This window comes from Schistocerca serialis, chromosome 3, assembly GCF_023864345.2.
Source record: "Schistocerca serialis cubense isolate TAMUIC-IGC-003099 chromosome 3, iqSchSeri2.2, whole genome shotgun sequence".
Taxonomy (NCBI): Eukaryota; Metazoa; Arthropoda; class Insecta; order Orthoptera; family Acrididae; genus Schistocerca; species Schistocerca serialis.
In genome coordinates, this window is record NC_064640.1 from 930,972,813 (window position 1) to 931,044,901 (window position 72,089).

Consider the following 72,089-nt stretch of genomic DNA (forward strand, 5'->3'; position numbering starts at 1 on the left):
TTGCTGGTTTTCAAGAGATACTGAGTCCGAGACGACAGTCTAGTGGAAGGATGGTAAATGGCATTAAAACATGTGGGAGCAATGTCCATGCGTACAGCAGAAAATAGTCATGATCCGGCAGTGGCTACCAAATGGCCAATGATGATTTATTTACCATGTGGTAGAATGACGATGGCATCATTGTAGCCATTGTATCTTTTGCAATACGCAAAGAGATGAATATATTTTCCATATAGTAATGGCTCATGACTCTGTGATTCACAGACATGTTCTAACAACGATAGTTATCTGCGATAGTAAAACGTCGCTTCGAGACATCTTAAAAAAGAGGACTACAGTGATATAACATCCGCTACTGTTTACCGACTGTTCTAACAAAAAAGCATGGAAACTCCTGTATATGATGGCGAAGACATAAGTCCGACCGGTATTAGACGTTCTTAATGTGGCAATTGAGGCGCGACTTGGTTGCGGCACAAACCGTGCCTTCCACACTCATTGTATTTCCCAATCTCTTGTATCAGTTTCACTGTAGAATTTACGACAGCTGTATCAATGCAGTCCTCTTCCCAGGAACTTTCTGACGATGTTAAGAAAAGGGCACCGTTTCATATAAGAAAGTAGTTCCGTAATAATAAAGAAAAACCACCTTCCGTCAAAAATAGTGATTTTACACTACTGGCCATTAAAATTGCTACACCAAGAAGAAATGCAGATGATAAACGGGTATTCATTCAACAAATATATTATACTACAACTGACATGTGATCACATATTCACGCAATTTGGGCGCATAGATCCTGAGAAGTCAGTACCCAGAACAACCACCTCTGGCCGTAATAACGGCCTTGATACGCCTGGGCATTGAGTTAAACAGAGCTTGGATGGCGTGTACAGGTACAGCTGCCCACGCAGCTTCAACACAATACCACAGTTCATCAAGAGTAGTGACTGGCGTATTGTGATGAGTCTGCTGCTCGGCCACCACTGACCAGACGTTTTCAGTTGGGGGAACTTCTGGAGAATGTGCTGGCCAGGACAGCAGTCGTACATTTTCTGTATCCAGAAAGGCCCGTACAGGAACTGCAACATGTGCTCCTGCATCATCCTGCTGAAATGCAGGGTTTCGCAGGGATCGAATGAAGGGTAGAGCGACGGTTCGTAACACATCTGAAATGTAACGTCCACTGTTCAAAGTGCCGTTAATGCAAATAAGAGGTGACCGAGACGTGTAACCAATAGCATCCCATACCATCACGCAGGGTGATACGCCAGTAGCCGGACGGTGTGGCCGTGCGGTTCTAGGCGCTTCAGTCTGGAACAGCGTGACCGTTACGGTCGCAGGTTCGAATCCTGCCTCGGGCATGGATGTTTTTGATGTCCTTAGGTTGGTTAGGTTTAAGTAGTTCTAAGTTCTAGGGGACTGATGACCATAGAAATTAAGTCCCATAGTGCTCAGAGCCATTTGATACGCCAGTATGGCGATGACGAATACACGCTCCCAATGTGCGTCCACCGCGATGTCGCCAAACACAGATGGGACCATCATGATGCTGTAAACAGAACCTGGATTCATCCTAAAAAATGACGTTTTACCATTCGTGTACCCAGGTTCGTCGTTGAGTACACCATCGCAGGCGCTCCTGTCAGTGATGCAGCGTCAAGGATAACCGCTGCCAAGGTCTCCGAGCTGATAGTCCATTCTGCTGCAAATGTCGTCGAACTGTTCGTGCAGATGGTTGTTGTCTTGCAGACGTTCCCATCAGTTGACTCAGGGTTCGAGACGTGGCTGCATGATCCGTTACAGCCATGCGGATAAGATGCCTGTCATCTTGACTGCTAGTGATACGAGGCCGTTGGGATCTATCACGGCGTTCCGTATGAATGCGGCGTTCCGTGTGAATGGTCTGAAAAGCTAATCATTTGCATATCGCAGCATCTTCTTCCTGTCAGTTAAATTTCGCGCCTGTAGCACGTCATCTTCTGTAGCAATTTCAATGGCCAGTAGTGTATTAAAATGCACAATGCACTTCGAGCCCTGGGGGTCATCTTCAGGTGCTTTGAAAGCCTACATCAACTTTACATTTAGTTTAATTCTGGGCGTGAAAAGATGGCATTGTTATATTACAAAATGCCACATTTGAGTTATAATTTTATAAAAGTATAACTTTTCGATTTATCATAGTTTTTGTTGTGGCGTAGGTTAACAGCCACGCCACTCGGAAGTAGCCGAAAGGCACGCGTTAACTCACGCAGGCTAGAGATAGGTCTGAAACAGGATACGTAATGAATGCTATAAAGAAAATTACGTAGCTGCTGGAATACTTAACTTTAATCCATCCTTGTTGTACATCGCTATTGACGATACAAGTGAGACTCTGTAGATTCAGGCAATAAACTACTAATGGCGCCTTGCTAGGTCGTAGCCATTGACTTAGCTGAAGGCTATTCTAACTATCTGCTCTGCAAATGAGCGAGGCTTCGTCAGTGTGCATCGCTAGCTACGTCGTCCGTACAACTGGGCGAGTGCTAGTCCGTCTCTCGAGACCTGCCGTGTGGTGGCGCTCGGTCTGCGATCACTAACAGTGGCGACACGTGGGTCCGACATGTACTAATGGACCGCGGCCGATTTAAAGCTACCACCTAGCAATTGTGGTGTCTGGCGGTGACACCACAGTTTTATAATAAAGTGATATTTTATGTGTGTTGTAGCGTCCAATCTGCCTCCTCCTCCAGAAGTAAATCTAAGACTCTACCACTGTGCTGACGAGTATTATTTCATCCAGAACAACACATTCGTTTTATTCAGTTATATTTGCGTAGACAGCTTGTTGGAAGCCGTGTAGAGGCGCAGCCAGAATGACATACCTAAGTAAAGTACTCGTACTTCATTGTGCATAAAGCCCAACTATTTCTTTGCAGTACCTCATTCATTGGACTAACGAAACATGACTCACTTTATGTCGTTTGATCTCCGCTTCTGCGACAACGTAATAATTAATGGCGCAGAACATGAATTAATCACGAACGCCCTTTGGCCGTTCCCTTTGGTGGCATAGCGACCGGGAGGCATCCGTCTCGCTGGCAACAGGAAAAGAGCGCGGCTACCCGTTTAGCAGGTGCCGACGTCATCGGCGCCGCTTTCCCGTGTGTTTCCTGCATATCTGCTCCAACGCAGACAGGCCATAACCTGCCCCGCGATTCATATGTCGCTACTGCCACAAACGCTCACAGGTTGCGCGTATTTCCACTTTGGTGTAATACCGGTTTTCTACGACTGTTTCGTACTTCATTTCGAGACAATTCGACGCGATATGTCTCAGTAAATAAACGTATTTTCGCTTTCATTTATCGTCTTTTAATTTTTGCTGTCATTTATTTCCCTCACTCTTACTGGAATTAAATTGCAGTGCCAAACATACTTACGCCCTCTGTTTTGGTAAAACAAAAGGAAAGATTTCAAGCACACTTATTCTGACATTTGTCGTCCATGTTGGACTGTTGTAAGGAGCTGCAGTTCTTTACGGCAATGAAAGTCCAAACAAAACAAGTATTTCCATCAGTCACTCTTTTTTATTTCATCCCACGATAGCTTACACTCACGTCTTGAGGTGCAACAAAGATATTATGTTACATTTTTGCTAGCTGGTTGCAGGCAGTTGTTTGCTGTGCTTTCATTTTGCTACAAAAACGTATAAGAGGCACTTGGTATCGTAATATGACACTAAGACTGTAAATTCTAAAAAGTGATAGAGGTACTTACAGTCTATTCCAGATCATCATAAACATACGGTCTTAACTTAATTTGTCTCACAGAACACGAACCAATTACATAAAAAACCAGAGATTATAACGATGTAAGGATATAATGGCGTGCCTCAGAGATAATTCTTTACTTACTTACAGGAGGAGGAGGAGACAGAGATTTTTATTTAACGTCCCGTCGACATCGAGGTACTTAGTGAAGGAGCACAAACTCGGATTCGGGGAGGGGGTGGGGACGAAATCAGCCGTGCCCTTTCAAAGCAACCATCCCGGCATTGGCAGCCGGTGTGGCCGTGCGGTTCTAGGCGCGTCAGTCTGGAACCGCGTGACCGCAACGGTCGCAGGTTCGAATCCTGCCTCGGGCATGGATGTGTTTGATGTCCTTAGGTTAGTTAGGTTTAAGTAGTTCTAAGTTCTAGGGGACTGATGACCACGGATGTTGAGTCCCATAGTGCTCAGAGCAATTGGAACCATTTGAACCATCCCGGCATTTGCCTGAAGTGATTAAGGGAAATCACGGTGAAGCTAAATCAGGATGGCGAGTTTGAACCGTCGTCTTCCCGAACACTAACTTACATTGCGGACAATAGATACGTATAACAATTACTAAATTGTTTAATTCATTACAACAACTTGCTAAAAGCATTATTATTGAAAATAAACAAGTTCGTTATTTTATTTTACTCTCGTACAAAATTATTGTTAATTTCTGTATATGTATTTACACACAGATAACAACTCTTTATTTATGTTTGTTTGGTGTATATTTAATGACAATGAAATTAATTTTTAGCCTACAGTTTAAGACTCCAGTATGACTATATAATTCTTAACGACTAGAAGCAAGATATTTTCTCTAATACCAATATACTAGTATACTTAATTTTGAATGCATAAAATATTTATTTTATGGTCTTAACGTTTACCTCCTTCCCTTCTGGCAGTTCACCTAGTACATTTCATTCACGGATTTATGTCTTATTTACTGTATAACACTACTGTTAAACGTTTCCATATCTTTTTGGGTGTATGCTGGCACCTCTTCACCCCACATTCATGTGATACTTCAGCGTGGAGCATTAAGTCTGCAACTCTTGCAAATACATGACCATTAAATGTAGTTATTTCATCAATTTTTAACTCTGGCAATGGCTCCTCAATTGCAATATGCTCTTCGACCGGTCTGCTACATTTAGATACAGTGTAACCGTTCCTTTTATGCTGATCCAAATGCGAATACGAGGGAACGGTATAAAAAGATTTTTCGTGTTTTCTGTTGGGTAATATTTTTGAGTCGCTCATTTTGGGCCAGCACTCAATTCTATGGCCACTTACCATTGATATTGATGATAAATGCTGGTATCTTATATTCTATACTAGTACACAGATTTCTATACACACTTTGCGTAAATTAACATGCAATTTCGTCTTTTTTTTCTTTTCTTTCGACCTCTTCCATTTACAGTTGGTTTTTGTATTCACTTAAAACGTTAACTACTCTTAAATGTATAATACCTTTAAGGCGCAATTATGTACACCTGGGTGATAGATTTACCCCTTTTTTTAGAAGTTGGGAAATAACGTTATGTTTTGGAACCGGGTGAAATTCACCAGTATCTATAATAGGCGACTTTGTTGAGAACAGAGTTCTAGATTGAGAAAAGTATGTTTCTCTTGTTTTAGTATAGCACTTCTGTGTAATATTTATATCGCCTTTCTGTGAGTCTGTGTTGAGTACCTCCACGTAGTTTACATGTAAATAATTAAAATTCTATGCCGACAGTACATGGTTCAGAACTTTTTCTCTGTCTGGACTATCTGGAAGGTGTACCTGCACATCAGTCAGTTTTTAGGTATTCTTATTACCCCAATAAACGACACAGGTAAAACACTTAAACATCACACAGAAAACGTTTTGTGTGATGTCATGATTATTTGACCAAGTTATAAGCATAAAGAAATCCAGTATTACAACATTAAACAATTCCTCATTTAAATATAAAAAGCTGATAGATGCATTACCGTGTTACGGATTTCTCTAAACACTTTGTATAAACTAATATATATAACTTTACTGCACATCTGCAGTACCTTGTTCTTTCTACAGGTGCAGCTTATATTCTTTTGTTACAGCGGTTGTTTCCGCCATAAATACCAGTTTCGTTTTTCTTTGTTCAGGCTCTCCCATTACAAAAAAAAAAAAAAAAAAAAATAAAAATAAAAATAAAAAAAACAAAGAAAACAACAACCAAAACTGGTATGTATGTCGGAAACAACTGCTATAACAAAAGAATATAAGCTGCAGCTGTAGAAAGAAGAAGCTACTGCAGATGTGCAGTAAAGTTTTATATATTTTATATATTAGTTCATACAAAGTGTTTAGAGAAATCTGTGTACAAGTGGGGAATATGAGATATCAGCATTTGCTGTTAATAGTGATGGCAAGTGGATAATCAATCGAGAGCTGGCCCAAAATGACGGATTCGAGCATATTTATTATCGTAAAAGAAGCACGAAAGTTCTTTTGATACTGTTCCACTCGCTTCTGGATCAGCATAAAAGGTATGGTTACACTGTATGTAAATATAGCAGATTGGAAAAAGCGTATTTTGCAAGGGAGAAGCCGTTTTTAGAGTTAGAAACTGATGGTGTAACTGCATTTAATGGGCAACAGTTACAAACATTAAGGGCTATATAGAAAATTGACATGAATGTCGAATGGCAGGGGTTCCAGGGTGCACCCAGGAAGATGTGAAATGTTTTGACGTTAGGAGATAAAAGATAAAATTACAATGATCGTCATAAAAACGACCTACAGCCAGAAAGACCCAACCACTCCACTGTAAAGTGGGTAGGTCTGTTGCGCACAATTAGTTATGGCAATGATACATTTACACAGTTGGCAACACATTCGAGCTGTGTGGATGGGGCAGTGTTGTCTTTCCCACCAGTTACAAGAGGACCCCAAACGGCTGTTCTGGTCACTAGGACATTGGGTAGTATCACTAGAACACGATTTGAAAATGCGCTATGCACAGGTGACATGACGAACAGCATGTTGCCCAGCTAGACCAGCTCGACAGGAGTCGCATTGTGGAGTAACATGAGGCCTATTGCCATACTGCGCTCTGGCCTGGTGGCAAAGAGTACGGGAATGTCCATAAGTACAACATGTTTGATCTAGACATATGCCACATACTACAAGAAAGGGAGATTCGATGGATTGTCGCCACATCCAAACAGATCCAGTTGCAACAATAGCGGACGTTCGACAGGCTATCCTGTCTTCCATTCAACATCCCATAAGTTGGTTGGTTTGGGGGAAGAGACCAAACAGCGAGGTCATCGGTCTCGGGAAGGACGGAGAAGGAAGTCGGCCGTGCCCTTTCAAAGGAACCATCCAGGCATTTTCCTGGAGTGATTTAGGGAAATCACGGAAAACCTAAATCAGGGTGGCCGGACGCGGGATTGAACCGTCGTCCTCCCGAATGCGAGTCCAGTGTGCTAGCCACTGCGCATCCCATAAGTGCTTGTACGGTTGGCAGGCAGTCGCACGAAATAAGACTTGCCTCGCGCTGATTGTGATGACGCCTGCCACTCATGCCCCCTAGGCGTTACATCCGCTTCGCACAGCGTCGGCGACAACGAAAGTGGGGCCCTGCAGACTGGCAGCAGGTTGTCTTTAGTGATGAGTCACACTTCTGGACTTACGGCAATGACTACGGCTCCGTGTCTGGGGGGCACAGTGGCGAGCGCCACCAGGAGCAGTTTGTGGCCTGCCGCCACACATTGAGCGAGCGTGGTGTGATGGTGTGGGGAGTGATATCGCGTGGTACCCGTTAACCATGAATGTTCTTGGTAGCTGCATGGTAGTGGAAGAGGCCCTGCAAATGGTGGCTCACTGGTTCTTGAACGCCCGCCGTGAACATTCACATTTTCAACAGGACAACGCTTATTCTCATACTGTTGCCACCTCGCTAGTGTGCCTTGCAGCTTTGAATATTCTGCCGTGACCAGTCGCATCCTCTGATCTCTCCCCAATCGATAATGTGTAGGGTGCCACGGAATGTGTCATCCGGACTCCACCTGCACCCACCAACCTGTAAGAACTGCGCACTCAGGTGGAAGAGGGACAGAGTATCACAGGACTATGCCATGGCACGAGTCTGTGCACCTGTATCCACAACTATGGTAGACCGGCATCATACTAACAGTGTAGCACAATAAATGTTGGTCCTTCAAAATGGAAATTGTAATCATTTCGTATGTGTGGCCTAGCTATATGCTCACAGTCTACTTTGTCCTTCTTGGTGCATTCCTTTTAATGACGATAAGTGTACGATCCAAAAATGCTCTTGGACTGAACAGTTGGGAAAGGAACGGATCTAATTTTTGAATCCATAAAAGAGGTATTTTACAGGAAACAGGTAAACATGTACTGCAATTCGAGAACATACCTTCTTTGTACTTGTCAAACTAGTGGATGGAGAAAAAAAATGTATAAATTAATGTGGTTACTGAAATTACACCGAACAAACAGAAAAAAGAGTTGTTTCACGTGCGTAAATGTATATACATAAAACAATAAAAAGTGTGCACGAAAATATTTGTTTTTTTTTCTGATTCGTTAGCTTGCCCAAAATGCTAAGATGGTTCATATTTACAAGATAGTTCCTATTTACAATAGTTCCTGTTTACAAGAATCCTAATGTGCATCTTTTGGATTTGGAGGGGTGAGGGCTGTAGGTAGTTGGGCAACGCAAGTCACACCAATATATTAGTCTATCTGGAAGTTAAAGTACTTGCAGCTTACCACCCCCTATTCTCACCGAGAAGCGGCTTATAATGAAATCCGTGCCCATGGAGTAACGTTTCGGTGTGGACTGTACTCGTGATACCTGCCAGGAAGCTCAAGTTCATAGACTAAAATTGAAGTGATATCTGGCGTTCCCCAAGGAAGTGTTGTAGCCTATCTACTGTTCCTAATCTACACAAATTATTTCGGAGTCAATCTGAGCGGCACTCGTAGATTGTCTGCTGATAATAATGTAATTTACTGTCTAGTTAAGTCATCAGGCGATCAAACCATAGTGCAAAATTGTTTAGATAAGATACGTGTGCGTTGCAAAAAATGGCAGTTGACTCTAAATATTGAAAAGTTTGAGGTAATCCACATGAGTTCTGAAAGGAATCCGTACAATGTAGATTACACGGTGATATACATTAACTGAAGGATGTTAGTTCAACTAAATACCTATGATAGCAATTACGAACAACTGAAATTGGAACGACCACATAGACAACGTTGTGAAAATGGGAAACCAAATACTGCGTTGTATTGGCAGAACACTTATAAAGTGCAACAAATCCACTAAAGAGGCTATCTACATTACGTCCGTCCTCTGATTACCAGATATGGTACACGGGGAACATCGAAAAAGTTCAAAGAAGGCCATCTCGTTTTGTACTATTGCAAAATAGGGTAGACAGTGTCAAGGATATGATACCTGAGATGGGGTGGCAGTCATTAAAACGAAGGAGTTTTTCGACACGACGAGATGTTTTCATGAAATCTCCAAGTCTCTTCTTTGAATGCGAAAATATTTTATTGACGCCCACCTTCGTAGGGGGAAACGATCATCATTATAAAATAACTGAAATCAGAGCTTGCATAGGAGATCTAAGCATTCGTTTTCGCTGCACGTTCATCGAGAAGGGATTGGAAGAAGAATTGAGTGAATGTTGTTCGATGAACAAGTTGCAAGGTTCTTAAGTGTGAGATTGCGGAGTAGTCATGCATATGTGGATGACATGTCTCTAACAGAAGAGTTTTATAACGGACCGTCTGCCCTAAGTGCGTAGGAAATGAGAGATGGAACAGTGACACACCCTTATACGGAACAAAATATTTCTCTATGATGCATAATACCTCACTCATTGTTGTTGTTTTTATTCTTGATGTTGTTGTTCGAAATTTATTCACTGACTGCGAATTCTTTAACGTCAGCTGTATTGGATATAGATGTGCTACCTATTAGAGACGTATAAAAATTTATGCGAGACCTGGACTCGAACGCGGATTTCCTGCGACAGCGAGTGGTCACCTTAACCATCTCTGCTCTCTGTGTTCGCTGATGTCTAACAATAAATAGTGAGGGAATCAATTTCGGATTACTTTGTTCGGCCATGGTTCATACGTAAAGTCTGTTCCTTGAGACCTGCAAGTAAAATTGTTGTTGTTTTTGTTGTCCATTCCGAAATGTTCTTGTGAGCCTACGACAAAGAAAATAAATTCAACCTGGTAGGGGTCTCAGGCCGACGGGCAAACACTCGTAAGAAAAGGGCGCGAGTATGCTTGTGTGTATGAGACTATACGTCTCATTTGTCGTTTGCTTTACATGAAATACTTGTCTATCACGTGCTATGGATGTGGTAAATGTTTACTATATACGAGGTGCATTCAAGTTCTAAGGCCTCCGATTTTTTTTCTAATTAACTATTCACGAGAAATCGATGAAACTGGCGTTACTTCTCGACGTAATCGCCCTGCAGACGTACACATTTTTCACAACGCTGACGCCATGATTCCATGGCGGCGGCGAAGGCTTCTTTAGGAGTCTGTTTTGACCACTGGAAAATCGCTGAGGCAATAGCAGCATGGCTGGTGAATGTGCGGCCACGGAGAGTGTCTTTCATTGTTGGAAAAAGCCAAAAGTCACTAGCAGCCAGGTCAGGTGAGTAGGGAGCATGATGAATCACTTCAAAGTTGTTATCAGGAAGAAACTGTTGCGTAACGTTAGCTCAATGTGCGGGTGCGTTGTCTTGGTGATACAGCACACGCGCATCCCTTCCCGGACGTTTTTGTTGCAGTGCAGGAAGGAATTTGTTCTTCAAAACATTTTCGTAGGATGCACCTGTTACCGTAGTGCCCTTTGGAACGCAATGGGTAAGGATTACGCCCTCGCTGTCCCAGAACATGGACACCATCATTTTTTCAGCACTGGCGGTTACCCGAAATTTTTTTGGTGGCGGTGAATCTGTGTGCGTCCATTGAGCTGACTGGCGCTTTGTTTCTGGATTGAAAATGGCATCCACGTCTCATCCATTGTCACAACCGACAAAAAGAAAGTCCCATTCATGCTGTCATTGCGCGTCAACATTGCTTGGCAACATGCCACACGGGCAGCCATGTGGTCGTCCGTCAGCATTCGTGGCACCCACCTGGATGACACTTTTCGCATTTTCAGGTCGTCATGCAGCATTGTGTGCACAGAACCCACAGAAATGCTAACTCTGGAGGCGATCTGTTCAACAGTCATTCGGCGATCCCCCAAAACAATTCTCTCCACTTTCTCGATCATGTCGTCAGACCGGCTTGTGCGAGCCCGAGGTTGTTTCGGTTTGTTGTCACACCATGTTGTGTCTTCATTAAACTGTCGCACCCATGAACGCACTTTCAACACATCCATAACTCCATCACCACATGTCTCCTTCAACTGTCGATGAATTTCAATTGGTTTCACACCACACAAATTCAGAAAATGAATGATTGCACGCTGTTCAAGTAAGGAAAACGTCGCCATTTTAAGTATTTAAAACAGTTCTCATTCTCGCCGCTGGCGGTAAAATTCCATCTGCGACACGGTGCTGCCATCTCTGGGACGTATTGACAATGAACGCAGCCTCATTTTAAAACAATGTGCATGTTTCTATCTCTTTCCAGTCTGGAGAAAAAAAATCGTAGGCCTGAGAACTTGAACGCACCTCGTAAATTTAAAATTTAGTTATGTGTGTGTTGATTGTTTCACCACTTTTATCTACATTTTAAGTAACCATAGACATGCTACAACAATACTTAGGTAGTTTTTTGTTTTTTCTTTTTTTTAAAAAAAAAAAAAAAGATTGGCAGCATTACTCTCTCCTGCTGCTAAATGGTTAGAGTGATGGTATCCTACCTGACTTATCAAGCCCCTGCTTCTAGCAGTTAGCATCTGATACGTGATCAAAGGTGTTGGCGGCACGTGGGTGTTCTTGATCTTCCCGAGTTCCTCGATAATTTGCCGCACAGACAAGGGCTGCCTGTTGCTACGCGATGGGAAATTTCGCGAGTGGGAGGGAACTGGTGGAGTGTTTCAGAACACAGTAGTGTATCCTCAGTCATCCAAGATAGCAGGTACATCACGTGTGGACGATTACATGCTGGACTTGTGACAGTACAGAAATATTTTAGGGCAAAATGATTGTTTTGATCTAATGTTCTCACCGTTCTTCTTGCTGTTTGCTACCTAAAGATAAATTACTACTGATTAAGTTAAGTACTGTTGTTTCCGTCAGAGGTCGACTGGTGAGCCCCAACATCCATTTGCACAAATAAATGAACTGAATAAAGCAGGAAAAGCACTTTTCATAGGGTCTTATAGCGAGTAGATGAATTAAAATATTGGCTTAGTCACTGTCCAGGGGCAATCTACACACCATTCGCATTAACTCAAATGAAATTAGTCACAAGTTTAATAAATATGCAGGCAGGAATTTGTGGTGAAATAATGTTCACTTCTCACATATCACAGACTGAAGTTATTATAGAAAAGATATACGAAACATCCTTTCACACTATGCACAATTGTTTATTATTCAAATAATATTTGTCATTGCGAGAACCTAAGTAAATGGACCAGCATCACGTGTTCACTGCATCTTTAGTAAATCCACAAAAATTGTTTAAATTAATTCATCACACTTCTAAGTTAAAGTTATAGAATCGGGAACTAACGATATTTCTTGCTTGCAAATCACTATTAAAGTTGACTGCAGAAAAGTTAGCAGATGTGTAGACTAAGTCACCTAACCTGAAATTATTCAGACTCATCACGCTGAAAAAGGTTTCAAACTCTTTGCGAAAATTTGCAAGTCGCCACCAACCCGTTCATCTGACGCACATTTTCCTAAGTCCACACAAGGCGAAAACATTGCAGAGTTCCTTGCGAACGTCACACGCTAAACTTTTACGAGTCAAAGACCGAATACAGAGGAAATATTTGGGTTACACACACGAAGCGAATTCCAGCCGCACTTATGTCCTATCTGCATGCGAATTTCGCTCCAACTCCTACTGAAATCCCAGAGTGTCTAGCGAAAATGGCCGTCGATACTTATATCCTCGCACTGTTGTGCGCCAAGCACATGCACTTCCGAGTTTCAATAGCATATATAAACTATAACATGAATTTGGACGCAAATTTGAACTACTTTTCAGTGCTGCTCGTAGTTATTATACAGCATTAATTGTTTCCTCACAAATAGTGTTTTTGCTCCTATGGACACTATTTTGTGTCTTTATATCTCTAACAAATATTAAATAATTAAACTAATTACAGTTATACACCTATAATTACTTCTGTTTCCTAATGCTGCTGCTACTTTCACTATGTTTTGTTTACGACTAAATTCACTTTTTCATGCGCAGAATATACATTCCAGACTATAATTTGAAATACGAAATATTCACAAAAAATCTATTAGATCAGGTAGATAATGCGCACTGAGCCCTATCCATTGAATCTAAGTTTAATGATACGCTTAACGCACTTGTGAGTTACTAATTTTTATAGCCCGTTTATACATTCAAAACATTCAACATCTAATAACTTGTGAATTAGACACGTTGCGAGGGCACATCTTCACTCACGCACTCAGATAATATTTGTCTTTAAAACCATGGAACTGGTTTCTTTGTCTACGCTTCAGTTTAGATGTTATTTCGAGTGTCCCTTATTTCATATTTCCTTTACTCAGTTAGTCTGGCCACAGGGGCTATTCTCACAAGTCCATTCTAACGGTCGGATTTTCCCCATTGTGTGTTTACGATGTCAGGACAGCTGACCTGCACTTAGGATTTCTCATACTTTAAGAACCACATATCATTTCGGCCAAAGCTACCACCCTCTATTGATGCCACTGTAATCTTGTCCAGCTCAGCATCTCTCTCACAGCTGTCAGGCCACACTCTCCTGGACATCACAGCTGCTGATTCGGCTGCAAGCGTTATGCTAGGACGCATGACCAGGGCCGCGTCTGTTGTTAAAGTCTTTATAGGCACTTCCAGGATGTACAGCTACAGACTCCACCTCACCGTCTTTAAAAAGTCTTTTAATAAAGTTCTTGTCAATCCTATTCCTATCCTAACCCTGTGTGGAAATTGCTTCCAGCTTGAATTTATCGATATGTTGTATTTATACAAACTTAGGATTTTTATGTCTTTATTATTTACAGTTATACTACACTGAACAGCAAAAAAACAGGCACACGTGCTTAATATTGTGCAGCACGCACGCGAGCAGGCACAAGTGTCGCAACAAGAAGTGGCATGGACTCGACTAATATCTGAAGTAGTGCTGGAGGGAAGAGACCCCATCAATCCTGCAGGGCTGTACATAAATCGGTAAGAGTTCGAGGGGGTGGAGATCTCTTCTGAACAGCACTTTGCAAGGCATCACAGATATGCTCAATAATGTCCATGACTGGAGAATTTGGTGACCAGTGCAAGTTTTGAAACTCGGAAGAGTTCAAATAGTTCAAATGGCTCTGAGCACTATGGGAGTCAACATCTGAGGTCATCAGTCCCCTAGACTTAGAACTACAACCTAACTTATCTAAGGACATCACACACATCCACGCCCGAGGCAGGATTCGAACCTGCAACCGTAGCGGCCGCGCGATTCCAGACTGAAGCGCCTAGAACCGCTCGGCCACACCGGCCAGCCTCAGAGGAGTGTTCCTAAAGCCACTCTGTAGCAATTCTGGACGTATGAAATGTCGCATTGTCCTGCTGGAATTGCCCAAGTCCATCGGAACGTACAATGGACGTGAATGAACGCAGGTGATCAGACCGTATGTTTATGTACGTGTCACCTGTCACAATCGTATCTAGAGGTATGAGGGGTCCCATATCACTCCAACTGCACACGCTCCACACCATTACGGAGCCTCCACCAGCTTAACCAGTCCCCTGCTGGCATGCAGGGTCCATGGGTTCACGAGGTTCTCTCCATACCCGTACACGACCATCCGCTCGATGCAATTTGAAACGAGACTCGTCCGACCAGACAATATGTTTCCACTCATCAACAGTCCATTGTCGGTGTTAACAGGCCCAAGGGAGCGTAAAGCTTTGTGTCGTGCAGTCAGCAACGATACTCGAGTAGGCCTTCGGCTCCGAAAGCTCATATCGATGATGTTTCTTTGAATGGTTCGCACACGTTCACCTGCTGATGACCCGGCACTGAAATCTGCAGCAGTTTGCGTAAGGGTTGCACTTCTGTCACGTTGAACAATTCTCTTCAATCGCCGTTGGTCCCGTTCTTGCAGGATACTTTTGCGGTTGCAGCGATGTCGGAGATTTGATGTTTTACCCGATTCCTGATAATCACGGTACACTCGTGAAATGGTCGCACGGGAAAACCCCCACTTCATGCTATCTCGGAGATGCTGTGTCCCATCGCTCGTGCGTCGACTATAACACCACGTTGAAACTCACTGAAATCTTGATAACCTCCCATTGTAGCAGCAGTAACCGATCTAAGAACTGCGCCAAACACTTTATGTCTTATATAGGCGTTGCCGATCGCAGCGCTGTATTGTACCTGTTTACATATCTCTGTATTTGAATCCGCATGCCTATACCAGTTTCTTTGGCGTTTCAGTATATAATACTACACTGCAGATGCCTGTAAGCTATCCCAACCTCGATATCACCCTTTAATAATGAAAGGATGCTCTGAATTTGGTTCAGATTTTTTGCAGTGTGCTCTTTGTTTACTTTGGGATATGAGTGTCTTTGTTGAAATAATGCACGGTACTAGTTGTTTAATATGGGATAACGGCATGATTTGTTTAAATATCACGCTGAGCTAATTGGTCAGTTTCATATTTACTTGTGTGTGTTTGGAATACTAAGAGAGAATCGACAAAATTTTAAAGAACTCTAAATAGTAATAGAGGGATGTGGTCATATGTCAGTGTGCTTGCGCAGGGTACAAGCAGGAGTGTATTTGTTATTAAATAATACATTGCAGAAATTTTTTGATGTTGGATACCAGCATATTTTCTTAAAATAATGACTGCAGTAATTATTAAACATTTAAAATTACTTATTTACATGTATGTCACAATGGAAACATGGGCATTTCGGGGAACACTGCTCAAAAATATAAATGGCGATGAGACGTATATCTCTTACGTCACTGTTTGTTTTTAACAAACTATGACATCAGACATACTGCAGGCACGTGTTCCTTGTAGCAATTGTTTATTTGCTTGATAATTGCTCAGCTTCATACTTAGAGTGGATATTTGTGGGAAAATCTGTTAAAATTGCAAATAGAAATACGAGCTGGAGCGCTTACAGACATTGCCTGAAACTTTGCTGCTGATAATATTAACTAAGGTATGAAACAAGAAGGCGGCCGTTTTTAACCATTAATAATGGTGACATTGGTTTACTTGTTTTCAGTGGGATTACACCCTGCCACATAATTTGGCTAGAGACGTGGATGGAATAATATTTTTCACAATTTTGCAGAATTGGCCATGGCTTCATCAAATTATAGTAATTGAACCTCAAACTGGAACGTCGATTGCCGGCCGAAGTGGCCGTGCGGTTAAAGGCGCTGCAGTCTGGAACCGCAAGACCGCTACGGTCGCGGGTTCGAATCCTGCCTCGGGCATGGATGTTTGTGATGTCCGTAGGTTAGTTAGGTTTAACTAGTTCTAAGCTCTAGGGGACTAATGACCTCAACAGTTGAGTTCCATAGTGCTCAGAGCCATTTGAACCATTTTGGAACGTCGATTTATCTTATCTCTTAAATTTTATTAGTATTAACTGCCATATTGGAGACTGTACCATGGTGTCATTAAATTATAGTAATTCAGACTCACAATGTAAAATCAATGTATCTTATCTCATAAATAATGGTAATATTTTCGCCCAAGTAGGGTAAGTCTCCTGCTTGTGGTCCATCCACTGTAGCATACAGACCACTAATGATGACGCCCACACAGTTACTCTAGTAATAAAACGGTGAGGGGAGAAACGATTTTCTGGCCAGGAAAAGTAAGTGGTAGGGGTTTGAGGTTCCTGTCATCTTATTGTCCGAGACAGTAGTACTACATACAAACGTTTCAGGTGCGTTGGCACGGCGGGGGACACAGGATTCTATAGAGCGTAAATATGACACTAGCTCTGAATGTGACATATTTACGCTCTATAGGATCCTATGCCAGTTCTGTATTTAAATGTCGGTTTAACACAAACCTTTAAGTGGCATACTGTATGTTGTAGTATCGAGCGTCAAATATGTGATATTTTAAAAAGTCCTACAGTATACGTCTTCTACTTTTAATAAAATATATTTTAAATGGTGCTTAAGTGGTTGACATGAACTACATAGAGTCAACGACTTCCACCTTGGCTATAGAGAACGTGATTCTACGTATAATATTCTGAAGAAGACAGTTTTAAAACCATCGAAACCATGATCAAGGTTTAATAAATCTGTATGTGCAACTGGCTGGCTGTTATTTATAATCCACTGAAGCTCTTGCATGCACAGTTGCTGAATCGCAACCATGTTCAAAATCTTGTCATTAAATATTGGAAGAAAACATACTCGTGACATCACGTACATGTAATGAATGACGCCTACGTGCAACTACATCGTTGCTTCGAAAGATTCGGCGGAAAACATACTTGGTTTACATTTAAAGAGATTTTTTTTCTGGAATTAATTCTGACGCGTACCACGCCCCTAATGCTGTGAAAAGACGTAGCACGATCGGCTGTCTGTGGTCCCTCATGACAGATTCACAGTTATTTCACTCGGAATTGCTTTCATAAGATGAAATTTAGATGTCACTCTTCTCCGCAGGGAGATACAACACTATGTGCACAGAAGTATCCGGACACCTGGGAGAAAAGGACTTACAAGTTCATGGCGTCCTCCATCGGTAACGCTGGAATTCAATGTGGTGTTGGCCCAAGCCTCATCCGTGATGACAGCTTCCACTCTAGCAGGAATATGTTCAGTCGGGTGCGGGAAGGTGTCTTGGGGAATGGCAGCCCATTCTTCACGGAGTGCTGCACTGAGGAGATGTACCGATGTCGGTCGGTGAGGCCTGGCACGAAGTCGGAGATCCAAAACAACCCAAAGGTGTAATGTAGGATTCAGGTCGGGACTCTGTGCAGGCCAGTCCATTACAGGGATGTTATTGTCGTGTAACCACTCCGCCACAGGCCGTGCATTATGAACAGGTGCTCGATCGTGTTGAAACATGTAATCGCCGTCCCCGAACTGCTCTTCAACAGTGGGAAGCAAGAAGGTGCTTAAAACGTCAATGTAGGCCAGTGCCGTGTAACGCCACGCAAAACAACAAGGGGTGCAAGCCCCCTCCATGACAAACATGACCACACCATAACTCCACTGCCTTCTAATTTTACTGTTGGCACTACACACGCTGCCAAATGACGTTCACCGGGCATTCGCCATTCCCACACCCTGCCATCGGATCGCCACAGCGTGTTGAAACGTCCCCTTTGAACAATTTATATATGACTGTGCTTAAACTGACACACAATGTTTTTAGCGCAACGCAATCTGACTTTCAAAATTCCCTACTAAAGAATGGCCCTGACTAACATTAAACTATACCTTTCACAAATCACTTACCTCACAAAAATCTTCGCTGCTCAAGCTACTGCATTCCCTACTAAAGAATGGCCCTGACTAACATTAAACTATACCTTTCACAAATCACTTACCTCACAAAAATCTTCGCTGCTCAAGCTACTGCAATACAGCGAGCACCACTACTGCCAGCTAAATAAAAGATTCAAACTATGGAAGGCACTAACTACTGATAGGGATAGTTAGCAAATGAAAGATATTAATAGAGAACGAACAATGTATTTACCTTGATATCATCATGTATAAATATAGCAGTTCATGACAAATTACAAATCTCCGCCATCTCTCTCCCCACATCCACCACTGCTGGCGGCTCACCTCCAACTGCGCAACGCTACGCGCTGTTCACATCCAGCTGCCTAACACTACAATGGCGAGTATTACAACAATGCAAAGCAGCCACAGACTGCACACAGCACAGCCAGTGATTTTCATATTGAGCGCTACGTAACGTTGCCAATAAGAAAACATAAACAGCCTACTTACATAGAGAAAACATAAACAGCTTACTTACAGTGTAACGTGATTCGTCACTCCACAAAACGTTTTTACACTGTTCAATCGTCCATGGTTTACGCTCCTTACAACAAGCGAGGCGTCGTTTGGCGTTTACTGGCGTGATGTGTGGCTTATGAGCAGCCGCTCGACCATGAAATCCAAGTTTTCTCACCTCCCGCCTAACTGTCGTAGTACTTGCAGTGGATCCTGATGCATCAAGATCCAGTTTGGAGTTCTTGTGTGATGGTCTGGATAGATGTCTGCCTATTACACATTACGACCCTCTTCAACTGTCGGCGGTCTCTGTCAGTCAACAGGCGAGGTCGGCCTGTACGCTTTCGTGCTGTACGAGTCCCTTCACGTTTCCACTTCACTATCACATCGGAAACAATGGACCTAGGTGTGTCTAGGAATGTGTAAATCTCACAAGTGACACCAAATCACCTGACCACGTTCGAAGTCCGTGAGTTCCACGAGGCGCCCCATTCTGCTCTCTCACGATGTCTAATGACTATTGAGGTCGCTGATATGGAATATGTGGCAGTAGGTGGCAGAACAATGCACCTAATGTGAAAAACGTATGTTTTTTGGATGTCCGGATACTTTTGATCACATAGTGTACCTTGGTCGCTACGCTACCCGCGATTTTTTTGAACAGCGCTAGCCTTATGCGTACATAAGCGACAGTCGGAGAAGTTCCTTTCCTTGATTAATGGGAAAATATGCGTTTGTGCAAGATACATAGGATTAAAAATGCTCGGTTTTCAATTACGTATCGTTCCCATCAATTTTGAGTCGTCTTCGCATCATGAACGTCATGCGTGGGTCAAAAACGATGGCGGAAGGGCGGGAGATGGGGGTATTTAATTAGTGAGCCAGAGCCAAAATATCTTGCAGTCTTTCATTTTAAGTTGTAGACAAGCGAACCAGCTAAACACGAGCCGAATGGGTTGGCCGCATCTTAGGTATACAGCCCGGAGCTTAGAATCCCAAGTATCCCAAGTTCATGGTGGTTATAGTTAAATTGTCGCTACTTGAGTGGGATCCCATGAAAAACGAGTGATCGTAGGACAATGAAACTTCGTGGAAACATTTTTAAGGTCATATGGAATAGAAATAACGAATAAACCATTGAAGGAAACACATTTTGCTATGAAATTGACTTGAATTTTCGAATTGACGTCCGCTGTTTCTGACAGATAAAAATTTGAGCCGGCCGGGATTCGAACCCGAAATTTCTACTTACCACGAGCGATCGTCTTAATCACATCGGCCATCTGAGCACTCCGCCAGGATCTGCTCTAAATTCCATATCTCACAGCGTCCACAACCATTAAGCATATTTCGTGATTAACAAAGAAGGAAAACAAATATTTTATCATCTGTTTAGAGCGTCGAGGCATGTAACCACCAACGATGTAAACACATTTTAATTTCCACGTGAGAAGGTAATACTTGTCAACTGTGTACCATGTTTACGTCCCTGGTTACAAATGTTGCTCAGTGTGAAAACCATCTGCATCCACGACAGCCTGGAACCGCTCTTCACAATCGTTCACAGCATTTTCGAAACAGTGGACAATGGAATCTTCAGCTGTCGTGACACAACTCGTGCTCTGGTTGAAGATCGCACATTGCGTCCAGCATTCTCAACCATGGAAACAATAAATTCTTTAACAATTTGCGCCAGAATTAACAGTCGGCCTCTTCCTGGGGCGATTAAAAAATCATCAGTTAATTCGAACTTCCGAATCAAGTCCATCAACCCAGGTGAGGAAAGAAGATCTCTCCGGATTCATTTAATGCATCGACACACGCGAAGAGAAGCAGCATTAATGTTGTTGTTTTGATAAAACACCTTGACGAATAAAGCTCTGCTCACTTTACCTACACCCACGTTGACTTTCTGCTACCGTAATTCACACTGATGCTTGTGTTTCAACACTACGTCGCCGTACCAGTGCCGGCGCCTTAACGGACAGTAATGACGCTAGTACTGCTGCAAAGTCTTGCAGCGCACATTCTGTACATCATTCCCATAGTGAAATTAGAATTATATATGAATACCTTCAGCTGCTAACGGGCGTTGATATGTATCAACGAGGACATGTGAAAATGTGTGCCCCGACCGGGACTCGAACCCGGGATCTCCTGCTTACATGGCAGACGCTCTATCCATCTTTTTTTTTCATTTTGTTCGCTCTAGACCGTTGCATCTACTCGGGGCGAACGTCGTAAGACATCCATTTAAGTTCGTCGTTTGATATGTTAACTCAGTTTTTTATTACAGAGGGCACATTACCCTCTGACCGAACACGCTGAGCTACCGTGCCGGCTATCCATCTGAGCCACCGAAGGCACAGAGCATTGTGCGATCTCGTGCACGCCTCCCGCGAGACCCACATTCTCAAAAAAATTGTTCAAATGGCTCTGAGCACCATGGGACTTAACATCTGTGGTCATCAGTCCCCTAGATCTTACAACTACTTAAACCTAACTAACCTAAGGACATCACACAGATCCATGCCCGAGGCAGGATTCGAACCTGCTACCGTTGCAGTCGCGCGGTTCCAGACTGAGCGCCGAGAACCGCTAGACCACCGCGGCCGCCCCACATTCTCACCTTGTATGTCCACACACTACATTCGTAGTGTCCCTACCCAACACACTCATTACTCGTGGAAGACATTCTTACCTAGTCCCGCAAGAGTTCGGATAATATGTGTACATCCGCACAGAAGAAGAAGGTCATGGCTGGTATTGCCAGAACTATATACTTATACGGATATGGTGTCTGTTCTTTTGGATTGTAATCACTGTAATATCCTCCGGAATGGAAATATAAGGAACCTTGTGAGGAGGCAGCTGTAAATTATTCAACCTTCCAGAATAAAGACAAGTGACGTGATTTATCTAAAAATCGGCAAGAGCTAGAAATTTCCGTCTTTCTCTCGTACAAAGTTTTTAGCTAACTGGAAGAAGACGTTTCTATGAATAAATGGTTCAAATGGCTCTGAGCACTATAGGACTTAACTTCTGAAGTCATCAGTTCCCTAGAACTTAGAACTACTTAAACCTAACTAACCTAAGGACATCATACACATCCATGCCCGAGGCAGGATTCGAACCTGCGACCTTGGCGGTCGCGCGGTTCCAGACTGTAGCGTCTAGAACCGCTCGACGACACTGGCCGGCTTCTATGAATAATGGTAGGTTAAAACTGCACAATTAGTCTACGACTATGTTCTTACAGACGAAACAAAAAATTAGCAAGGAAACTATGAAGACATAAATTCACCATAGTACTCATATTATTTAAAAAACCAGTCCGGAATTCGCCTCAAGCGACTTTTGAAAACTACGAGAACTAATATCGGGATATAACGCGGGAAAAAAAGCAATGAATACCGTTTTCGCCACTGTAGATTTAGAGAGTTTCAACGATACCCTCACGTGAACGTGCATTGGATACCGCAGCAGTGCTGAAGAGAGAATACTCCTGGCGCCACGGCGAATGGATTTGTTCAGTGTACGGAAGTAGGAAGGAACAGCAAGATGGGCGATATAAGCGCCAAATTCTGTCTGTCCGGATCTTAGGAGACTACATTTACGTGTCATCGTATCAAGAGTATACCAAGAGTATCTACATTTGAGGACAAATGGTACCTCGAGAGTCAATTATGACCTGTAGCTACGTACTGATTACAGAGGACGGTATGTGGATGGATGGCCTACAGTGAATCAGTGTACTCGTCAGTTTAGTGTTCGCTTAAAACCTACAAGCAGCCATCCCATCGCAAATCACCACCTCGCTATGGAGTGCAGAAGACTAACTCCTTGTGAGTAGCTCATAGGTCATAAAAATCACTATGGACGTAGGAACACCGCAATTGGAAGATCGGAGCATGGAAAAAGGCGTCTAAATATATGAGACGTGCTACACATTCGTATAGGCCAATGCCGTTGTATATCGTAAACTGCACTGATGGAAATGGGATATTTTACTGCATGAAGCCCACATCCGATAGATATCAAATGTTGTGACGATGTGCATCACGTAACGGGCGTTAAATGACTGAACTTTAATTCCATGATGAACTGTTGTCTATCACCAGCAGCATCATGACGACTGACCTCCACTGGCACGAAGACACTCTTGTATTCCTTGGGTCAAACAGCCTCAGAATGTGATACTGAGGAATTGAGGAATTTCTTGGCACGCCTGGAACACGTGCTGTGTCAGTACATGCAGCTTGTTAGCTGGTATGAAACTATACGTCTCCTCATCATATCACAGATATGCTCTATCGGTGACAAGTCAGGGGAACAGCCAGGCCAGTCAAGGATCCGTACAATCCTTAACGCTTTGGTGGTGTGAAGACCAACGTGGGATATGCCTTTGGTCATGAAGGCTATGACCTCAGGGTTCATCATTCCTGACAAAATTTTGGCGGGCATTGTGTCACTCTTGAACAGTCACCAATCCATTCCTGCTGTCATAACCAACAGCTTTTCACAACACGATTGCAGTAGCTGAAAAGGTATGGGTCTCGATAATCGCTGCTTCCTGTGATCTCTCACTAGTTCGTCTAGGGTCAAAAAATGGCTCTGAGCACCATGGACTTTACATCTGAGGTCATCAATCCCCTAGAACTTAGAACTACTTAAACCTAACTAACCTAAGGACATCACACACACCCACGCCCGAGGCAGGATTCGAACCTGCGACCGTAGCAGTCACGTGGTTCCGGACTGAAGTGCCTAGAACCGCTCGGCCAACGCTGCCAGCCGTCTAGGTTCACGTTGCCATCGATCCAGTCGTTACAAAGAGAAGCGAGGCTCATTGATGAACATCATTGAAGGCCACTCAGTGTCTCAGCTGACTCTTGCTTTACATCATACAAATCTCTGATTTCTCTGGTATGGCGTCAACGGTGAACGATGCATGACAACTCTAGACCTCAACGCAGCTTCCAGTAATCCGTTCCCGGCGGTTCTTGGCGACACTCTGCCTACAACATCTTCCTGGATTTCAGTTTTGTCATCTGTCTATTCATCGGAGCCAGTCGAAAAATAGTGCGATCTTGTCACGGTGCTGTCTTTCTGAAAGGACCAGTGTCTACTCTTCTCGTGACCTCGTTGCCTCCAGTCATCTCTTCACAACTTGCTCACCAGTCGTTGCTCTACAGCCAACAGTTTTCAGCACAATCTGTCGATGTGATGCTCCCATGTCCCTCATGTCAATTATTCGAAATTTTTCAGCTGAAAGATGGCGATAAGCTACATGAGCACTTATTCTGGTCATGCTGTGTTGTGATCTGCACCTGAAAAGTTCCACTGATATTAGACACATCCAATGGGCATCATGAATTCACAACAGTCTTCGTCTGAATGAATGTCTTTCTTCGGTATTAAAAGAAAGCTCGCATAAGTATGAAGTTTTAGTATGATACCCCGCATGCATGGATATACTAGATTATAAGTTTGGTGGCGTTCGGTCAAGGTAACACGTTCCATTTCCGTCAGGATCATCCGCAGGCTGACCAACTATGAATGGGGAGCTCAACCATCAGTACTGAGAACATCAGCACTTGCTCTGTGTGTTTCTGCAGCAGACTATGCAGCGCCAGTATGGGAAGCATCTGCACATATTAAACAGGTTGATGTAAGTGTAAATGAGACAATGCGAATTGTTACAGGCTGTATCAGACCCACAGCAACGGGTAATTTGTACCTACTTGCTGGAATTGCCCCATCCAAGATCAGAAGGTAGGTGGCAGCAGACGCTGAGAGAACAAAGAAAGAAACAGATTCTCGACACGCACTGAATGGGCACGTCACTCAGGCTCGGAGGCTTAAGTCTAGAAATAGCTTCATTGCAAGAACCAAGATCGTTGACGGTTCACAGGAAGATAATAGAGTCCGTAAATGGGAGAATGAACAAACCGCACTGCAGATAATACCACAAGAGCAAATGGCACGTGGAAACAAACTTCCTTATACAGTGTGGAGAACACTAAATAGGCTGAGGGCTAGTGTACCCAGATGCAAAACTAATCTGTGCAAGTGGGGACTGCTGACTAACGATGACGACGTTCTTTGCGGATGCCGAGAGGTACAAGACGAGGCACATCTGCTCATGTGCCGACTACTGCCGGAGCCCTGCAGTTTTAGTGATCTGCTACAAGCCAACGACAAAGTCGTAGCAGTGGCTAACTACTGGAAAAATAAAATTTGATCTGGATACGGAAAAGTAAAGTAAAGTAAAGGGTATATGAGGTGGTAAACTATTCTGGCCATTATATCTCCGTTCAGGAAAACTATGGAAGGTTTATAACTTGGGGATGTTTACATTTGACTAAATGTTCCTTTTCATATGTGTACTATTGATCGATCATGTCCATCACATCGTTGTGATTTCCCTAAATCGCTCCAGGCAAATGCTGGGATGGTTCCTCTGAAAGGGCACGGCTGACTTCCTTCCCTGTCCTTCCCTAATCCGATGAGACCGATGACCTCGCTGTTTGGTCTCTTCCCCCAAAAAACCAACCAACCATCACATCGTTCATGTACAGCAACCTGCAGGAGGCCTATATATTCATCATACGAATGCAGCACACCATTGCTCCAGAAATGCCTTAGAATAGTTTGAAGAACGCACTACTGGCGGTGAGGCTGGTTGCGTGCCTTTCCGTATCACACGATCCGGACCCTACGTAAAACGTCTGGGGTTCCATCAAGCGAGTTGTTCGCGCCGTGAACCCAGCGGTCATGTATCAGAAAGACTTGCTGGAGGATTTGGTGTTCCATTGAGCCCATGCCATGTCCGTTCAGGATCGTTATCACCACAAAGAGGACGTACCACATGTTACTCCGCTGCAATCGACACGCCATTCAATCATTTAATTGGTTTCCGTAATGAATGCTATTTATGACGATGATAGAAACCGATACGACAATGTGAAGTATGGAGAATTTAGTTAGAATTACGTCAATTTGGTTTTGTGGCCTAAAGGAGGGAGTCGCAGGTAACGTATCATACCTTGATTATGAAAAAAGCGAGCAAGTATATGGATCTCAGTCGATCATTTCCACGCTTCGTTGACCCCATGTTCCAAAACTTCCACATAAAATGATGAAAGGATTCAAGAATCAGATTTAACAATATTTACAGGTTACTCACAGATACCTCATAGTTAGAATCCGAAACCGTTCACATGTTGCTCAAACATTAACGCCGATGACTGCAAAAATTTGGCTCAAACCATATTAAAGTGACATGCATTTAAAAAAGAGCTAAATCATAAAATCAATTTGACTAACACCATTAATAATATCTTCCTGTGCTTACACATACCTCGCAAAATTTAGGGCGTCTGTTGAGCTACAATGAAACTGACGAACCAAATGCATAACAAGAAAACCGACTAAGTGGTGAGAAGAAAAAGAGCTTGTGCGGAAATGTCTAAATATTCAATCTAAACATATAAACTGATTTAAGATGTCAGTATAATCTGATTAGCCAACATAAGAAAATCTATCCCATAACAGGTATGGATTCAAGTAGCATCAGTATGGGCCTAGACAGAGAACTAATATGCAAAGAAATTAGAGACGTGCTAACTCCAATTATGAAATATAACAACAAAAGAAGACAAGTTCATGTATTGTAATTCTGGATAACTTGTAAGAAAAACTACGAACAACAAGTGTAGGTTTGACAAACACAGTCAAAGACGACATTGCGGTATTTATCAAGATCAGAACTACGTAGACCAAACGTAAAGACTCACTGCCGATCAGCGGAATCACCAAATAAAAACAAACAACAATAAACACATTTGGCATAGCAGTGTAAAACTTTCTGAAAGTCCATACATATCCAGGATAAAATTATTTCACACTCATTTGTTGAGGAAAACAGGTATGCTGTAACCCCTTCACAAGGTACAAAGTAGAAATTGTGCTTACCTATGTTCAAATTCCACGTGAAAACATTTTGATTAGTTATACTCCAATTTGATATTACGGATTAAAACTACTTTCAGTTTAATGAAGTATTTCATCTACTGCAACAGGGATTGATTGATGATGAAAGTAAGCGACATCATCTATAAAGAAACTATCTGGCCAGTACCATTTGCGATATACTTTGTGTGCTAGATTGATTAGAAAAACGCATATGCCAGCTACATAGAGATACAAAAACCGTACGTAAAAACATTAATTTCACAACTTAAAACATAACAAGCAGGACAAATAACCTTCTGTTTTCCAACCATCACAGTGGTATCGATTATCAAACTTAAAATACCTACACAAAAGCACATCAAACATTAATCCACAATCTGAGAAATAAATTCCATTCGACAAACTTTCCACACGTTAAATACAGTATCACTAAAATAGCTTGATGAACAGCGTGATTCTTAAGGGTGTGAAAACAAAACGAGCTGAACAGATAATGTTAAAAACAACAGAAAACTGAAGACACGACACGACACATACACACACACACACACACACACACACACACACACACACACACACAAACACACACACACACATACACGTAACCATAAACACAAGCACACACACAAACACACACAGATACAGAGGCGCAGACACAAGCAGTTTAAGAACATGTAATGGTTGTGACGCTCTATATTTAGGGAGAACAAGAGACGTTCGCAGAATATCATCAGCAAGAGACCGAGCAACCGATCTTAAAATAAACTGAAATCAAAAGATCATATTACAAAGCAAAAATAACCTCCACTAACACTGAAAATAACATAACAAATTTAAAAAGTATAGATACAACATATACTCGTATGTGTTGCATTGTAAAATGTCTTAGTAACTATATTTATGGTAATAAAAGAGATGACTGATAGACGTCGGCTACCACTACAGTGTCAAGGCACCATCGAATGTATAAGTCTACATCTCCCATAGTCTAATGAAGAAGTTCGTAACCTGTGCCCCACCAATTTAAGGGGTCTTTCACTAACCTGATCAAAACATACACGCTGACAATATGGGACACTCATATATACATACATACGCATTCAAAAGGTCTTCGAAGCAAAAGACGTACTATAATAAAGAGAACGGAAAAACAGATAAGTGCATCCCGCATTATACACAACTGGGAGCGTGAAACCGGCATTCTCAAGCAACTATACGTAATTGTTAGTATATTTAAGTGTGTTAATAATATTTAATTGATATGTAGTGCCACGAAGTATGTCTCGAAAAACTGACAACGGTTACTAGGGAAACGTACCTGAACGGTGAAAGGCAATGACAGTTGTAGGCACTAAGAAGCTGAAATGTACTACAAGAATGGATTTTAAGCACTTTTATTTAAATTTTATATGAACTCATAATTATTACATTGATTTTGATCCAATTCAGACACACTGCTGCTGTAAAAGTGGTCATGACGAACATTTTATTGGAAACCTATTCCTGTCACGTAGTTCTGACGCGATTACTTCCATGTCGGCTCCTTGTTAATTCTGTGACTGTACGAGCAAATGATGTGGTAAATACTATACATATTTAAATTATCCGTGAGTCGCCATATTCATAATAAGACTAATCTAAAGTTTAGCAACGCCTGTCGAGCACATATGCACAATTAAAGGAAGTTGATCAAATTTGGCACACTTCACTATGCAAAATAGTTGTAATATGTAAGACAATATCATTTTAAGTGTTTATATGTATCTTAACTCCAGCGGCTCAAGCATGGATGGATATGCTCTGCTACTTGAATTAAGGAAGAAATTAGACTATGTTTCGCCTTCTTGTGCAACACACAATTCCATTTTGACACTTGCGCGGAAGCGACTCAGTTATTTTGTGGTGCCATCAGAGGTTACTTGTTTTATTAGCTGTTATAATAATTTCTTTTGGTCACAAAAAATGTACTCATTGAATTGTGACGGCTTCACATGCCTTTCTTTCATGCTATTATCTTCGAGCGTATTTTTGTCATGAGAAAACCGAAATACTAACTATACTAAATTATAGTTTTTAGCGACGTAATTTATATGCATTCAGTCCCCTCTGCATAAATTTTGAAAAAACACTGTTGCCGTTCGTACTGTAAAAATTTTCTGCAGTCTGTTTTTCGAGCAATTGAAGACCAACACAGATTAAAATATGATCAATTACGTAATGTTTTGTAGTTCTAATTATGACTAGTAACGCCTTTAGGAACCACATAGCAGGTGTTAGAGGAATAATTGCATTGGCGGATGTGATCATCAGTAAAATAGATCGTGGAGTGAGTTTTCGATAGCCTTCGAGGAACTTTCAGATAGTGAGACAGTAGATTTACGTAATTTTCGATCGGTATCTGTTTCAACGTCTCATTTTGCGATCGCAGAATCCTTCCACTTTTCCTCTACATGGCAGATTAACTAGTGATATGAGCGTAACTGGAAAAAAAGAAACCACATATTTGCTATAATTTTTCGCGCGGAAATATAAGACAGTGATGTAGCTGAGGAATTGTGCAATACAAGTTGCGGTTTACGTTGACGTGAACGGTAAAGTGTGTGTGGTGTCAGGTTTTGTCTGACACGAATGTACTGGCAGAGAGAGGTCGTTGCACACGGGAGGGAGAAAGTGGCGCATCTGCTTGGCGTGACCTCCCGCTAGCGCGCTTCCTTGTCCAGCCACTGCGGTATTTCGCTCGTCTTCGGTCAGCTACAGACTTATTCACTAACTCCCTAAAATGCACTAAAGCTAGCTTTTTGTACAAGTTACACTCCACACATATCGCTACCTTTACACTTCGCACTAGACATTTAAGTTCACTGTGTGCTGCAAGGCTAAATGTAACGAAAGCAATTTTCATGCGCTGTGTTATCAGCGCTATTTAAAGTGAAGTTCTCCGAGTGTCGTAAGAAGCACGTAACGTGGTAAAACTGGCATGACCGACCCAGTCGCGCTTATAATTGCCGTAGGATCTAATTAAGTGGAAATGAAAGTTGTCGTTTCCGTTAGCTAAGTAAAGACCACACGAAATATTTTAGAGTGCTAGTTCTCTCCTGGAAACGGTAGCCCTTTTGCTATTTCGCTTCTTGTGTGTACAATTCGATGCAGTGTCTCCAGTGTTTTGGAATGTTTGAGAGGGCATTCAGGTTCTGAGGAAAATTACATTTTAGATCTTTTATTCAGAGTAATACCTCTTGCATCTCCTCAGAGCTGTACTCACTGCTCTTTTTAACTTGTATTATAAAATTCGAGAAAATTTTATGCCCAGCTACTAGTTACACCCGTCTTTTTAAGTTAATACGTTGCTTTTAAACAATTATTTTCTATAACACAAGCGCCGAGAGTACGTTGAACGCTCTCCACACTTATTCTCCCACAACTGAGCCTTTGTCGCTTGTCGCATCTTGTGGTTCAAAATCCACTCATCCACTCGAATTATTCTCTCGGACGAACCATATGAATTCTGGGTGTGATCTCTAGCAAAAAACTGTCAAGATTGTTTCTCAATTTTTTGTTATAATCTCTCGTCTCTAGTGGCTCGTAACGGAATAATAGAATTTTGCTATCGTTGAATATACGAGTCTACAAAGCATCCATCGAAAGTATCCTAGTACAACTATTCGATGTCGTGCCTACGTTTCTTGGTATTATGTGGTTACAATTTGCAAGCAGAATTTATGCACAGCTTGATGTGCATTTAAGGTGACGATGGATACGTCGTGGTGGTTCTGTGTCGACAAGACGTTGGCCGCTAAACGTAATGGTTGAATAAATTCTTCACCTAGAGTCACGAAAAGAGCATTGTTTGCAGTATTCCAGCTGGTCATCACCTGTATCTGTGTGCTAAGACTAGCTAAAGCTCTGATTGGAGAACATGGGATAGACACGAACTGTCGCAAAATATTCTTTATACTGGATGTCATTTTGAAAAACTGCTTTGAACCACGGCGCTTTCTGTACATAAACCCGCCAGTTATTGACTATCTTAACTGTTCGGATGATTAGAGATGTGGTAAACACTACGAAATGGATTCGCATGTTGTCTATCTGGATTGACGTGAGGTGTTGCAACACCTGATAATTTTTCACTGACTGGGAATCGAAATCGGACTTTCCGCGTACCGCGAGCGGTCGCCTTAACAACATCGGCTATCCGAGCACACCTCCAGAACCTATCCAAAGTTCATATGTCAGAGAATCCTCGCACGTTTCGTGATTTCTGCAACAGAGAGAGAGAAATATTTTATCGTTATTCATTGTATCCACGTCTCGACGGGCTAAAATGACGATAGAACATTTGTCTTTCTCTGTACAGGAATTGTGAACTGTATGAGTGTGAGGGTTGTGTACTCCGTGGCATTTGGCGGTCTGGAGGGGTGCTTGTGGCTAATGTGTACGAGTACCTCCTCGTAGTTCCACTTGCGACGACAATAATTGTTTACGTATACTGGGTGTTTATAAAAAAATAAAGAAGTGGTTGAGGGGGCTCCTCACGATAAGCATGAAATCCGTGTTCGAGTCTCAGTCTGACACAAATTTTCATGTGTTGAAAACAACTCATGTCAGTCAAAAATGGTTCAAATGGCTCTGAGCACTATGGGACAACTTCTGAGGTCATCAGTCCCCTAGAACTTAGAACTACTTAAACCTAACTAACCTAAGGACATCACACGCATCCATGCCCAAGGCAGGATTCGAACCTGCAACCGTAGCGCTCGCGCGGTTCCAGACTGTAGCCCCTAGAATCGCTCGGCTACTCTGGCCGGCCATGTCAGTCCACGTTCGAAAAATGCTAATCCATTTCGCCACTCAAATAATTGATGTTCCATATTTTTGTCACCTTTTCCCGCAGATACGACATTAAAGTCATTATTTATGTGAAGAACAGATACCACGTATTCATACACTCCTGGAAATTGAAATAAGAACACCGTGAATTCATTGTCCCAGGAAGGGGAAACTTTATTGACACATTCCTGGGGTCAGATACATCACATGATCACACTGACAGAACCACAGGCACATAGACACAGGCAACAGAGCATGCACAATGTCGGCACTAGTACAGTGTATATCCACCTTACGCAGCAATGCAGGCTGCTATTCTCCCATGGAGACGATCGTAGAGATGCTGGATGTAGTCCTGTGGAACGGCTTGCCATGCCATTTCCACCTGGCGCCTCAGTTGGACCAGCGTTCGTGCTGGACGTGCAGACCGCGTGAGACGACGCTTCATCCAGTCCCAAACATGCTCAATGGGGGACAGATCCGGAGATCTTGCTGGCCAGGGTAGTTGACTTACACCTTCTAGAGCACGTTGGGTGGCACGGGATACATGCGGACGTGCATTGTCCTGTTGGAACAGCAAGTTCCCTTGCCGGTCTAGGAATGGTAGAACGATGGGTTCGATGACGGTTTGGATGTACCGTGCACTATTCAGTGTCCCCTCGACGATCACCAGTGGTGTACAGCCAGTGTAGGAGATCGCTCCCCACACCATGATGCCGGGTGTTGGCCCTGTGTGCCTCGGTCGTATGCAGTCCTGATTGTGGCGCTCACCTGCACGGCGCCAAACACGCATACGACCATCATTGGCACCAAGGCAGAAGCGACTCTCATCGCTGAAGACGACACGTCTCCATTCGTCCCTCCATTCACGCCTGTCGCGACACCACTGGAGGCGGGCTGCACGATGTTGGGGCGTGAGCGGAAGACGCCCTAACGGTGTGCGGGACCGTAGCCCAGCTTCATGGAGACGGTTGCGAATGGTCCTCGCCGATACCCCAGGAGCAACAGTGTCCCTAATTTGCTGGGAAGTGGCGGTGCGGTCCCCTATGGCACTGCGTAGGATCCTACGGTCTTGGCGTGCATCCGTGCGTCGCTGCGGTCCGGTCCCAGGTCGACGGGCACGTGCACCTTCCGCCGACCACTGGCGACAACATCGATGTACTGTGGAGACCTCACGCCCCACGTGTTGAGCAATTGGGCGGTACGTCCACCCGGCCTCCCGCATGCCCACTATACGCCCTCGCTCAAAGTCCGTCAACTGCACATACGGTTCACGTCCACGCTGTCGCGGCATGCTACCAGTGTTAAAGACTGCGATGGAGCTCCGTATGCCACGGCAAACTGGCTGACACTGACGGCGGCGGTGCACAAATGCTGCGCAGCTAGCGCCATTCGACGGCCAACACCGCGGTTCCTGGTGTGTCCGCTGTGCCGTGCGTGTGATCATTGCTTGTACAGCCCTCTCGCAGTGTCCGGAGCAAGTATGGTGGGTCTGACACACCGGTGTCAATGTGTTCTTTTTTCCATTTCCAGGAGTGTATAATTAACTCACCTAGATGAGCAAAGGACCCACCTTCTTCAGTGCGGAAGCACAAGCACGCCAGACCTCGTACGGGAGTAGAGAGCATGGAGGAAATGGACAGGGACTGCGGATAAGTGCCGCTCGTGTGGGAATGTGGACCGGCCGTGGGGCGTTTCAAGAGAGTCCGCGCGGTAGTGATAGCACTGTGTCCCCGTGGCGCACCCGCCTCATACGAGCAGTGTTCGAATCTCGGTCCGGTACTCGTTTTCACTCGTCGCCGCTAATTCCTCGTAAAGTCCTGAAGCAGTTAACATCAATTATCCCTTCCCTTTCCTTTCTTTTCTCCCCACTTCCACATTCAATTTACATATACTTACTTAGTTAGTAGTTCGCTGAATTATTTTTAATATCAAAATCCATCTGTCACTGTCCAATAGATGGCAGCAATCTGAGTAACGATATGGTGGACCATAAGTCGCACATTTTAGAATCAGTTGTAATATATCTGAGAGCAATTTATGACAACCATCACTCAACTTTATATCCACTCTACATTTGACTGTAATATTATTCTGAGCACAGTTCTAGCAACAAAACCTGTAAGTAGGCTGTTTATGTTTTCTTATTGGCAACGTTACGTAGCGCTCTGAAAATCACTGGCTGTGCTGTGTGCAGTCTGTGGCTAGTTTGCATTGTTGTCTGCCATTGTAGCGTTGGGCAGTTGGCTGTTAACAGCGCATAGCGTTGCGCAGTTGGAGGTGAGCCGCCAGCAGTGGTGGATGTGGGGAGAGAAATGGCGGAGTTCTGTAATTTGTACGACTGGATGTCATGAACTGCTATGTATATTATGATTTTTCAACACTATTAAGGTAAATACATTGTTTGTTCTCTATTAAAATCTTTCATTTGCTAACTATGCCTATCAGTAGTTAGTGCCTTCAGTTTGAATCTTTTATTTAGCTGGCAGTAGTGGCGCTCGCTGTATTGCAGTAGTCCGAGTAACGAAGATTTTTGTGAGGTAAGTGATTTGTGAAAGGTATAGGTTAATGTTACTCAGGGCCACTATTTTGTAGGGATTATTGAAAGTCAGTTTGCGTTGCGCTAAAAATATTGTATGTCAGTTTAAGGACAGTCATGTATAATTGTTCAAAGGGGACGTTTCATAAACCTTACTGTCTTTCAATGCTGTCAGTAGCTGCCCAACTGATAGGAGTGTATATCGCGTCAATTGTTTTGTTTTCACGAGATTTGTACTTTTTTGGCGTAAGATGAATTCTGTCATAGATCACATCTAAACTGAGAATTAGAAATGATTCTAGATCCTCATCTTGCATCCATATACGTTTGCTCATCTTCTTCGTCGTTCTGCATCTGATATTTCATACTGACGCTGCTCGTTAGTATTAGTACTAGACTGACATGCGTCTTCTCCCATGGTTCGCAGTATTTTAATATTAAAGTAAGTCTAAGAAATTCGTCATAGTAAACACAATGGTGAAATACAGTGCCAAACAGAAGACATCCAATATGTTCAAAACACATTAAATCAGAGATGGACAGTGGGCATTTTAGAGAAGTTTTAGCATGCTTCCACACCCATAATTTTAAAATCGTGGCAACGTACATGTTCGTTTCGAACAAATTATTAACCTATTATGTTCTTCAGTCTGAGCGCTTATAGAAAGTGCTAACTGATATGCTTTCCCAAAATAATTTCTACCTTCTACTATGCAGAGGAGCTAAATGATGATAATTCTAATCAACATCGTAACATCGGTAGTGAGGTCGAACAAAGTTTGTTTTTCGGGTCTAGTATTAGTGAAATGACAGCACATCTTCACTGTGATGTCATACCGCTGTGATGGATGAACCGCTGTGCAGCGCAGGGACAGATCCAAGACTGACGAACACAGTAAATGTTTTAAATACCACGAAGTGAGCCACTCTTCCTGTTTTTCTAGATTAAAGTTTATTATCTCCTTCATTTCCGCTTCCAGAAACACAAGAAGTTTCTATGGTGAAAGTAAGATTTATCTGAGTATATTTTGACACAGAGTATATGACTAATCATTACTGATTCGAAGAGAACCTGGTTTTCCAAACGGACAAATGCTACCCTATTGTATGACAACTTTAGCACTTTTACTTTTTGGGAAATATATTTTTATCATTGGGTCAATATCGTACATAAGTGATGGAGGAATAATGTTGCATCATGTTCTGTAGGATAAAATAAGGCAGAATAAAGGCAGTTAAAGTTAGGTATCGGTAATTTACTCAATATTTAAATGGATGAACTTGTTATTATAATAAAATTCTATAGAACAAATAACTAAAAGCTTTTTTACACTTCCACGTGAAAATGTTACTCATATGAAAGAAATGGCTCTGAGCACTTTGGGACTTAACTTCTGAGGTCATCAGTCCCCTAGAACTTAGAACTACTTAAACCTAACTAACCTAAGGACAGCACACATATCCATGCCCGAGGCAGGATTCGAACCTGCGACGGTAGCGGTCACTCGGTTCCAGACTGTAGCGCCTAGAACCGCTCGGCATTCCGACCGGCTACTCATATGAGTCCAACACAAACAGGGGAAGTAAACTGAGGTGACAGAAGTCATCGTATAGCGATATGCACATATATGGATGGCCATAATATAGAAAACACAAGGTGTAAAAAGGCACTGCATTATTGGAGTTTTCATTGCTACTTACATTATTCGTGTGAGAAGGATTCCGATTTGATATTGGCAGCAAGACAGGAATTAACAGACTTCGAACGCGGAGTGGTAGTTGGAGCTAGATTCATGGGGCACACCATTTCGGAAATCGTTAGGGAATTCAGTATTCCGATATCCGTACTGTCAATAGTGTGCCTAGAATTCCAAATTTCAGGCATTATCTCTCACCACGGCCTTCACTTAACGACCGACAGCAACGGCGTTTGCGTAGCGTTGTCAGTGCTAACGGGCAAGCAACGCTGGGTGAAATAACCGCAGTAATCAATGTGGGACTTACGACGAACGTTTCTGTTAGGACATAGCGACGAAATTTGGCGTTAAAGGGGCTACGACAGCAGACGATCAACACGAGTGCCATTGATAACAACACGACATCGCCTGTAGCGCCTCTCTTGGGCTCGTGACCATATCGGTTGGGCCTTAACGGACTGGAAAATCGTAGCCTGGTCAGATGAGTCTCGACCTCAGTCGGTTGGTACTGATGGTGGGGTTCGAGTGGCATTGACCCAAGTTGTCAACAAGGCACTGTCAAATCTGGCTGTGGCTCTATAATGGTGTGGGCAGTGTTTACGTGGAATGGACAGGGCCGTCTGGTCCAACTGAACCGATCATTGGCTGGAAGTGGTTATGTTCAGCTACTTTGAGACAATCTGCAGTCATTTATGGACTTCATGTTCCCAAAAAAACCGTGGAGTTTTTATGGGCGACTATGCGACATGTCAGCGGGCCACAATTGTTTGAGATCGGTTTGAAGAACATTCTGGACAATTCGAGCAATTGGTTTTGTCACCCAGATCGCCCGACATGAATCCCATCAAACATTTACGGTACATAATCGAGAGGCCAGTTCGTGCACCAATACTGCACCGACAACACTTTCGGAATTATGGACGGCTACAGGGGCAGCGTGGCTCAATATCTCTGCAGGGGACTTCCAACTACTTGTTGAGTCCATGTCATGTCGAGTTGCTACACTGCACGAGGCAGGAGGTCCGAAAAGATATTAGGAGGTATCCCACGAGTTTTCAACCTCATGTTCATTTGTGAGATTAGAAAGAAAAAAGTTAGCTAATTCCAAAACAGAATTATATCTTCTCCTAATTTGTTTTGAGTCATTTATGCTCATTTTCATATCTGAAAAATTAAGGTCATTACATCCACCTTCACTTCTCCTGGCCATTTCCAAAACCTCACAGTTTTATCTATGCACATCACGCTAACTTTCTTGGTTCCATCTTCTGTGACAAATTGCAAAGACTTTCAAGATTCTGCCTAAGGATTTGTGAGAGAGCAGAGGCTATACCTGTAGTATGAAGAACAATTGGCCTGGGTACAGTTATTTTCTTTCAGGTGTTCTTTCGTTTATTCATTGGCTTTTTGAGTAGGGTTCGCATTAGCGTCACAGTTCTGCTGCGCACACTCAATATCCTTACAGAATCATTAACACTGAAGTCGGATCCCTCACTGTAGGACCTGATACACCGGTAATATCTTCTCAGCCTTACGACCTGCCTCTTCTACTCGTGTAATGGTGAGTCAAACATTTGTATTTCCAGGTCTGCAGCGGTGATTCATTTCCAGGCTCCACATTCACAATTTTCATTTTTCTTTATACTGCCTCTGCTCTCTTACAAATTACCGTTTCAAGAAACGCTTCGCTGACACATTCGACTTTCATAGACCTTTCAGCTCCCGACAGCGTTTACGGAAAGTCATTTGCATCAAAAGAATAAATGCCGAACTATCTAAAATCTAAAAGCATGTTTTCTTCTTTGCCTTGGAGAGAATCTGAACTAGCTTATTAAGCAATTGTGGAAACACATCCTTAGACAAAATCTTGTAAATCTTTGCAGTTTTCTGGCATTCATACAGGATTTCCCTCGATGCTGTCCTTGGGGTGAGGATAAATACCACGTCCAGTGGTTGAGACAAGTGCGTGGTTTCAGCAAGTTGCAATCCCGGGTACTCTTTTACATCAACACTATACAGTAAATCTAGGGTACAGAGAAACGGATGTCAATGGGCGGACGCGTAAAAGGCGGCGGAACACGAAACGGCTATCCAATAGGTGCCTCGCAATGATGCTGGTAGTCACTGGAGCATGCAGCCGTGTGAACGCCCAAGCGTAGGCTACAGAACGTGTAAAAGGCCGATCGGCTGCACCTTGTCAGCTACTCAGATGATCATGAATGTTCGTAGTCTTGTGAGGGGTCTAGAACCTTGTCGCCGTGTGTAAATGCCGCTAGCTCCTAATCGCCTGAAACGTTTAGTCTAAACGTCTATATCTGTATTAGTACACCACAAGTCACATGACGGGGTACGGCGGAGGGTGCTTCAGTGACCACTAACCGATCTTCCTCTGCCTGTTACATCGACAAATGGCGCGTGTAAAGAATAATGGTCGGTAAAGGTCGGTGTTAGCTCTAATTTCTCGAATTTTATTGTTAAGGTCATTGGGCGAGGCTTATGTGGGACGAAGTAATATTTTGTCCTACTCTTCTTGAAAAGTTCAATGGTAAACCACTCCATGATGCTGAACACACATCTCGTATCATCTGTCAGTATAAATTGTTGAGCATCTCTGTAACGCTCTCGCACTGCTCAAACGATCCTCTGACGAAACGTGCCGCTCTTCGTCGGATATTCTCTACCTCTTCTATTACTGCCATCTGGTACGGGTCTCAGTGCGATGTGCATTAATCGAGAATTGGTGGAATAAGTGTTTTGCAAGCAACTTCATTTATGGGTTTTCATTTCCTTAAGATTCCACCTATGAATCTCAGTCTGGCACCTGCTTTCCCTACTATTTGTTTCACATAGTCATTTCACTTAACGTCGCTCTGGATGGTTGCTCCTACGTATTGTATACTAGATACCATTTACAGCAATTTGTCATCAACAGCGTAGTTATACAGCACTCGATTTCTTCCCCTATGTATGTTCAACATATTACATTTATTTACCTTCATGGTCACCTGTCACTTCCCGCACCATTAATCAACCCTCTGAACGTCCCTTTGCAAGTCGCTACAGTGTTCTGGTGTTGGTACCTTCTTTAAGACAGCCTACCATCTGCGAACAGAATAACAGAGCTACAGACATTTTATACCTGGCTATTTATGTATACTGTAAACAGCAACGGTTCTATAACACTTCGTTGGGGTACTCCTGAAATTGGTTTTACATCTGTCGTCGTTGTTCCGTTAGACTGACGTGTTGAGTTCTGTTTGCATGGAAGTACTGAATCCAGTCGCGAATCTGGTCTGATACTCTGTAAGCTCGTATATTTTCCAGTAAACGGCAGTGCGGGACATTGTTGAATTCCTTCCCGAAATCAAGAATACGGCATCAGCCTGAACGACTGTGTCTGCTGCACTGTGGGTCTCATGAAGGAACACAGAGAGCTAGTTTCGCAAGAACTCTGTTCGCAGGGTACGTGTTGATTTATATATATAAGAAAATGGCTCTGAGCACTATGGGACTCAACTTCTGAGGTCATTAGTCCCCTAGAACTTAGAACTAGTTAAACCTAACTAACCTAAGGACGTCACACGCATCCATGCCCGAGGCAGGATTCGAACCTGCGACCGTAGCGGTCTCGCGGTTCCAGACTGCAGCGCCTTGAACCTCACGGCCACTACGGCCGGCTTGATTTAAATAGAGGAGATCTTTGTTCTCTAAATATGTTATCATACGTTAGCGTAAAACATTTTCCATAATTCTAAAACAAACTGACGTGAGTGAAATAAGGCTACAATTATGTGCATCTGTCCTCCGACCCTTCTTGAAAACGAGAATGACCTGTGCTTCTTCAGGTCGCCAGGCGTCCTACGTTTGCTTGTAATGTCCCCCTTTTTTATATCAGTTGCTGGAAATGTTTCTGTCTGGCTGTCAGATATTTTTAAAGACATCGGCCATATAGATTAACCAGCTTCTTGAGGGGCAAACTTATTCTCAAGGTACATACATCTCGGTAATTGACGTCTCAACTCCGTAGCCTATTCCGTTCAATCAACACAAACAAATCCCACCCAGAAATTATGAAAATGAGTGAGGTTATAAATTACATAACACACCTGTACGGACACTCGATTTTATTCGTTCCTTAACATCAAATCACTTTAATACGGTTCCTAGCTGCACTTGCACTACATTTGCATATCCTCATCATTCACCATATAAAATGCGTCAGCCATTGTCATTCTTTTTCTGTACGGTCGCTTTTACAATATTAAACATTTCATAATCGACTATTTAATATTTTAATACAATTCCTTAGATCGCGCTGTCATACATATTTGCGTCCTGCTCACGTGATGGGTCGAGTGAGACCGATTCACTGCCTCCCGCCAACCGATCTCTAGGCTCCATATCGCACTTTGCTGCAGCAAAGAAGCATCAGGGGCAACTTCGATCCTTCGACATCTGTACCCTTACATGCTCCAGCGACCTACGACAAACGACTGCTAAAAGGGGAGCAAGCCCTTGCGCTCAATCTCTGCAGAATCTCACAGGTACCTCAACTAGTCCTGAAGTCTTTCCACCCCTAAGCGATTATAGTTCCTTTTCTATTTCGCGATCACTTATCTCAATATCTTTCATTTCAACGCTTGTACGTAATTGAAAAGAGGGACCATAGTACGATATACCGCGGAGAAACGATTTCGGAAGACCGAATCCAATATTTCGTCCTTCTCTCTGACATCCTCCATTTCGGTGCCAGTATTGTCACTGAGAGGCTGAACAGATGATTTCGATGTTCCAGCTGATTTTACGTAAGACCAAACCCTCTTAGAGTTTTCAGTTGTATCAACTGCAACAAAATTTTACTTTCAAAGCAGCTCAATTCTTGTCTCATTTCTCTCTTTACGTTATATTCGCTTCTTTCAGGTTTTGTTTGTCAACTAGTTTTTTACTTGTCTTAGATTTATTGTGAAGTTATCTTTGTTTACATAGATATTTTCTAACACGGCTATTAAACCACGGCGAGCCCTTCCTATTCCTTTAGACTTGGCTCGGAACATACTTGTCTAAGGCCTACTGAACGGCGCTTTTAAACTTTTTTCATTTGCGCTCCTCACATTCGTCCTCAGCACTGCATATACTCAGCAACTTTATCATAGCTATAGCTTCTAACACAGCCATACGATCACTGATATCCTCCTCTACGTTAACTGATACGAAAACTTCAGGTTGTTTGTTGCTGGGACGTCTGAGACATTGCTTTCACAAGCTGGTTCTCTATGTGCTCGAAATAATTTTCTTACAAGACACTGAGAATAATGTCGCACGAATCTCTGTCTCTGAACCCAGTTTTCATCGTATGAGTCTCCCATTCTATATCTGGCAGTTTGAAGTCACTCCCTACTGCAATAGCACATAATATTGTGGCCTAGGTAGTAGGTGATGTGATTAACAACCTCATTTAATAATGTGCCTCTTTTGAAACACATTCAAGTGAAAGAAAACCTTCACACTGCAAATCAACAGAATGTTGCGTGGTCGAGTGTCACAACTGGAAATAGAGTTCCATCCTACAGCAATCATCATTGTGTGGCATCAGGACGTAGCACGTTGGCAGACTCCACAAACGTAACCGAATAACCCCTCTAATCAGTTATCTATTTGTGAATGCCTGCTAAGTTTGACAACAAATCGAGCAGTACAAATACGATCGTGATTCTTACGCTTTTATTTATTTGATGTACGACGAAACGTGTGTGCTACAACAGTGTTCTGTCTACACTGATCAGCCAGAAGATTATGGTCACCGACCTAATATCGATATAAACCCATCCAGGCGATAGCAGCGTCACCTGGCGAAGAATAACTGCTAGTCGTACACATGTACGGTGCACGCAGTACCAGCGATCATGCTGTCCGTGTGTAGAACGGGGAAGGCGCGCGATCTACTTGACTTTGACCGAAGGCAGAGTGTGGTGACCCGGAGGCTCGGCAAGAGCATTTCGGAAACTGCACGACTTTTCGGGTGATGGAGGAGTTCTGTGGTGAGTATCTTCAACATGTGCCGCAACCGGGTTGAAACCACCCCCAGACGTCGTGTGGTTGGGCGGCCACTCCTCATTACAGATGTCGGACGTCGCAGGCTGGGGAGCCTAACAAAACAGGACAGGCGGCGAACTGTGGTGGAACTAACATCAGTCTTTAGCGTTGGGCAGAGTAGAAGTGACACACAGTGCACCGAAAAGTCCTAACAATGGGCCTCCGCAGACGACGACCCACGCATGTGCCAAGGTTAACACCGCGACATCAGCAACTATGAAATGGGAACGTGACCACAGGCACTGGACGTTCTGCAGTGGCAGAGCGTTGCATGGTCTGATGAATACCGATACCTTCTTCATCATGTGGATGGGAGGGCGCGGCCGGCCGGTGTGGCCAAGCGGTTCTAGGCGCTTCAGTCTGGAACCGCGCGACCACTACGGTCGCAGGTTCGAATCCTGCCGCGGGCATGGATGTGTGTGATGTCCTTAGGTTAGTTAGGTTTAAGTAGTTCTAAGTTCTAGGGGACTGATGACCTCAGAAGTTAAGTCCCATAGTGCTCAGAGCCATTTCAACCATTTTTCTGGGGGGCGCGAGTCCGTCGACATCCAGGTAAACAGCTCCTTGACACCTGTACTACGGAACTCAGACACTCTGGCGGCGGTTGCGTTATGCTCCGGGGAACATTTACGAGGGGACCCATGCGTCTAGTGGAGCTCGTGCACGGCACCATGACGGCCAAGGAGTATAGTACACTGGTTGAAGACCAGGGAAACTCCTTCATGACGATCATGCTTCCCGACGGCAGTGGCATTTTTCAACAAAATAATGCGCCATGTCAAAAGGCCAGTAGTGTGATGGAGTGGTTCGAGGTACACAGTGGCGAGTTCCAAGTGATGTGCTGGCCCCGCAGCTCGCTTGATTTGAACATCTGAGGTGTGACTGAACGTGGCGTTACGGGAATTCGATGACTTGTGTGTGCAGATGTGGAGCCAACTCCCTCCTGCAACCTACCAGTGTCTCAGTGCTTCCATGCGACGACGCGCCGCCACTGTTATCCGTGCCGAAGGTAGAGATATCGGCTGTTAGGTAGGTAGTCATAATGTTCTTTCTGGTCAGTGTAAGTATTTTTTTCGCTTGTGATTCTTGGAGAAATTTAACATTCAAGAACGCAACATACGATATACTGCATAAAATCAGAAAAAAATCACATAGATAGCCTTTACGACGCAATTTGTTGCATGTACAAGGTGTTTCACTGTTATAAGTACAAACTGAAGGAGCGCGTAGGGACAAAGAAAGAACCAAATGATCCTAATAAATATGGGACGAGAAACCAATGATTCCGCAGATAAGACATATACACAAGCACAGTTATGCCCATATTAGAACAGTTAATATCGAACGCTACGTTTATTTCGAAACACCGCAAGTCATGCGTACACTTCAAAGTGATAAATTGCCCTCCTTTGATTTTATCATCATTCCGGAATCCTAAGTACTGGTAAACAGCATTTCAGTAACAAACACAGCGGTAGTGGCCTGCATGCCCGCAACTTGGACCAGTTGAAGTGTTTTGTGTGGAGATATTTAAAAGCTCTGGTTTATTTACGCCCTGTTGATGATGTAGATGAACGCTGGGAATGCAATATGGGTGGTTGTCAATGGATTACCAACACGCCTGGGATTTTTGAAACTGTACACACATCGTGGAGGAGGCGTGCTGATGCCTACCTTCACATGAAACATGGCCGTGTGCAACAATAGTTGTCACGTCTTTCTCCTGAAGTAGATGACTGCAGTTTGGATCCCCGGGGACTCTGTTATAAGGTGTTCATATACTCTGTTGTAATACGTCGTATCGGGAAAACCGATACATATTAGCATTATTTGCTTGTTTCATTGTCGCTTATTCGGCTGTCTTTTTAGCCCATAACAGTAAAACAGCCTTTTTAGGTAGAAAGACCCGTTGTTATTTGATTGCACGATTCCCGAACAATCACCGGAAACAGTCTCATATTTAAATATCTGGAAGTTTGCATGAGGAACTGTTTAGAATGGAATAATGACACGATGTGAATCGTAGAAATGGTAGATGTTAGTCCAATATAAAAGTAATCCATCAGGATTACAGAACGTTGGTTTCATCGATTTCTGTTGTTCATCAAGTCTGTAGCTCTTGCAAGATTGGGCTGACAGATGAAATAAAGAAAACCCAAAGAAGTTGATCGCGTTTCGTCACGGGTTCGTTTTGTAAGCGCGAAACGTAATGGAGATGTTCATCTACCTCCAGCAGAGGACACTGAGAGTGAGGCGTTGTGTACCACGGTGTGGGCTACCGTTAAAACTCCTAGAGGGTATTCTCTAAGGAAAGTTCACTAACATGTTGCTTCCTCGTACATACACCTCGCTAGAAGACCATGAAGACAAAATCTGAAGAATTCGGGCTTACATGGAGCCTTAACTAGAGTCTTTCTTCACGCGCACCTTTGGCACTGAAAGGAAGGAAGGGTTCAAAAATGGTTCAAATGGCTCTGAGCACTATGTGACTTAACTGCTGAGGTCATCAGTCGCCTAGAACTTAGAACTAATTAAACCTAACTAACCTAAGGACATCACACACATCCATGCCGGAGGCAGGATTCGAACCTGCGACCGTAGCGGTCGCTCAGTTCCAGACTGTAGCGCCTAGAACCGCACGGCCACTCCGGCCGGTGGAAGGAAGGGCGTGACAATGTTGCATAATGTTTTCGACACTATAAAGCATAAAAATAGATGTAGTTGTGAAGTAGATCCCAAGAAAACTTCAAAAAATAATATACTCGAAGTTTACCTGTGTTGAGATGCAGAGATATTCCATCGGTGTTCAGAGGTAATATCTACTAAATATCATATGTGTGATGGAGTATAAATCTCGAAATCTTTAGTAGTACTGTCAGATACGTACTGGGAAATGTAAAGTAGCTTTTACTTATTCTTGTAAATACTTGCCTTCCGATTTTGTTTTATAGATACGTAATCAGTGAAAAGGGTTGAACGAGAGCATACAGTATTCGGATTAAACGTCCCATAGGCCACGGAGTTTAGACGGACAACATGATCGAATGTAGAGGAATCCTCGTTAACTGATTTATGGGAACCTCGAAAAACTAAAGTTTCGAGAAATTGGGACTGTTCTTCGCAAATTCCAATACTGTGCTCTAACTACGGATCCAAAAAATGGTTCAAATGGCTCTGAGCACTACGGGACTTAACTTCTGAGGTCATCAGTCCCCTAGAACTTAGGACTTCGATCGAATTTTGTTGACGTAGTAGCTTCTTCAAATATTCAAAAAATGGCTCTGAGCACTATGGGACTTAACAGCTACGGTCATCAGTCCCCTACAACTGAGAACTACTTAAACCTAACTAACCTAAGGACAGCACACAACACCCAGTCATCACGAGGCAGAGAAAATCCCTGACCCCGCCGGGAATCGAACCCGGGAACCCGGGCGTGGGAAGCGAGAACGCTACCGCACGACCACGAGCTGCGGACTCTTCAAATATTAGATTGCTTCACTCACATACAGGGTGTTACAAAAAGGTACGGCCAGACTTTCAGGAAACATTCCTCACACACAAATAAAGAAAAGATGTTATGTGGACATGTGTCCGGGAAGCTTAATTTCCATGTTAGTGCTCATTTTAGTTTTTTTCACCTACGCTCAATGGAGCACGTTATCATGTTTTCATACGGGATACTCTATCTGTGCTGTTAGAACATGCGCCTTTACAAGTACGACACAACATGTGGTTCATGCACGATGGAGCTCCTGCACATTTCAGACGAAGTATTCGTACACTTCTCAACAACAGATTCGGTGACCGGTGGATTGGTAGAGGCGGACCAATTCCATGGCCTCCACGCTCTTCTGACCTCAATCCTCTTTACATTCATTTATGGGGGCATTTGAAAGCTCTTGTCTACGCAACCCCGGTACCAAATGTAGACTCTTCGTGCTCGTATTGTGGACGGCTGTGATACAATATGCCATTCTCCAGGGCTGCATCAGCGCATCAGGGATTCCATGCGACGGAGGGTGGATGCATGTATCCTCGCTAACGGAGGACATTTTGAACATTTCCTGTAACAAAGTGTTTGACGTCACGCTGGTACGTTCTGTTGCGGTGTGTTTCCATTCCATGATTAATGTGATTTGAAGATAAGTAATAAAATGAGCTCTAACATGGAAAGTAAGCGTTTCCGGACACATGTCCACATAACATATTTTCTTTCTTTGTGTGTGAGGAATGTTTCCTGAAAGTTTGGCCGTACCTTTTTGTAACACCCTGTACAGATCATGAGTTTTAATGGTGATACAAAGTCCCAGACTTTATCGCATGTGACAAGGATGTGGAAGCTCCCTGGCCTCGCTGTGAACCCAATAAGTTGTTAGACATACATGTTTTCAAAGCTGTGGATTTGATAGGAGGTGTCACACGACGAAATGGTGTGCGTTTAATATCCTGTATGCGAAGCATATAAACGGAGCATTTCGCGCCAGACATCTCCGAATGAGTTACATAGAATGTGGCGGTCTCTGCCTCGTTGAGTAACCGGTCCGTGTATCGAGAACAGCACACAGGCGGATTTAAAGTGTCGGCCCAGCGAAGCGGCACCTGTGGACAAATACAGGTGACTGCAATGAAGGCGACGGGCGACGGCGGCGGCGGCGGGTCGCTTGTTTGTAATGTGATGGTTCGCCGAGCCTGACGTCAGCAGCCGCAAATGGGCGGTGTGGGCCGGGCCGCGCCGCGCTGGACACATATCCTATCCTATACACCAGTCACGGCTATTTACAACTGACGGAGGCCGCCCAGGGTTGGAACCACGCTGTCTCGTCGCAGCCAAATCACCGCTCTGTGCACTCATTCACAGTCCGCTTCATTAGAATTTACGTCGCTACTGACACCAGTTCTATTGAGTAGCGTCTGAACGGGATACTTGTTACGGAGCAGCGCCTAGCGTTGCTCAGGCGGCGTCAGCTGTGACGTACGCAAGTCAAACATTATTTAGAGCTTCTGTAGATGACAGTGCAATACAACCTCGTTCCTTAGAGCAACAGCGTTCTACTAACGGATGGATAATGTGACGCTGTTGCCTTCTCTTGTTTGTCATTTACTCACCTTTCTTACACACGTAAGAGAAAAAAATAAAGGGCTAGACCAGAGATGATGGTGTCAAATCCAGTAGAATTTCCCAGATAACCAGACATCTGAAATGCACCTTTATAGAGCTACACCTACAAAACGACAGCCCACAGCCTTCGGAAATGTATGCTTTTAAGCTAACTTGCCCCAGACAATACTTGCTATGCTAAAGAGGAAGTTCTGGTCTTACGTTAAATCAGACATTCTGGGATGATGATGGCACTGAAAAAGAGGATGACACGCATAAAGTTGAAATACTAAACACCTTTTCAAAGCTGTTTCACAGAGGAAGACCGCACTGCAGTTGCTTCTCTAAATCCTCACACGAACGAAAAAATGGCTGACATCGAAATAAGTGTCCAAGGAATGGAAAAGCAACTGAAATCACTCAACAGAAGAAAGTCCACTGGACCTGACGGGATACCAATTCGATTCTACACAGAGTACGCGAAAGAACTTGCCCCCCTTCTAACAGCCGTGTACCGCAAGTCTCTTGAGGAATGGAAGGTTCCAAACGATTGGAAAAGAGCACAGTTAGTCCCAGTTTTCAAGAAGGGTCGTCGAGCAGATGCGCAAAACTATAGGCCTATATCTCTGACATCGATCTGTTGTAGAATTTTAGAAAATGTTTTTTGCTCGCGTATCATGCCATTTCTGGAAGCCCAGAACCTACTCTGTAGGAATAAACATGGATTTCGGAAACAGCGATCGTGTGAGACCCAACTCGCTTTATCTGTACATGAGACGCAGAAAATATTAGATACAGGCTCCCAGGTAGATGTCATTTTCCTTGACTTCCGTAATGCGTTCGATACAGTTCAGCACTGTCGGCTGATAAACAAAGTAAGAGCCTACTGAATATCGGACCAGCTGTGGTTGGATTGAAGAGATTTTAGCAAACAGAACACAGCATGTTGTTTTCAATGGAGAGACGTCTACAGACTTTAAAGTAACCTCTGGAGCTCGTTCGACGTATACTTGAGTATTGCTCATCAGTGTGGGATCCGTACCTGTCGGGTTGACAGAGGAGATAGAAGATCCAAAGAAGAGCGGCGCGTTTCGTTACAGGGTTATTTGGTAAGCGTGATAGCGTTCCGGAGTTGTTTAACAAACTCAAGTGGCAGTCTCTGCAAGGGAGGCGCTCTGCATCGCGGTGTAGCTTGCTCGCCAGGTTTCGAAAGGGTGCGTTTCTGGCGAGGTATCGAATATATTGCTTCCCCCTACTTATACCTCCCGAGAAGATCACGAAGGTAAAATTAGAAAGATTCGAGCGCGCACGGAGGCTTTCCGGCAGTCGTTCTTCCCGCAAACCATACGCGACTGGAACAGGAAAGGGAGGCAATGACAGTGGCACGTAAAGTGCCCTCCGCCACACACCGTTGGGTGACTTGGGGAGTATAAATGTAGATGTAGATGTAGATGTAGATGTAGATGCAGATGTAGAACGCAGCAGCTAATTAAATTAGCTGAGGATAATGGTTCTAGCTGAACTGCCAAAGTTTGGCGAACTTACAATTCCTACCTCCGTTATCGGTCGCTATCCGACTGGCCACACTTTCAAATAAGCCCGCCGCCAGTTACGCAGCCGCGTTTCCCATAGTCACTATCGCGGCTCGAGGACGCTGCCACGAACTATTACGCCGCTGTGAATGAGATGCAAGCATCCACCCTCCAGAGCTCCAGGGGCGAGTGTACTTAAGCTCGATCGTTCATGAACTGAGTCTGTTTTGCGTTTTTTCCAGTTGAATAACATTTACAGGCTCTCATAGTGGCCGGGGTTTGCGATGTACCTTTGAAAACGGATTTGTAAATCTGCGGTATCTGTATTCCTCCAACATTCAAAGCTACTGTTAGCAAATGACGCTGCAACTACGGCAGCTAAGTTATTTATTATTTTTACTTTTTGATATTAGATGTAGAATGAATTAGTATCTGAATTCCCTGTTCTTGAACAGCATCTGTTCCTCGCTCCTGTATCCAATAAGGAACTATACAGAGTGCAAGGAAGTTATAACACTATCCATGACTGGCTACGTTAGAAACGAAATTTCTGTTGTGCTTATTGCCTGACTGTTAAATCATCTACGCTGAAAGTACCGTGCTGTTGTGATCCTATGTCGGAAGACAGGTTTGATGCAAATCTCCACAGTACTCCATTCTGTACAATCCTCTTCATCTGCGAATAATTACTACATCCTTTTGAATCTGGTTTCCAGATTCACTTCTTGGTCTCCCTCTACAATTTTAAGCCCCCTCCGCCCACGCTTCTCCCCAATTTTAAACTGGTGATCCCTTGATGTCACATAATGTGTCCTATCAACTGATCCCTTCTTTTAGACAAGTTATGCTACAAATTTATTTTCTCCACAGTTCCGTTCAGAACTTCCTCATTGGTAGCATTCTCTACCCATCTCATTTTCAGCATTTGCCTATAGCATCACATTTAAAAATCTTCTATTCTGTTTTTATCTGAAACTCCACGTTTCACTTCTGTACATAGCTACACTCCAGACAAGTAACTTAGAAAAGACTGCCTAACGCTTAAATGTATATTCAGTGTTAACCAGTTTCTTTTCTTCAGAAACGCTTCACGTGCCATTGAGAATTTATATTGTATATCCTCTCTGATTTGGTCATAATCAATTATTTTGCTGTCCAAGTGGCAAACTTCGCCGGCCGAAGTGGCCGTGCGGTTAAAGGCGCTGCAGTCTGGAACCGCAAGACCGCTACGGTCGCAGGTTCGAATCCTGCCTCGGGCATGGATGTTTGTGATGTCCTTAGGTTAGTTAGGTTTAGCTAGTTCTAAGTTCTAGGGGACTAATGACCTCAGCAGTTGAGTCCCATAGTGCTCAGAGCCATTTGAACCATTTGGCAAACTTCGTCTACTACATTTAGTGTATCGTTTCCTTATCTAATCCTCTTAGCATCGCCGGATTTCATTCAGCTACATCCATTACCGTCGACTTGCTTTAGATGATGCTCATCTTGTATCCTCCTTTCAAGACTCCTTCCATTCCGCTCAACAATTCTCTCCAGTCCTTTGCTGTCTTTGACAGGAACACAACGTGATGAGCAAATTTCGAAGTTCTTGTTTCTTCTCCCAGACTTTCAGTTCACTCTCCAATTTCTTTGCTTGTTTACTTTACTGGCTGCTCAACGTACAGATTGAATAACGTCGGAGATAGGCTACAACCCCGTCTCACTCCCTACTCAAACAGTGCTTCCCTTTCATGTCCCTCGTCTCTTGTAATTGCGGTGTGATTTCTATGAAAGTTGCAAATAACTTTTGTTTTACTCCTGCTACCTTCAGAATTTAAAAGAGTGTGTTCCAGAGGACATTTTCAAAAGTTTTCTCTATATCTACAAAAACAATAAACGTAGGTTTGCTCTTCCTTAACCTATCTTCCGAGAGAAGTCGTTGGGTCAGTACTGCATAGCGTGCTCCTACACTTCCCTGGAATCCAAACTGATCTTCTCCGAGTTCTGCTTCTACCAGTTTTTCCATTCTTCTATAAATAATTCTTGTTAGTATTGTGGAATTATGACTCATTAAACTCATAATCCGGGGATATTCACACCTGTCAGAACTTGTTTTCTTTGGAATTCGAATTATTACATTCTTCTTGATGTCGGAGGGTACTTCACTCGTCTCTCACATCCTGTACATCAAGTTGAATGGTTTTTATATGGCTGACTCTCCCAAAGGTATCAGTAAGTCTGAGTGAATGTCGTTTATTCTAGGGTTTCTTTCGACTTAGGTCTTTCAGTACTCTGTCAAATTCTTCTCACACTACCGTATCTCCTATTTCATCTTCATCTACTTCCTCTTCCTTTTCTATAATATTGTCTTGACGTTTATTTCCCTTGTATGGCCTTCTATATGATCCTTCGACCATTTAGGCTTCACTTCTTTGCTTAGTACCTGTACTGATTTTCTATCTGTGATCTTGATATTCACACAGCTGCTTTTCTTTTATCCAAACGTCTCTTTCATTTTCCTGTAGGCGATACTTGTCCTTCCTCTACTTACAGGGGATAGGCAAAGTAATGTGAACAGTGGTAATAATGGGATGGTTGTGTTTGACGGTCAGCAACGCAGGTAAGGCACGTATCGCGCTGGAGGGAAGTAGTGCACACTTCGTATTTGCAGTTAGAGGCTGAAATCGACGTGCAATGAAAGACCTAACAGAGTTACAAAGAGGGCAGATTGTGGGGGCCCGATTAGCTCGAGCATCAGTAACCAAGACAGCCAACTTATTGAATGTTTCAGGAGCAACTGTTTCAACAGTCATGACAGCCTACACAAAGCATAGAAAGACATCATCGTGTAAACGTAATAGTGGTCTCAAATCAAAACTAAATGACAGAGATTGTCGTACGCTAACACGAATTGTGTCAAAACTACACAAAAATTCGGTGGATAAAGTGACTGCAGAGTTCAATAGCCATCTTCGAGACTCTGTATGTATCAACACTGTCCACCGAGAACCCCATAAGGCGAATATTCATGGACGAGCTGCTATACCGAAACTATCAGTGACGGCAATCAACGCAAAAAAGCGTAAAATATGGTGTCAGGAGTATAGATCCTGAACGGCTAATCAGGGGAAACACTTCATATGGTCGGACGAGTCGACGTTTTCGTTATTTCCAACATCGGCCCAGGTTTACGTCTGGAGAACACCGAAAGAAGCCTACAATCCTGATTGCTTGATTCCAACGGTTACGCATGGAGCTGGAAGTGTGATGGTGTGGGCAGCCATATCATGGTATTCTGCTGATCCCATGAATACTCTCAAAGGCCGTATTACAGCCAACGATTATGTGAAGATTTTAGGTGATCAGGTGCACCCTATGATTCAAATGTTGTTCCCCAACAATGATGCCTTATTTCAGGACAATAATGCACACATTCACACAGGCACGACAGTACATCCGTGGTATGAGGAACATGCAACTTAACTGGCCAGCACAGTCCTCGAACGTGAACGTTATCGAACCCTTGTGGGCTATATTTGAGCGCAGAATTCGGAGCAGATTTCCGCTTCCATCGTCCGTACAGGAGTTAGAGGAGTTCCTAATGGAAGAGTGGCATAACATTCCACTGGATACTATACAATAATTATATGCTAGTATTCCAAGAAGAATCGCAGCTGTATTACGGTCAAATGGAGTCCAATCCCTTATTACTAAACCATTCCCAAGTAATTACAGGTGCCACGCGGAGTGACCGAGCGGTTTGAGGCGCCATGTCACGATATGGGCAGCCCTCCTGCCGGAGCTTCGAGTCCTCCCTCGGGCATGGGTGTGTGTGTTGTTCTCAGCACAAGTTAGTTTAAGCAGTGTGTAAGTCTAGTGACTGACGATCTCAGCAGTTTGCTCCCTTAAGATTTCACACACATTTAATTACAGGTGTTCACTTTATTTTGCCTATCCTCTGTATATATTCTTCTACATCCTTGCATGTGTTCTCTATGGTTCCCGGTTTAGCCATTTTGTGCTACCTGTCAGTCTCATTTTTAGACGTCTGTGCTACCTTTCCCATGCATCATTTGTAGGCTTTTTATACTTTCTCCTTTTATCATTTAAATTCAGTATCTCCTGTGATAACCAAGGATTTCTACTAGGCCTCCCCTCTTTACCTATTTGTCCTCTTCTGGATTCACTCTTTCATCTCTCATAGCAACCAATTCGTCTTCTGCTATATTCCTTTCCCTTTCCCTTTCCCTTGCATCATTTGTAGGCTTTTTATACTTTCTCCTTTTATCATTTAAATTCAGTATCTCCTGTGATAGCCAAGGATTTCTACTAGGTCTTCCCTTTTTACCTATTTGTCCTCTTCTGGATTCACTCTTTCATCTCTCAAAGCAACAGATTCGTCTTCTGCTACATTCTTTTCATTTTTTAGGTCAATCGTTGCCTAATTCCCCTTCTGAAACTCTCATCAACCTCTGGTTCTTTTATCTTATCCAGATTCCATTTCGTTAATTTCCTATCTTCTGCTATTTCTTCAGTTTTAATGTACAGTTCATAACTAATAAGTTGTTGTCAGAATCTACTTCTGCCGCTAGAAATGTCTTACTGTTTACAATCAGGTTACGAAATCTCTGTCTTACCATTATATAATGTCTGAAAGCTCTAGATTTCTCCAGGTCTCTTTCATGTATGCAGCCTCCTTTCATGATTTTTAAACCAAGTGTTCGCGATGACTAAGCATACAGTAGGGTTGCATGCCCTCGGAAAATGTAACGACTGTAGTTTCCCCTTAATTTCAGCCGTTCGCAGTACCAGCAAAGCAACGCCGTGTTTGTTGACGCTACAAAGCCAGAACAGTCAGTTATCCAGACTGTTACCCTGAAAAGGTTATTGTCCCTCTTCGGAAACGATACGTTTGTCTGGCCACTCAACAGATCACATCCGATGTGGTTGCACTTATGTTACGGCTATCTGTATCGTTAAGGCACGTAAGTTTCCCCGCCACGCAAGGTCCATATTTCAGCGGGGAAAGTACCACAATGCCATTAGTTTTTGAAGATAATAAACTGTGCTGTAGAATCAGCACCAGAGTAAGATAATCGTAAAAACCCATTGCTAGGCACACCAAAAATGGTCACTTGCTGGACAAATTTCCGCGCGTTTCTCTGACTGACTGTCGTAGCTCTGCAATGGTGCATTTCCGACCTATGCGTATGTGGGACCTTAGACTCGGTTTGACCTCCCTACCTGCTGTGACCTCATTAACAGGCGATTTATCTTCATCCTGTGGGACACACGTTAGGCATCTCCAAATCTTTGCGATCTGGCTTAGTGGTTGACATTCTCGGTTAGTATTCAGACGGACTGGGGCTCAGTCCGATGTCACACCATCCAGATTTATGTTTTCTGGGATCTCCATAAATCTCTAACGTCATATACTACACGTATGGATCCTTCAAGAAAAACACCGCCGATTTCCATTCTCTTCGTTCCCTAGTTCGTAAAGGTGCTCCATCGATAATAACCTTGTCGTCGAAGGTATGTTAAACCCTAATCTTGCTTCTTCTTCCAGAAAACATTAAGCTGTTCCAAAGAGTCATTGGCATCGATCAAAATGAGCTTAAATATTGTTCATAGAGAGGTAGCCTTGAGGAGGTGTCTTCACCGTGAAACCCTTTGTGTCTGTACCAGCAGTACTTTCGAAATAATAAATTAATATGAACAGCAAATAAATACTGGCCTATAATACATGACGGGTGCTTTGGAAATATAGTTTTGAGTGGAAAGGGAGGACGTGTCCAAATAGCTATTGAGAATAAGGGAACACAATTTATTTTTGCAACGGATCATCTAGCGTCTGAGCGAACCTGCCATCGGTTCATGGCTCGCTTGAATCGGTATTTAACGTACACCCTCAGTTGCAAGTAGTTAACGTACGCCCTTAGTTGCAAGATTATTTCTCTCTGTGAAATTCTTACGTGTTTGCAGCGTGGGTAGCCGCGCTGTCTCGGGCGCCTTGTCACGGTTCGCGCGGCTGCCCCCGTCGCAGGTGCGAGTTCTTCGTCGGGCATGGGTGTGTGTGTTGTCCTTAGCGTAAGTTAGTTTAAGTTAGATTAAGTAGTGTGCAAGCCTAGGTATCGATGAGCTCTGCAGTTTGGTCCCATAGGAATTTACCACAAATTTCAAATTTCTTACGTGTTTGAGAAGTCAACACCACAAAATCGAAAATATTCCCATTAAAAGCACTTGTAACAAAATTTCTTGTACATCGTACTTCCTTGCGAAGAGTGAAGCGTAAATTTCTTTTTGATATTACATTTCCCCTTAATGTCTAATTTTTGCTCTTCTTTCAGGAAAATGGAGAACCATCTCAAGCTGAGGGCAGTTTACTATACATCTGCTTAAACAATGGAACTTATTTTGCTAATTTTACTTTTTTTAATTAGATCTAGTTCGTTTTTGCAGTGAATACGATGTCCGCAAACGAGAAAACGGTCGGCAGGATTTATTGGCCAGATAGCGTACCCAGCTCAGGGCGAAATTATCGACGACTTGAATGAGCTTCTTTCATCTCTGGCAATGACATGATTTGTTAAGGTCATAAATGCGAAGTCCACGTTAAGCTGTAGCTACTACCCTTCTCCTGTCTGATTAAAAGACATTTCAAATTGCTGAGTATGGAAAGGGCTTACCAACTCCAAAAGGATCGCGACTAGTAAAGCACGGCGGCGTTCAAGCCAACCATTACGTTGTGGACAGCTCCACTTACCTGTCATCAGTGTTTCAAAGCTCACATTTCATATTTCTCGTTCTCTTCTTCAATAGTACAGGTTTTCTGAAATTTCTTTGGAATATGTAGGCCAACACTGACACGAAACATTTTTATCTGATCTACACTGTCCACTCACATTATTGTGATCACCTGCCAAAAGCCTGAATAACCAACTATTCCATCGCAAGACGTGAAGGAATAGAGTCAATGAGGTTCAGGATGGTACTGCAAGAGATGTGGAACCTTAACGACTCCAGTGCCGCGGGGTGCTGTTCTAGATTTCTCGGCTGAAGATCCATGACGCGAACAGACCGATTGAGGTGATCAGTGGAGTACGGTAAGCCCATCCTAGGGTTCTTCCATCCACGAATGTGCACTGCTAGCTTTGTGACACGCTGCATTGTCCTGCTGGTAGATGCCTTCGTGCCAAGGAGGAACAAAGTGCATGTAGGGATGGACACGATCCACATCTTTTCGCCGTACACATCTCCGTAGCCGTTTTTCACCGCTGGGATCTGTGGCCCGTGGTGCACCATAATTGCCTCGGTGTCTGTTTCGAATAGCGCACTTTCTTCATGCACGGTTTACTTTAATCACGATGGCATACGCACAGTTTACAAACTTAGCCATTTTGGAAATGATTCCGCCCTCGGCCCGAAAGCCTGTTGGATGTCAGATAAATCACTCAGTTTCCGCATTAAAGTGACTGAACCGTTTTCGCCATACCCCCTCACCTAAACCTCCGTGACACGCGACCCTCTACTGTTAGTGCTGCGCTTTACCATCTGTGAGTGGCTATTGCACGTTGACTTCGAATATAGACGGTGGTGACATTAATGTGACTGGACCGTGTAAATGCAAACGTTATTTGGCAGGGTCCCACTAAACATTCCCCTCTGGGGTCCTAGTGTTTCGTGGTTTCCACGAACTTCAGACGAGAATTAAATTTTCATGTAAGACAAACCCGATTTCTTCGCGGTCGAAGTTGGTGTTTCGCCTCAGATAAAACTGATGTCATCAACTTGAGGTTGGAGCTCTTCTGTCCGTGTTTGGCTACATATAGATTTGTTTTTGGAGGGGAGCTCTTTTTTTTCTGTGTATGTTTCGCTGAAGTTTCGTCATCATCATCTTCAGTGGGCTTTTATTATATTTCTAATAAACAGGTAAAATGCTCTTTAATATTTGTAAAAATATAAATTTGAGTTTTTAAGACAATATTTACAAATTTGGAAAACAGACGAAGTTTTTTTATTGATACCTTGTTACCACATGCTGTGGTTTTCCTGCAATAAAAAATATAAAAATCCAGGGAAACCACAGAATATGTTAATAAGGTACATATATAAAAAACTTTGTATGTTTTTCAGATTTGTGAATACTGCTTTAAAAACTCAAATTTATATGTGCACAAGTAGTAATATCCTTTTTCCTGTTTAACAGAAAGATAATAAAAGCCTACTGATGATATTGACACTCCAGTGAAACATGTATAGGAAATAAAAAAAGTGTCTTTCTCCAGGCAGTCCCTCTCCATAAACAATATCAACATAGACGGGGCGATAAAAATTAACTTCTTCCCTTCTAAACATGTTTTGACAACGTTTTGCCATTTCAGCGTGTTTACATATTTTTAATATAAAAAATATACGAGAGCGTGCTGAAAAGTAATGCCTCAAAATTTTTTATATGAAAACTCTTAAAGCTTTTTAAAGAAAACAAACTTTACTGACATTCTACATCTTTATTTTTTATGTCTACATATTTACTTTTCAACCTAGTCGTCCTGGTGACGAATACATTTCTACCAACTAGAGGTCAGTTTGTTGATAACGCCATCGTGGAATCTTTGAATTTGCTGACGGAGCCACAACCTTACCTCAGCTTACACCGCTTCATCACTACCAAAGTGAAGGCCTCGAAGGTGTTCTTTAAGCCTTAGAAACAGATGAAAATCGGATGGGGACAAGGCCGGACAGTATTGAAGATGAACGATGACAGAGAACCCAAGGCATCGGATTGCTGCAGATGTCGCACCACTAGTGTGTGGTCTGGAACTGCTATACTGAAGGAGAGGGTGCTTCATGTACGGACAAACTCTTCAGACTTGAAACTCGACTACAGGACGCTTCCCACACACCATCATAGTTACATTACATGTCGCCATTTTACCCGCTGCAATTCAAAGCCCTCCAGCGGCAGAAGGTTGCAACTATGGTCAGCCAAGCGGGAAAGTCGACCGAGTAACATGCATGACGTGTTCCCGTCGATAATGAGAACAGAATAAAAAATTCGCAGGCATTAGCGTTCAGCATGTCCTGGTAAAAGATTAACAGTTCATACACAGTAATTTATTATGTCTTTTGTGTTAGCAGAAGAGCCAACACCGTGTTACGAGTGGAGGCCGAAATGCACGCGTTTTAGCTCACGCAGGACGGCGTGAGGAGGGAAGAACTATACTGACGTGAGGTCTGGAACATGACAAGTAATGAGAATTCAGAAAGCGGACGTAATTAGCTTGATACTTAACTTTAATCCATTAATGATGAACGTCGCTCTTGACGGTACATGATTCACAATTTTATCTGTTCAGAAAACATTCTTGAAGATACTACTTATAGTAGCTTAATATGGCGCCTTGCTAGGTCGTAGCAAATGACTTAGCTGAAGGCTATGTTAAACTGTCGTCTCTGCAAATGAGAGCGTATGTAGACAGTGAACCATCGCTAGTAAAGTAGGCTGTACAACTGGAGCGAGTGCTAGGGAGTCTCTCTAGACTAGACCTGCCGTGTGGCGGCGCTCGGTCTGCAATCACTGATAGAGGCGACACGCGGGTCCGACGTATACTAACGGACCGCGGCCGATTTAAAGGCTACCACCTAGCAAGTGTGGTGTTTGGCGGTGACACCACATTGTCTGTATTTACTAACTAGAAACCGAAACGTTTTTTCTTTAACCGTAATGAAGAGGCTGTGAAGCCACAATAAAAAAAAGTTACAAAGAAATAGAAATGATAAAAACAAAAATACTGTTGTAAATATTTTCGGCAGTATCTTTGAATAATGAACTAACAGATTGTTTCTCTCGAGTTGTTCCTCTGAATACCATATGTTTACATATATAAAATACTTTAGATTCAGTTCTTTAAGAATTTTCCAATACCTCTTCCATTAAATATATAATCAGAGTAAATCAACTGCTTCATACACAAGTTTCGTCCCGTCGCGTTCGATTCTGCTGTATTTATTTGTCAGCACTCACGACGGAGGGAGATCTCACTACTGGCCAACGGGGAAAACGCGAAGCCTCTGGCAAAGCGTGGAGGCGCGGATCGACGAGCAGCACAGTAAATGCCAATTTCCTGTGCCTCCTCCGTATAACGAGGAGCGGACACTTGCCACATATGCAAATGCGTCTATCCGCACTCTAAGAGACTCATCATGTTTCCACGAGTGCACTTTAACGTAAAACTGTTACCCTTGTCTGTAAAAAGCAGTTACAAGTAAAGACGACCTATTAAACTGACAGTGAATGTGTCATTTCAGTTATTTAACACTGAAAAAGTCGAAGTATCGCAATAAAGAATCTACAAGTAGGTGTTCTTTGCGTAAGCAGATTACCGCCCATAATTGAAGACTGTCAGTAGATTACATTGTCTTACCTCCCGCTTCAAATTGCGACTCGTTAAATGGTGATAGGGACGTTACGACACTGTTCCAATAAAGTTGGTCACATGTAACCAGTGGACGTCTGTATGTTTCTTTGCTTTCAGTACCGTGTGCACCCATACCAATAAAACACTTCTTCATACAAGCGGTCAGAGCAGTTGTACATGCTGTACAGTTTCACATCTCGTGCATTAGTCAAAGGTCAGAGGGACAAAGACGTGTTTGTTCTCCACCATGTGTGGAATTAGCGTGTTCCTAATCAGCCTTAGTGTAGATGATCTCTGTATCTTTATATTGTCTCCACACTCTGAATGGACTCGCTTTTCACCATTTATTTCTTTTATGGACCAATACGTCTGTAATCTGAAGAGGATCTAGTCAACTTCTTAACTCCTCCGCTGATAAAAAGACATACACACACGCACACACACACATACGCACACACACAGAGACAGAAAGAGAGCGAGAGACACACAGAGAGAGAGAGCGATGGAAAGAGAGAGAGGGACAGAGAGCTATAAGGAAGTGATTCCTCCTCGCAGCCAAATTAACTAAGATAGCAAGAACATTTATTCCATAATTTATGGCAAGAACTGATTATGAATAGTTATCTACGGGGCAACGTAAGTTCAAATTAATCTTGACCAGTTTTAGGAATTAATAATAACATTTAAATAAAAAAGATTAGATTACCTGCAAGTAGTACAGTTTTTAACATCTTAAATGTTCCTTGACATCAGAGCTTTCTTACCCTCACTTGATATATCCTCAGTGGTGTATGCAAATTTCTTGTAGGAGGTTCTGATATTAATAATTGTAAAACACAGAACATCGAACTTTTACTACAATAAATTTGTGCATGACGTTTGGAACATGTTTTGAGTCGATTTAAATCTTTATAAAGTCTACATACTATGTGCTGGTTACGGTTCCCAGTGTACTCTTAATGTAAGATTAATGCTTAATGTGCTATCAGGAAGACTATCAAAATGACAATTCTTTTGTGTTCGTAGTTAAAAATGTATTGAGAAAATAATCGCCCCTGATACACAATATGGAATTTTCCGAAAGTCTCCTGCCCTCTTATAAGAAAATGAAAATCCCGAATCAGGATAACAACTCCAGAAACAAAGCCGCCTGGTGCGGAGTGCGGGCTCCGAATCCTAAAATAACGAAAGCGACAAATTTAGCTACTGAGTCCTCTAATGTGTCCGGAATGCAGGCTACGGCAACGGTGATAAACTCACTATACCTCAGTAGCGAATGCGAGTCAAACTAAACTGCGATTAGCGTGCAAGAATAGCAACGACAATCTATGGCGCACATGAGGAATCGAGATATGGGATTGAGCACAGGTTCTCCCGATTCCTTTAGAGGATATCGGGTGTTACAGATGTTGTTAACTAAAACGGAAAGATATTCTGAAGAAGAAGAAAATTCTCATTGAGCAGTTTTCCTTCTCTTCTGAGTCGTCAGTCGTTCATTCTGAACACTAAACTCCTGTAGTTATACACATTCGTTTACAGTCGCACCATATTTTCCTTTAAATTCGCGTTAGAGGAACCTGACCCTCATAAGTTCTACAACACATGCTTCACAATGACCTTCTTCGCCGACGAGAAGTTTATTGATATCCGTTCACCAAAAGTCTGTTGTGCCACGTACTATAAATCAGATCAGACTTCAAAAAAGACGACAACAGGTTCCATTTCCCATCTACGTTCAAGTGAGTTACTTCGCCGTCTCTGACAACCTCGACTGCGTCGGGACATTAAATTCCTTTTCCAAAAAGATGTTGCAAAATCTGCTTCCTTGTTCTCTCACTTTCGATACCAGGTCATTTGCTGTTATTAAGCTAAGTTCACAGCATTCTGCAGAACGTGGGAAGGTTTCCACATTGCAAGCTCTGATTGTGTTAGGCGAAGGAAGGTAGGTACAACTATCCCGTGTCAAATCTCTCTGCAAACAACATTCTGTTGTGATACTGCTTCTTTAATGAACTACTTAGTAATACAGTAGAAATAAGGAAGATAGGAAGGATGGAGTGGCTGGACTTCAACGTCCCGTTGACGACGAGGTCATCAGCGGCAGAAAACAATCTCGGGCTGGGAAGGAATGGGGAAGGGAATAGGCAGTGTCCATTTCAAAGAAACCATCCCGGAAGTCGCCTATAGTGATTCAGAGAAACCATAGAAAACCTAAAAATTTATCGCTGGACGGGATTTGAACTGCCGCCTTCCCAAATACAAATCGAATATCTTTCCCGTCGCACCACTTCACTAGGATAGAAATCCGCAAAAACATCAGTCATTTGAAAGAGAAAAATTGTTCTCGTCTAACGTCTTATCGGCAATGCAGTCATTAGTCAGAGCACAAGTTCAAGTAGTCAAGTATGGGAACGAAAATTGGAAGCGGCAACTCTGAAGGAATCATCCAAACATTAGCCTGAAGAGATTACAGAAACCTCGACAAATCTAAATCGTGCAGGTTGGAAGAAGAATTAATGTTGCTTCCTCAGAATACCAGTCCATCAGCAAACTATTGTGCCGTCTAATTAGGTCTCAGCCGTTTTAGTTATTTCCCAAATGTATCTCTTTAAAGTAGAGGTATTCTGCTAATTTAGTGAGCATGAAAATGAACTAGCATAGAACCAGCTGTTCGTAGGAAAGGCTGAACATAATGGTGAATGAGTTCGATAAGCAAGTATATTTGATTGGATGGTCATCTTCCACAGGAGCTCTATGTAGATTATTATTATTATTTTTTTCTTTATGAGTACTGCAGTGCTAGTGTGTTTCACCAGACGCATTTCGTTTTCATTGACAAACCATCATCATTAGTGGTTGCATTTATTACTATTTTTTATTGCTGAAGCCGAAAGCTTTTTATCTCGCTGCTCGCAAATGTCGTAATAGAAAAAAATAGGTTGCGTTTTGTCCAGCGCGATTTTTCGGTCTTTAGTTGAAACTCACCTTTGAAGTTTCCGCAGTTCCTTTTTTCTTAAGGAAGCCGAAAGATCACGCTGGGTGAAAGTGCAACCAAGTTTTCTTTCGACTACAAACTTTACTAACAACGAGAGAAAAACCTGTCGATTCGATTTTATGATGCACTGCTGATGATTTCTGTCACTAAAAGGGAAACACGTTACGTGTAACACTCTCTCAAACTGCAGGACGCTTAAGACGTAAGAACCCAATTAGTAACTGATCGTTAAACAAAGTTTTATCGGGTGCAAGTGGTACACTGTGTTAGATTTTCTCAGTACGGCCACAAAATTGGAGAGTAATATCTGCCTTTGGGTGAAGAAACGGATTTTTTTTTTTTTAAAGACGGGCATGGATTGCAATTGTTTGCTCTGCAATGCAGCTACCATCGGAATAAATTTGCCAGCTGTCCTCCCTAGTAATTACGGTATGCTGGAGAATCGACTGGTCGTCCATAAAGCTGTAAAACGAGACAAGCCAACGTGGCAGCTGGAGAGCAGTAATACGCCCGCAGCAAAAGTGTACAAAACACGAGACGTCGCTTTCTCATAAACCTACGGACCCACCTTTTGACTGTAAATGATACTGTTTCATACGGTCTAGCTACTATGAAAACAGGCAGTAAGGCATTTTCCGAATGAAAAACTCAGGCGTTAATGACAAACTTAAGAAATAAAATATCTCGATGGGTTACTTCTGTGTATCGAAACGACACTCGAACACGAAAACTTGCATTTCGTGGGTAACGTTCTTTCCCAGTTGTTTCTGGAATAAAGTTTCGCTCAGTGATTACTAGATGCTGTAATGAAACTTTGTGATAGACTGAAACTGCACATATAATGGAGTGGGATCTCGATTCGACACGCTGCTGCAGTCGGTCTGGAAGCTTCCTTACAATACAGTCTTTGCATTAAAATTATTTTTATTTTCCTATCCTCTCCCATGCAACTAACCAAAATCAGACAGCAATGCTGAATACACGACCGAAGTAATCAAAAGGCCACATTCTACTCAAGATTATTATTACAAAGTAGCTTCTTGACAGCATGCTTACAACAGGACATTCGGTCTCTATAGTGCGTAAATTTGCAGCGTGATTAACATCGAGCACAACTGTGGTGTTCAATAAGAGAATCGTGCGCCTATAAGCTGGAGTGAGAATGACGAGGAACGCGGCGTTTAAAGAGCCAGTGGTAGCGCGGAGTGCGACCTTGGGCCGACGCGACCTTGGCTCGCTGTTACCATCTCCAGCCTCCAGAATGCCCACCCACCGGCCACCGCCTGTGTCGCACCTGTTCCCAGACTCGCGCGCCCACCTTTTCTGACTCCATCTTTCTTCCTCCAAATTAGTATGTATTCCAATCGCCTCACCCTGCCGTTGGCGTCCACTGATCCTCACGCTTTCTCAGATGAAACGATTGAGTATTTGTATCAATAGATCACTGAGCCCATTAGCACATGCACGTTAAGTAACTGTCCCTATACCGTGACGAGAGGAGAATACTGAAGTCACTGAAATTCCAGTTACACAGGTCTCGCTTTCGACCATTAGCTTTTAGTTTTTTCAAGATCTTTGTTTACTACACTCTTGACCATGCAAGGGACTTCGACCAATCGCTTTCAGTACTTTTTGTGAGACCCCTGTTTCTTAAATTTTGGCAATGCCAGGGATTACCTATTGAATACACCTTTTCTTTGTTTTGCTTCGAGGCAGCCGAGAATTTCAGTGATCTCTAACTCTAGCTAGTCTCAGACGTGACTGCTCCCTTGTATTCGTAGTATTTATTTTCAGTGGACCTTACTAGAAACAAACCTACCAGCAAAATTCTGCTTTCTGTTAATTTATGTATGGAAAATCCCATATTTGCTAAAGTTCCAATAGTTACACGTCCACTGCCAGAGGTCCCCATCCAGTATCACCATGAGAGCAGAAGTTCAAATATTTATATGTGATTATTGCCAAAGTAGTGGTACAGAAATATGACCTGACAGCTTCAGTAGCAAAAGATGGAATTTTTCCTTTTGTATGTAAAACAACATAAATGAAGTAGCAACTGAACAAAAATGCTGCAAATTTTAACAATTTTAATAATAGTTGGCTTCCAATTAGCTCCGTGAAATTCGCAAGCTAGAATGAAGTCGAAAATTCATGAGATGTAATACTTTAACTGTTTTGAGGATACGCAAAGCAGCGTGGGAATCTCAGTGCTGTATTTCTGTTATTATGTCTGCTATCTCATACTGCGCTACACTAATACAACACAATTAAATTTCTACATGATAATGTAATTAAATATTGTGATGGGGAATACGGAGTATTTGAGAAAGTAGAAATCAGAGATGCTGGTCAAACGTATTATTCATTCTCATGTGCACCGTGGACTATCTATAATGAACCGTAGTTACTGACATTCAAAGTCAAATTTCATATCTCTCCTCGACTAACAGCTGAAACAGAAAGGTTGAACGAAACAAATTCCGTCAAGTGCAACAGAAATTTGTCTGATCGCTCCTGACGGTTTAGCAGCAATACTTCATTAGCACTGAGAGGTGGCACACCACTCCCTCACTTTAACTACACTGTCTGTCAGATTAATATTCATATTTTACGTCATGATATCCGTGTTCCCCAGTACTACATTTGGTACGTGTCGTTTGCAATTTTTTTTACATGAGGAAATTGTGGGCTCGTGTTTGGATTATTCCTTCAAAGTTACCGCTTCCTGTTTTCGTTCCCATACATGACTACGTGACTTGTGCTCTGACTAATGATTGCGCTGTCGATAAGACGTTAAACAAGAGCCATTTTTCTTTCTTTCAAATGACTGATGTTTTGCGGATTTCTGTCCGAGAGAAGTAGCGCGATGGTAAAGACATTCGATTCGCATTTGGGACAGCAGCAGTTCAAACTTCGTCCAGCCGTAAAAGTTTAGGTTGTCAATGTAGAGAACTTGTACCCCAGGGTACGTAGTGGAGGTGAGGGAGAACAGGGAGAAAGATGGATTGCAGGCAAAAATGTTGTGTCTAGCGACCTGGCTGTGCGATTCGGCGAAGAAGTGGTCTGTGAATTGTACCTACAGAGGTATTCCAGGCCATGGCACTCCACTCTTCCCACTTATGGTCAGTGCAGGTGGGTGCCAGTTTGCAAAACATTTGACCTGGACCAAGCAACAGATCGTCACGATGGAGGCCAGGTCGCGGAAACTGGGTGGTGGAAGCATTTTAAGAGAGACTGCTGTAATTTGAGCTTTTGTGCAAACAGTGTAACGGTCATAAAACTACAAGCATTGTCATGTTAGAAGCTGGGACAATACGAACAGAGTAGCTGGTCCACGTGTTTAGTGGAGGCAAGACTGCGACTAGCCTGATGCCAAACACGGATACAACCATCATGATGCTGTAAACAGAACCTGGATTCATCCGAAAAAATACGTTTTGCCAATCGTGCACCCAGGTTCGACAATGAGTACACCATCGCAGGTGTACTAGATGCTGTAATGAAACTTTGTGATGGACTGAAACTGCACATGTGATGCAGCGTCAAGGGTAACCGCAGCCACGGTCTCCGAGCTGATAGTCCATGCTTCTGCAAACGTCACTGAACTTTTCGTGCAGATTGTTGTTGTCTTGCAAACGTCCCCGTCTGTTGACTCAGGGATCGAGACGTGGCTGCACGATCCGTTACAGCCATGGGGATAAGATGCCCGTCATTTCGACTGCTAGTGATACGAGGCTGTTTGGATCCAGCACGGCGTTCCGTGTTACCCTCCTGAACCCACCGATTCCATATTCTGCTAACAGCCATTGGATCTCGACCAACGCGAGCAGCAATGTCGCGATACGATAAACCGCAACCGCGATAGGCTACAATCTGACCTTTATCAAAGTCGGAAACGTGATGGTACGCATTTTTCCTCCTTACACGAGGCGTCCGCAGCTCGTGGTCGTGCGGTAGCGTTCTCGCTTCCCACGCCCGGGTTCCCGGGTTCGATTCCCGGCGGGGTCAGGGATTTTCTCTGCCTCGTGATGACTGGGTGTTGTGTGATGTCCTTAGGTTAGTTAGGTTTAAGTAGTTGTAAGTTCTAGGGGACTGATGACCATAGATGTTAAGTCCCATAGTACTCAGAGCCATTTTTTTACACGAGGCATCACAACAATGTTTCACCAGGCAACGCCGGTCAACTGCTGTTTGTGTATGAGAAATCGGTTGGAAACGTTCCTCATGTCAGAACGTTGTAGGTGTCGCCACCGGTGCCAACCTTGTGTTAATGCTCTGAAAGGGTAATCATTTGCATATCACATCATCTTCTTCCTGTCGGTTAAATTTGGCGTCTGTAGCTCGTCATCTTCGTCGTGTAGCGATTTTAATGGCCAGTAGTGTATTATATGGGAACGACTATCTGGGAAACTTAACAGCCTCCTTCCAGAAATTGGAAATATAAGCCTGGAAAGATTAGATCTCTCTGTAAATGAGGTACTGGGGTCCCATCTAGGTAGACAATTCTGCAGAAACATGGCCATGATTACCGTGATAACGAAGCTTCCCTAGCCTAAAAATCTTCTTTTTTCAGACTAGAGAGATTTTGAGTCGCTGATTGGCTCCTCTCAGAATATGCAAAGCAGAGGTTTGCTCCCCAAGCCTGGTAACCTGAGTGCTGTGTCTGGATTGGCTACCTGGCCAGTAGAGCAGTCAAGAAGGGGGATTCAACTAGTAGAGAATAGTTAGATTGGTTTGTAGAGTGAGGAGGTGGGGCTTTTTCTGCTAATACGGCTCCCGTACTGAGGATTGGTGGAAAGTGATTATGATATTTTCCCTTCTTCTTCTTCTGGTCCTCCCCTGGTGAAGAAATTCAGGTCTTTCCATAGAGGACATGTTGTAAAGGGTGGACTTATTCGTTCTGAGGCGACCGTCTGACGTTTGACAATTCTAGCATGCGCCGTTTTGCCTGTGAGTCAAATTGGTTGGCCAGACCAGCGAACGGGTGCACCTCACACTGAAATCTGCCGGGATTCATGGCTCTGATATGGAAGTTTCCCGCGTTCTAGTATTCAGAACGCCAGTCCGCGTAGTTTGTGAGATTTCGTGGACACGTCAGAACATCATAGCTGACGCTGCGCATCGCTCATCGCCCACAACGTGCCGTTTTCTGCTGCCGCCTGAATCAAGGTGAAAGGATAAAGTATTGCTACACAGGCGTGGGGTTGTTAAATGACATTCACAGCTCCCTGTTCTCCGGACTGCTACGGTCGCAGGTTCGAATCCTGCCTCGGGCATGGGTGTGTGTGATGTCCTTAGGTTAGTTAGGTTTAAGTAGTTCTAAGTTCTAGGGGACTTATGGCCTAAGATGTTGAGTCCCATAGTGCTCAGAGCCATTTTTCCCTGTTCTCCGTTAATCGTAGTTTGTGGTGCACTTGGTCGTAGTCGATTCCATTTGAACAGAACTGGGCCTCAAAGTGGATTCATGTAAACAAAGTCAGATTGTTTTGTAAGAGGGATTAATTCAGAGGAGAGTCTGTACAGCTTCCACCAAAATGAATGCTCTGCCAGTCAAGCACCATTCCTTTTCTGATTTATGTTTGACATTTTTGTAAGATTTAACAGTTCATTGTAAGCAAAACGATAAATAAAATCTTGTCATTATTTTTGTAATCTTAAATACGCCACTGTTCTCATTCATACGCCCTCAAATATTAACTGTTTTTATTTTATTGTGGTGATACATGGACACATCGGCAACTAAAAATTCAAAAGTATTAAATTAGTTAATTTGATTTATGATAGTGACTGCAGACGTAGCCAACAAAATTGCCATGAGTAAATTCACTAATTTCATATATAAAATTAAGGGAGTAGCTCACAAATTGAAGATTTTTGCGAAGATAATACGTTTTTTTATGCAAAGATAGTAACATTTAGCGTCACTTGGACATATATTTATGATCAAAATAAAAGATCCCTAGCAGTATTTACAAGTAAATGTTACGTTGTATATGGCCACTGCTTGAAGATAGGCGGAAGAAGTTGTGTACACGCTTGCCAACAGAAAATAGACTGCTTTTATGCCATCTGTCTCATTTTTGTGGATGAAAAGTAATTCGTTGTTTCCAGGGAGTTAAAAACTGCCATTATGGATTGCAGTTCCTTCAAGACGAAGCAAGAATGTGAATGAAACAGATAAATAAAGAAATTTGTCGTGTTCATTTACACTGAAGACCCCAAGAAACTGGCACACCTGCCTAATATCGTGTAGGGCCCCAGTGAGCACTCAGAAGTGCCGCAACACTACACGGCATGGACTCGACTAATATCTGAAGCAGTGCTGGACGGAACTGACACTAAAAATCCTGCATGGCTGTCCATAAATACGTAAGAGTACAAGGGGATGGAGATCTCTTCTGAACAACACGTTGGAAGGCATCCCAGATATACTCAATAAAGTACATGTCTGGCGAGTTTGGTGGCCAACGAAACTGTTTAAACACAAAACTGGGTCCATGGAGCCATTCTGTAGCAATTCTGGATGTGTGGGGTGTCGCATTGTTTCGCTGTAACTGGCCAAGTCCGTCGGAATGCGCAACGGACATGAATGGATGCAGGTGACCAGACAGAATGGTTACGTACGTATCACCTGTTAAAGTCGTTCCTAGACGTATCAGGGATCCCCTATCACTTCAGATGCACACCCCCCACATCATTACAGAGACTCCACCAGTTTTAACAGTTCCCTGCTGACATGCAAGGTCCATGGATTTATGAGGTTGTCTCCATACCCGCATACGTCCATCCGCTCGATACAGTTTGAAACGAGACTCATCCGACCAGGCAACACGTTTCCAGTCATCAGCAGTCCAAAGTCGGTGTTGACCGGCTCAGGCAAGGCATAAAGCCTTTCGTCGTGCATTCATGAAGGGTACACGAGTGGGCCTTCGGCTCCGAAAGCCCATTTCGATGATGTTTCGTTGAATGGTTCGCACGCTGACATTTGACATGGTCCAGCATTGAAACCTGCTGCAATTTGGGAAAGGGTTGCACTTCTGTCACGTTGAACGATTCTCTTCAGTCATCGTTGGTCTCGTTCTTGCAGGATCTTTTTACGGCCGCAGTGATGTCAAAGATTTGATGTTTTACCGGATTCCTGACACTCGTGAAATTGTTGCAATGCAAAATCTCCACTTCACCATCACCTCGGAGAGGCTGTGTCCCATCGCTAGTGCACCGACTATAATACCACGTCCAGACTCACTGAAACCTAGATAACCTGCCATTTTAGCAGCGGTAAGCAATTTAACAACTGCGCCAGCACTTGTTGTCTTACATAGCCGTTTCCGACCGCAGCGCCGTATTCTGCCTGGTTACATATCTCTGTACTTGAATACGCATGCCTATACCAGTTTCTTTGGCGCTTCAGTGTGCAAGTAACCATCCAGACATTTTTCTGGAATTTAGAAATTATGTCTCAATTAGTTTCACAGCAAGTAAATGTGGCAACAGTTCGCTAATGTTTGCTTTCCATCTCTGTCCTCGTCATCCTTTACCCGATATTTCAGATATTCTCCAATTGAATTATCAGAAGACTCTATGTTATCAGTAACTTCATACTTTTTACTGAAGATCGTTTCTCGCCAGAACCTTAATACTGGAATCTGTCGTAATTTATTATTTTCGTATGGGATGTTTCCAGATCATGACTGCATAACTAATATTCATATGAGAAGTATTGCCGGCCGGAGTGGCCGTGCGGTTCTAGGCGCTACAGTCTGGAACCGAGCGACCGCTACGGTCGCAAGTTCGAATCCTGCATCGGGCATGCATGTGTGTGATGTCCTTAGGTTAGTTAGGTTTACTTAGTTCTAAGTTCTAGGCGACTGATGACCTCAGAAGTTAAGTCGCATAGTGCTCAGAGCCATTTGAACCATTTTTTTGAGAAGTATTTCCCATGCTAGAACACGTAAAGTGTCTGTCAGGATGGATTGACTTCTCCTATAATGTCAATACCGCTCTTAGCATTACATGCAAAATTAAAATACGTATCATATTTTGTGCGTCAGAAAATGGAAATGCCTTGTGGCTAGGGCCACCCGTCGGGTAGACCGTTCGCTGGTGCAAGTCCTTCGAGTTGACGCCGCTTCGGCTACTTCCGTGTCGGTGCGAATGAAATGATGATGATAAGGACAACACAGCCCCCAGTGCCTGAGCGGTGAAAATCTTCCACCCAGCCGGGAATCGAACCCGTTCCGTTAGCTATGGGATTCCGTCGAGCTGACCACTCAGCTACCAGGGGCGGACTGTGCGTTAGTGAAAGAAGTACACTTCGTTCATTACATACTCTGCACGGCTTATTATACCTAGGTGAACCTGATGGGCACCCGGTTTTTAGTCTTCTCACCGGAATAGTGTGCGCAAAAGTTTTGGATAAACTGTTCGCGAAGTTTATCCGACGAGTGCAATATGATTCACTACACTGGGGTGTTTATAACAAAACGTCACAAGACGTCTTAGCAGTGTTTTAATGGAATAATTGCCGCGTGGGATTAGCCGAGCGTTCTAAGGCGCTGCAGCCATGAACTGTACGGCTGGTCCCTGTTGAGGTTCGAGTCCTCACTCGGGCATGGGTGTGTGTGTTTGTCCTTAGGATAATTTAGGTTAAGTAGTGTGTCAGCTTAGGGACTGATAACGGCTCTGAGCACTATGGGACTTAACATCTATGGTCATCAGTCCCCTAGAACTTAGAACTACTTAAACCTAACTAACCTAAGGACATCACACAACACCCAGTCATCACGAGGCAGAGAAAATCCCTGACCCCGCCGGGAATCGAACCTGGGAACCCGGGCGCGGGAAGCGAGAACGCTACCGCACGACCACGAGCTGCGGACAGGACTGATAACCTTAGCAGTTACGTCTCATAAGATTTCACACACATTTGAACATTTGAATGGAATAATTGCTCTCTATTTAGTTTGTCTCTTGAGCACATTACACGTGAATTTTTAGGTTATAATAATCTAATTCTGGCATCTGCCGTGTAAGTGTGGAGTTTAGTATCACAGGCATCATTGTAGGCGATGCTCCATGTTCTACGTTAATACTCAACTCTTTTTAGAATATCTCTTGGAGTGGGACAAAGCAACAATGATGTGTTCATTTGACTGGATCCTTAAACTCAGAGACCTCATTGTGCTATTTGGCAAACGATTTCACCCACTCCGTATTATTTCTGAACGTCAGCAGCAACACAAGTTCGACTCCAAACTTCACATGCACTTGTAGTCATATACGATCAACATCGAGACTCAGGACATTGCACTCGATAATTCGTAAAGGGAACGCGACTTTTGGCTGTGGACAAAGCAAATCTTTGTGGTACAGAAGACTATACCCCAGGGGATATCTCATGCAACGATGGCATATGAATTTCTAAGACAAGAAGCGATCGAATGTTTTTCTTCCATTACAATACAAGGAAAGAAAAGAAAGAAAGATGCATTAAATTACAAGCGATAATATTCTGATTTATTACCTAGGTGATCTGTGCGGCTGAACTATATTAACATGCTCCTGTCATCAACCACATATGAATTTCCGCGTCGTTTCACCCCTACAGGCTACAATGTATGCTTTTGACGTTACTGTCGATGTATTAAGGGAAGTGGTAAAAAAATTCTCGTGTCATACTAGTTTCTGTCGAGTATTTTTGTTAAGAAACTTCACCACCGTCTTAGTTCAGTTTCCAGAATGTTCGCACGCATCGCAGAACTAAAACGCAGTCGGTGCTGTTTAAGCAACGTGGCTCCGAATGTGTTTCGTTTTTGCTCGTTTTGGCATGTTCCGCGTCTGTGCGCACGGAATGTGCAGCATCCGGGCCAGCTCTAAGGAAAATATGTGCTCCTTTCTTTCACTCGCCATTGTCGGCATGTGTTAAGT